At 43.4% G+C, this 60,948-nt stretch overlaps 3 protein-coding genes and 1 long non-coding RNA gene across 6 annotated transcripts; 2 read left to right on the top strand and 2 right to left on the bottom strand.

Moving 5' to 3' along the window:
- LOC110432348 lies at positions 335-702 on the top strand. Its single transcript, XR_002449768.1, has 3 exons — positions 335-411; positions 491-556; positions 630-702. It is a non-coding gene; the product is annotated as an uncharacterized LOC110432348 (long non-coding RNA).
- On the bottom strand, positions 12,409-17,261 carry LOC8086391 (switch-associated protein 70). Of its 2 annotated transcripts, none has more exons than XM_002459285.2 (10): positions 17,118-17,261; positions 16,839-16,943; positions 16,359-16,420; positions 16,184-16,267; positions 16,063-16,094; positions 15,889-15,970; positions 14,290-14,518; positions 13,604-13,831; positions 13,178-13,470; positions 12,409-13,066 (listed from the first exon to the last, which is right to left on the bottom strand). In XM_002459285.2, exons 1-10 carry the CDS (start codon positions 17,241-17,243, stop codon positions 12,784-12,786), a joined length of 1,524 nt encoding a protein of 507 aa, XP_002459330.2. In that variant the 5' UTR covers positions 17,244-17,261; the 3' UTR covers positions 12,409-12,783. The 2 variants fall into 2 exon arrangements, with proteins under 2 accessions (XP_002459330.2, XP_021310433.1); XM_021454758.1 differs by having other exon boundaries at positions 12,409-13,063.
- Positions 20,078-27,777, bottom strand: LOC8079907 (GIGYF family protein CG11148). 2 transcript variants are annotated; one of them, XM_002459284.2, is made up of 10 exons: positions 27,610-27,777; positions 26,574-26,641; positions 25,565-26,455; positions 25,399-25,480; positions 25,229-25,267; positions 24,279-24,923; positions 21,621-24,165; positions 21,003-21,166; positions 20,866-20,925; positions 20,078-20,787 (listed from the first exon to the last, which is right to left on the bottom strand). In XM_002459284.2, exons 1-10 carry the CDS (start codon positions 27,692-27,694, stop codon positions 20,420-20,422), a joined length of 4,947 nt encoding a protein of 1,648 aa, XP_002459329.1. In that variant the 5' UTR covers positions 27,695-27,777; the 3' UTR covers positions 20,078-20,419. The 2 variants fall into 2 exon arrangements, with proteins under 2 accessions (XP_002459329.1, XP_021308587.1); XM_021452912.1 differs by having other exon boundaries at positions 20,083-20,787; positions 26,589-26,641.
- Positions 31,386-33,830, top strand: LOC8086390 (proline-rich receptor-like protein kinase PERK4). Its single transcript, XM_002461388.2, has 3 exons — positions 31,386-31,972; positions 32,127-33,019; positions 33,123-33,830. Exons 1-3 carry the CDS (start codon positions 31,609-31,611, stop codon positions 33,582-33,584), a joined length of 1,719 nt encoding a protein of 572 aa, XP_002461433.1. The 5' UTR covers positions 31,386-31,608; the 3' UTR covers positions 33,585-33,830.

The following is a 60,948-nucleotide window of genomic DNA, read 5'->3' as shown; positions in this document are numbered from 1 at the left end:
CGGGAGACGAATCCTGCGGTGGCCGAGAGTCCTGCGCGGGAGGCTTTGGCTGGAGGAGGATCTCCGCCGAAGGATGGGCAAGGGGAATCCAGTGATGAGGCAGAGTCAGTCTCTGTTCGGAGGATTAAGAGGTTGGAGGCTCTCCCGCGTCCGGCTGGAGATGGTATAAACTCGTTGTACATGGGTAAATTTTTTGTTGATTCTTGTTTTTCTTTATGTAATTTTTTTATTGACTTGGTCTCATGTTGTTTATATTTCTTTCAGAGGATGTTTTTGCTGGGTTGGCTACTGCGGAGGAATTGGCCAAAGGCGCCAGCGTTGCGCAGGAAGGACTTGTTGTTCCTCCGCGGCGTGAGCCTGCGCCTTCTGCGTTGGCAAGTAGGCCTTCGCCTGCTGATGTTCTTGGTCCCGGTGAGTTTCTTCTTTTTTGTTCAACAGATTGGTTTGTTTTTTGGCATTTTATTCTAAGGTTTGTTTTTGTTTTGCGCAGGTGCTTCTGATCCTTCGATCACAGGTTGGACTGATGCCTTGCGCGAGGTTCATTCCTTGGTCGGAGGTTCGTTTTCTGGCCTCCGCCAAAGGTTTTTTGTTTCTTACGATGTTTTTTATTACTTGTTTTTGCTTTACAGATCGTTTTCGTCAGAAGCTCCGCGGCATGGACTTTGACACGCTCCTTCGCGTGCAATATGAGCACCATAGCCTTTACGTTTGCGATTTGTTATATCTTCCTTCGCGGTTTTTCACTCGGAGGTTTGTTGTAACTATTTATTTTTGAGCAGGGTCATCACATGGCTGCCGCCTTGGAGGAGCGTTGCTCCCGGGAGGTTATCTGCTGTGATGAGGCGATTGGTGCTCTGAAGAAGGAGAACGAGACCTTGGAAGCTGAGAAGGCTCGTCTGTCGGAGGAGGTTAAGGAGTTTTCCTCCGTCAGGAAGGAGATTGATTCCCTGAGAAAGGAGAGGGATGACTATAAGGCTGGATTGGAGGTTCTGAAGAAGGAGAAAGAAGATGCCGAAGCTTCGGCGGCGGTCCTCCGCACAAGTGTCGCTGAGGCGGGGAGAGTTAGGGACTTAGCCCTGCAGCGAGCCGAGAAGGCGGAGGACATTGCTGAACGCCTTCGCAAAGAGCTTGACGCTGAGCGGACGTCTGCGGCTGAGCTGCAGACTCGCATACAGAAGGCGGAAGCGGAGGCTGCAGCTATTGTGGGGCTCTATGCCGACTCGCTTGCGAAGTTTGGGGGAAGCACCTCTGCTCCTCCGCCCGGCGGCGATGTTGGGGCTGCCCTCGCATGGCTGAAGTCTCATATCCGCATGCTCCCCGACTTTGTCGGAGGTGCTGTTGATTTTGGGGCTTTGGCCGCGGTTAGCTCCTTCGCTAGGCTTTTACGCCGCGGAGGTTGCTCTCACGCGGAGGGAGTCGCCAAGGAGGAATTTGCTGCGGCGGAGGACGTTGGCGAAGGCACCCCTAGCCTGCGCAAATCTGTCCGGAACTTTATCAGTTCGTTCTGGATTAGGTTTGGGCGGGCTGAGGCGAAGAAGATGGCGGAGGCTCGTCGCGCTGAGGTATTGTTGATTTGTTTTTTTTTTCTTTTTGTATTTTGCTTTGCTGCTTTGCAATGTTACTTAAGATGGGTATTTTGTAGGAGATTGCGAAGAAGGAGGCTAAGGTTGACAAGGCCGGTCCTTCGCGTCCACCGAGGGAGGCGCGTCCTCCGACCCAGACTGAAGCGGAGGCTCGTGATGCTGGTGCCAAGGCTTCGGAGGGATCTGGTGCCAAGGTTTCAGAGCTGCCCGAGACTTCTGCTCCTCCTCCGCCTCAGGTGTGAGGCTTGTTAGTTTTTAGGTTTATCTTAGTCTTTTTTGCGTCCAAGCATGTGACGCTTTTTGTAAATAAGGCCGGAGGTTTTGATTATTTTGTACAGACTTTTGAGGATGTAATATATTAAGTTGTTTTCAGATAAGCCTTTTGTTTTACACTTTGATCCTGCGCAGGTCTCTGGCGGAGGACCTGCGCAGGATCATTTCATTACTCCCCTTTCGATTTTTTACAAAGGGATTTATGTTTCTGGCGAATTGTGGGAGTACTGGCGAGTTGCCTTCCCTAACATGAGATTGGTGGATATGTTCGAGTTTGTTGGATATGATATTGATGGCGAAGGATCTGGATTTATCCAGTCGCTTGCGCGCCGAGGTTCATGGCCTCCGGCTTAGGTGGTGGTTTTTGTTTTGTTTCTACCTTGCCGTAGGCTATTTGTGTTTTTCTTTTTTTTATGACTTGGTTTGATGTGTTTATGCAGCCGCCATATCCCATCCTTCGCATCTTTGGTGAGAAGGATAGGGTACGCTGGGTGTCGGAGGTTTCCGAGGATTTTGCTGAGCCTTTTCTCCATGGATATCCGGAGGTTCGAAAGCTTCGTAATACGTTTTGGTTTTATCCTTCGTAATACGTTTTGGTTTTAAAGTTGTTATTTTGTGCTCAGGTTGTGAGGTCTGCTCCGTTGGAAGATCTTCCTTCGAATTTTGTCGAAGGAAGTTACGTTACCCCGGTGACGTTCAAGCGTGGAGATCTGTATGCGAGGGGTTATCTAGTTGACTGGTGGCGCCATAAGTATCCTACGCGTAGTATTGATGACTTAGTTGATTTCCTTGTTCGTGATTACTGCGATGATCTTAGGCTTTTTCCAGATTCGTATGTTAGAATTGTGCGAGGGTCTTAGAACCTTCGACGTTTTACGGTCGGAGGATGTTTCTCGTTTTTTGTTGTAAGCTTCTGTTATGTACATTGTATATGGTTAATAAAGATCAGACATTTTTACCACATGGTCGCAGCTACCTATAACCTTCGACTTTTTATGGGTCGAAGGATGATTTTATTCTTTCCTTGTAAACGTTGTTTTGTAATGATTTCTTCATCAATAATAAAGTTTTTAAGTTTGCTACAACCTTCGATCTCATTTTTATTACAACATTCGCGCTACAACATTTATATATTGCAACGTCACGGTGGTGTTGATCCTAAGGATCTTTGTGTTGCTGTGGCTTGCTTGTTCTTGATGCTTGATGTTGCGAAGGTGTTGTTGATTTTTTCTTGCGCGGAGGATCGCCGCTTCTTGGCCTTAGAACCTTCGACTTTTTTGGCGCGAAGGATCCTTCGCTGAATTGTGCTATTTTTTTCCTTTGCTCGACTCCCGTGGAGTGTTGTCGAGGAGAACCTTCGGCTATCTGAGTCGGAGGTTCTGAAGGGACGTTACGAGACTTCGTGCGATACCCTTCAGAGACCTCTGAGTCTGACTTCCATTGTTTCTGTTGTGGCTGTACACGACTTTGTGGTCGATGTTCATCACAACGCCTGAGTTTTAGTATTACGAAGCTTCGTGCGATACAAACTTTTGTTGGTGTTGTGAGGCTAACTCCTGCTTCCATGGTGGCCTAGGATTTTTGCTTTTTGAGTGCTAGGTTTGCACTCGATGCTCGGGTCTTTGTATACTGATCCTGATTGAGGGTGGGGGTAGGGTGAGCCTGGTTTTATAGGCTTTCATGCATTTATTTTATGTACTCTGTTAGGTTAAAATTTATTATCGGGTTATTGATTGTTGTTGTGGTAGTTGGTTTTGCTGTATCTGGCCGAGGGTTATTGTAGTTATGTTTTATTTTCACACTTTGTTTTGGTGAAGGTTATGTGAATTTGGTTGAGGTCTGTCTTGTGAATGTTAAACCTCCGCTGCCTTTTGGCAAAAATAATATAGTTCCTGATGCCTGATTGTCCTCAGGTCTTTGTCAGGTTTGAAGGTTTTGTTCCTTCTGGCCATGTTGTGATGCCTGAGGAGGACAGGACTTTTTCACTTTTTGGCCATGCTATCCTTGCTGCCCGGCTCTTGGCTAGGTCTTTTGCTAAGGATTTGGTGTTTTTTCACCTTTGAGGACGTTCCGAGCTTTCTGAGCTTTTGGATGAAAGCTGCGGAGGGTCCTTGTGATCACGTGATGTTTTGTCGAATGCTAAAGCCTCGTTGCTGGCTGTTTTTCGACTTTTTGGGCTTTGGTTCTGGGGTGGATTCCTCTTTATATTTCAGAGGTTTTTACATAGGTTCTGCCTCGTTAAAAACCTCACCTCCTGGTAGGAGTACCCCTGTGAGGAAAAGAGTGCAGACCTTGGAATGCGAAAAAGTGGAGAAAAAGAAAACAAGCGTATTTAGGGATGTGGATGCCGCCGCTTATTTTGCAGGGGTCATCCTTACACTCAAATGTAAAATCTTCGTAGATTGTCGACATTCCACGTGTGGGTGGAGGTTCTACCTTCGAGGTCTTTCAGGTAGAAGGATCCCGACCTTCCCGCTTGTATTGCTGTGTAAGGTCCTTCCCACTTGGGTTGCAGTTTACCAGTGTTTGGGTGATCTCCTTTTTTCCTGAGCACCAGGTTCCCATTTTGTATGTCTTTTCGTACTACCTTGCTGTCTCTCCATTTCTTGGTTTCTTGTTGATATCTGGTAATGTTCTCCACTGCCTCAAGTCTTATTGATTCTAAGGTTTCCTTGCAGTACTCTTCATCTTCAGCCAACTGCTGCTTTATGGAACGCAAGCTTTGGTGTTTGATTTCCTCGGGCAACATTGCCTCTTCCCCATACAAGAGCTTGAATGGGGTGAACCCAGTTGTTCTTGAAACTGTTGTGTTATGTGACCATACAACTCTGGGTAATTCTTCAACCCATTTGCCCTTGCGTAGGTTGAGCAAGATCTTGGAGATTGCGGAGAATATTGTTCTGTTTGCTCTCTCGACGGCCCCGTTTGACTCTGGGTGATAAACAGACGCGAAAGCAATTTTGGTTCCTATGTGATGGCAGAATTCCTTGAAGCTGTCTGAATCAAACTGCTTCCCGTTGTCAACTGTGAGCAAGCTTGGAACTCCGAATCTGCAGACTATGTTCTGCCAGAAAAATTTTCTGATTGTTTCAGAGGTTATGGTTGCCAGTGGCTTAGCTTCGATCCATCTTGTGAAGTATTCGATGGCCACGACGGCGAATTTGTTTCCCCCCTGAGCAGTTGGCATTGGTCCTACCAGGTCCATTCCCCATCTCTGCAACGGCCATGATGCTGGTATGAGCTGGGTTAGTGCTGAAGGTCCTGACTGAATTGGTGAGAAGGTCTGGCAGGCTTTGCATGTCTTCACTATTTCTTCAGCATCTTTAATGTGAGTTGGCCAGTAGAAGCCTTGTCTTAATGCTTTAGCAGACAACGCGCGAGGTCCAATGTGAGACCCGCATATCCCGGAGTGTATCTCTTGTAGGAGTTCTCTGCCCTCGCTTTGTGATATGCATCTCAGCAAGGGTTGGACTACGCCTTTCTTGTACAGGATCCCGTCAATGGAGGTGTAATTCCTTGCTCTTGCCTCCATCCTCTTGGCTGTTGCTTCGTCATCTACAGCTGTCTCGCCTTTGCGGCAATCAGCTATTGCCTGCCTCCAATCTTCGCTTTCTGTCAGCAGGACTGAGCGAAAGGCTTTTGGCAACGATTCGGTTGCGGGTGTTGCAACAATCTGGTGGAAGGTTCCTTCTGGCAAGGGGGTGTTGTTGGCTGCTGCTTTCGCTAGCTCGTCTGCCTCGTAGTTTTCGGCTCTTGGAATGTACTGCAGGGTGAATCCCTTGAACCTTCTCTCCAGGCCTCTTACGACGGCCAGATACCTTGCCAGCTCCGGGTTGTGTGCTAGGTATTCCTTCTCCACTTGCCCTGCCACCACCTGGGAGTCTGTTTTGATGAGTAGGGTTTTTGCTCCCGAAGCCTTAGCTTTGTTCAGCCCGAGGATGAGACCTTCATACTCGGCTATGTTGTTTGTTGCATTGAATTCGAGTCGTATAGCAAACTTTAGTTTGAGTCCAGATGGTGCGATTAGGACGGCTGCTGCTCCTGCTCCCGCTTGGCCCCAGGCGCCATCTGTATACAGCGTCCACGGCTGATCGATTACCTTCTCCTCGTTTTTGTTCGAAGGTGTCCAATCTGCCATGAAGTCAGCCAGGGCTTGAGATTTGATGGAGGTTCTGGGGACATAGGTGATATCAAACTGTGATAGTTCGGCCGCCCATTTTCCTATACGTCCGGAAGCCTCTTTGTTCCTAAGGATATCACCCAGTGGCTGTGAAGTGGGCACTTTAATCTCATGGCTTTGGAAGTAATGCTTGAGCTTCCTTGATGCACACAGGACCGCGTACGCGATTTTTACTATCTCCGTGTAGTTCATCTTTGCTCCTGATAGAGCTTCAGATACGTAGTAAACGGGTCTTTGCACCGTTCCCTTACTGTCGCTTGTCTCGTGCACCAGGACACCACTGACAGCGTGATCGGAGGCAGCCACATACAGTAGTAGTGGGGTGTCCGGCTCAGGCACTGTCACCACCAGGTTGGTTGCAATGTAATTTTTGAGATGCCTGAAGGCCTCTGATTGTTCCGGACCCCATTCTGTTTTACCTTCTCCTCTCAACACTTTGAAGAATGGGAGGCTCCGTTCTGCCGATCTTGAGATGAATCTGTTGAGGGCTGCTATTCGGCCAGTCAGCCTTTGCACTTCTTTCTTGTTTGAAGGTTCTGCCATTGACATGATTGCTTTTGTTTTGTCTGGGTTAGCTCTAATTCCTTCAGAGCTGATGATATATCCCAGCATTTTTCCCTTGCTGACCCCGAACACACACTTCTCCGGGTTAAGTTTCAGCCCGGCAGATCTAAGATTGACGAAGGTTTCCTGCAGGTCCTTGATATGATCTTCCTTGCGCTTGCTCATGACGACAACATCGTCGACGTAGGCTATGATGTTTCTCTGTAGCTGACTTCCTAGAACCTTCCCCATCATTCTGGAGAAGGTTGCTCCAGCGTTTTTGAGACCTTCTGGCATTCTGGTGTAGCAATACGTGCCGAATGGGGTTGTGAAGCTTGCCTTAACTTCGTCTTCTTTTTTGAGCCAAATTTGGTGGTAACCAGAGAAACAGTCCAGCAGTGAGAATCTCTGACAACCAGCTGCTTTGTCCACAGAGGTATCTATCCTTGGCAAGGGGAAGGAGTCTTTGACACAAGCCTTGTTGAGATCCGTAAAATCTATGCACATTCTCATTTTGCCATTTTTCTTGGGGACCAAGACCACATTTGCCAACCATTCCGGGTATATGACTTCTCTGATGACCTTTGCGTCCAGGAGTCTTTGTACCTCTGCCTTCGCGGCTAAGGTTCTTTCTTCAGACATTTTTCTCTGTCTCTGCTTCTTCGGCCTCATTCTCGGATCAATGTCCAGCGAATGCTCTATTATGTCTCTGCTGACTCCTTGTAGGTCAGCGGCACTCCAAGCGAAGATATCTTGGTTCTTTTGCAACACGTCTAGCAATTCGAGTTCCTCCTCTCTACCAAGGGTGGCGGAGATGGTGACCTTCTTATCTGGAACAGCTTCCTGCAGAGGGACACACTTCGTTTCCTCCTGATCAGCCAGGTCTGTTTTCCCCCTTGGCATGTCTGGTGGCTGGGAAGCTTCATGCTGCGTGGAGTCTACGGAGTTTATGTTCCGGAAGGACTTGTAGATTGCTTTCTCTATGTTCCTTGCCTCCTTTTGACTTCCGTGAACCGTTATCACTCCGTGCAGAGCCGGGATTTTCATGCACAGGTATCCCATATGAGCGGCCGCATTGAACTTGTTCAAGAATCCTCGCCCGAATATGGCATTATATGGGTAGTGCAAGTCTACCACATCGAAGGTGACGTACTCTGTTCTTGCGTTCTCCGTTGTGTCGAAGGATACGGGCAAGGCGACCTTCCCCAGAGCATGTATCTGCTTTCCTCCGAACCCGATCAAAGGTGACTCCGAAGGTTGGAGCTGGCTTCTGCTGAGCTTCATTTGGTCGAAGGTCCCGGCAAATATTATGTCTGCGGAACTTCCTGAGTCCACTAAGATCCTGCTTACTCCCCAACCCGCGACATTCGTTGTTATGACCAGGGCATCTGTGTGAGGGTAGTTTTCCAACCTTAGATCTTCCTCAGTGAAGGTTATTGGGGTTCTGGACCAATCAGTGCGTCTCACTGGTCCTTGAACTGCAACGTTGTTAACGAGCCGGAGGTGATCCTTCTTATGTTTCTTTGTCTGGAACTCCATTGAGGACCCTCCAGCTATTGGTAAGATCATTCCAATCGTGGGCAGGGGTGTATGAGGGCCGATCTGATTATCAGGGTGGGGTTCGGTTTTTGGTGGTGGTGGGGCTTGGAGTAGCTGTAGCTGGTTTGGGGGAGGAGGTAGTAACTGCTGGTGGGGTTGCGGGGTTTCGATGTACGTAATGTGTGGAGGTCGTGGAGGAACATAGTTTGGTGGAAGGTTGTGGTCCGCGGTTTGCTGGGCTGGGCGCCAAGCTGGTAGGAAGCTGGGATAGTAAGCGGAGGCTAGCGCGCTGGGCTGAAGTGGAGCTGGGTGCTGCTGGCTCGAACCTCCGACGTATGAATGGTAGAAGGTTTGAGGGAATGTGTGATTTACTTCCCGAGGTTGAGCAACTGGTATCGGAGGTTGCGGAGCTGACCTGCTCTTGATCCTCTCCTGAGTTTCTTTTGCATCTGGGCAATCTCTGGTGGAGTGACCCTTCTCCTCTCCATGGAAGAAACAATACTGTTTCCGTGGTCGCTGACTTTGATTTTTTCGCCATCCCGCATTTCGACCCCCTCTTCCAGCTTGATTGGGTATGCGTTCCGAGCTTCGCGCTTCCGCTGGTGGATGGTTATTTTCCGGCCTGTCATTTTTCGGTTGCTCGATATTCATCATCTGTCCACCAGCCTCTCGCTGTGGCCGGCGTTCATCCTGGCTGAGGTTCTTCTTCTGTGAGTTTCTATCATTGCTCTGCCTCTTCTGAGAGTTTTGGTCTTCCAACCTTTTGCGGTAGTCGTTGTCTGACCTGCAATACTTCTCAAACTCGTGGTACAGCTCATGCATGGATGCTGGCTTTTCTCTGGCCAAATGAGCCGCGAAGGGCCCTATGCGAAGACCCTTGATGGCCGCTTCAATGGCAACCTCCTCCGGCACGCCGGGTGCTCTCGCCTTAGTCTGCACGAACCTTTGGAAGTACTCCCGCAGTGCCTCTCCCTGATTCTGGCGACACTGGAACAGGTCCGTGGAGGTTAGTGATTCAACCGCGAATCCCTGGAAATTCGCTAAAATCTTGTCTCGAAGGTTCTCCCATGAATAGATCGACCCGGGTCTGAGCATCGAGTACCACGCCAAGGCATCTCCCTCGGCTGCGATCACGAAGGATTTTGCCATCACAGTTTCATTCCCTCCAGCTGAGGCCACGGCTGCCTCGAAACTCATCAGGAATTGGCACGGGTCTGCCTTTCCGCTGAATTTAGGGAGCGTGATAGGTTTGTAGCTTGTTGGCCAAGGCGAGGTCTGCAATCCTTCGGACAAGGGGGATCGAAGGTCCAACGCGCCCCGCAGCATGCCACCGTAGTTTGCCGGTTGCACATCTAATGTCGGGCCGGCGCTGGTCAGAACAGCGGGCTGGATCGTCGGCTGAGGTGAAGGTTGCATGCTAAGGATTTCTGCCTGCAGAAGTGAAAGCTGCTGCCTGATCTCGGCCGCTTGCGTCGCGGCCACCGCTGCCTCTTGGCTGGCGGCGTAGGCAGCAGCGATCCGGTCTCGCTCTTGCTGAAGGTTCTGCAATTGCGCTTGCAGCTGCTGGAGCTCTTGCGTGGCCGTGGGTTGCGTCGGGCCCGCGGCGGGAGGAGGTTCCTGGCGTGTTTCCGGCTGCTCATTCTCTGGTTGCCCGCCCTCAGAACCTTCTCCCTCTACGGTCGCGTACGTGCTCCGCACGGCCCTCCTCGGCCTTCCTCTCCTGGAGGGCTCTGCCCGAGGTCCTGTGGTGCTTGCTCTCTTTCCAGCCATCGCAGGTTATACTTCGGCCCCACGGTGGGCGCCAATGTTGGGAAGATGCTCTCCGCACTCCCCAGCAGTACGGTGAATAGTGAACCTTCTCACTCGGTGCCGTGAGAGGTCTGAGCTCCAACGGACAGCAGGCTCATTAGTAGGTGAAAACAGTGAATGCTCTCTCCTTCCTATTAATGGCGGTATCGCGCCCCTTATATAGGGCCTGGAAACCGATCTAATGACATTTACATAAATGCCCCGTGACGGTGGGGGAATATTCCAGTATATTCTTTCATCGCAGTCTACTGACCCTAATACACCTGCGTAATTTCACATTAAGCCCTTCGTTCATCCTCTGACTGGGGCCTCAGCTGACCGGAGGCTTGGATCCTCCACCCAGTTGCGAATCCTCCGACGCTTTGGTGTCGGAGGTTCCTCGGCCCGGCTGGGCCGGAGGTTGCTTGACCCGGCCACCCCGGGAGCTCCTCCTTAGCCTGGTCCAGTCGGAGGTTCCTCGGCCTGGCTGCGTTCTCGCCATCCTCGGACCCGGGAAGGTCGGAGGTTCCCCCCTTTCCTTGTTTGTGGGCCTCCGCCGGTGTCTCAGTCCCTGCACACACTTAGCACGACCAGACGAGTCGTCAACATTAGTATTTTCCAGTGAAGGATATCCTTCGACGCTTCAGGCGTCGGAGGTTCCTTGGGTGAAGGATAACCTTCGACGCTACCAGGGGGAAGGATGCAGCTGTTCCCCAACAGCAAGAAAAGGAGGCGGCGATGGATCTCCTTCGTCCCCGCGCGAAGAAAGGAGGCGGCGCGCGAAGAAAGGAGGCGGCGCGCGGAGGAAAGAAAGAGTCGCGTGCGGGGAGGAGTCGTCTCGCGGGAAACTACCGCAATGTGGGGAGTACGAGCACGACAAGGAGTCCAAGATTCTCGGGATATTGAAATTGCCAAGCCATTGTGCCTATGCAAAAATGCCAAGTTTGGTCCATCAAATGCCAAGTTTGCCAAAATGCATAAGTCAAATGCAAAACTGTTGGAGAGCAATTTTTAAGTTTTTTGGCAAATTTCAAGAATGCAAAGTCCAATTGCATAACTGTTGGAGATGCTCTAATGGGTTTTAATCCACCCCATACCCATATTCTTATAGTTTCGACCCAACGATCCATTCCAACCCATAAACTAATTAAACTCGTAGGTTTTTTTTAATAACAGGATTCCCCTACTTTATTACCACAAAGCAATGCACATCGTTCAAGGTCCAAGTATGTGTGCAACAGAATGCAACAACAACCAAAAGTCTAACTGAGCAACAAAAACCAAATACCAAACATGACACTAAGCTGTACTACATGGTATACTAGTCGTGTTTCCTGAGTCCTCCGAAAGTTGAGCATTTGATTGTGCCGACTCTGATGTATTCATCCTCCACTTGATCAGTGGCGTTGAGTTTGCTTCTGCCTCCACTAACTGAATTACCCTCTCCACCTTCTCCTATCCTCTTAGCATCCTCCCAATCTTTACAAAAACTTTCTTCATTCCACTCCACGGCACTCTCTGAAAACATAACAGATTACGTAATTTGTGAATATTACAAATCATATATCTCTTGTTAGCAATCCACAAGGAAGCTATAGATTCAAAGTCATCTCCCAACCTCCTATCCAACCATACTGTAAAAGCAGCCCAAACATGTTTAGCCACATATCATGGAAGAACAAATGTGAAATCGACTCCCGTTTTCCTTAATAGCACATCAATATGTAGGCCCCACAACAAAGCCGGACCATAGAAATAAAAGCTCGCGTTCTTACTTTCAAATTTTATCAAAATTGGTTGAAATTTGTTAAATAGGACACAAAATGTCATGAACATAATCTGTGCCAGTTAGCACAACAAGATCTGCAAGTGGGGCTTCACATCAAAAGCCGGACCTTAAAAATAAAAACTCGTGTTCACATCTTCAAATTTTATCGAAATTAACTGAGTAAATCAATCCATTTCCAACCCATGCAAAGTGCACCCACATGAAAACCCAACCATTAAACCCATTTCAACCCAACCCATTAGCAGGTCAATTAAAGAAATCAGTGTTTGGTCAGCAAGTAGCAATGACTTCAAATTTTGATGATTTCTGCTCATGTGTCTGCTTCTTATTTTTAATAAATACAAACGATACATGCGTGCGTGCATGACTGCGGTGTTGTCTTGAGATCTAGTTTCTAATGTGTTATTATGGTATATAAGGTGCTTTCAGTTTTGGCACTCACAGACACTATGTGGAAGACTGGGACTTTTATGCGTTTGCCTCCTCTGGAATGAGATCGATTCAACAGTCATCAGCAGGTTGGTATGACCTGTTCTTCTTCCAATGGAGATTCGAACTGCCTGCGTGTAATTGAACTTTTCTTCTCCATCCCTGCAATGCTTCGTAACGGAGCACATACTGACATACCATTTCTTGTGACCACATTATTTTGCTGGCAGCGTTGCTTTATCTTTCCAGCAGCTATATACAATATCATCCCAAACGAAAGACAAGAAATCCCAAATTTACTTCTTTATATTGTTCATAAATACAAAGAATTAGTGCAAATTTACTGGCTCAGACGCTCAGTTTGCAGCATACAGCAAGAATTTCCTGAATGAGAAAAAAAATGGGCAAAGATGACCTTCTAAACATGAAGGTCCAGATATACACTCACACGCTCAACATAGTTGTGCTATTTTATTTCAGCAGGGACAGAGCACACGTTTAAAGGGGGTTCAAGTTCAGCAACTCATGCTGAAACTTGAACAAGAATGTAATGATGAACTAAAATGAGAATCTACTAGTACAACTCATCACGGAGAACAAGAATGTTCAGAGTCCAGCTAAACCTTCTAAGCAATTCTCACAAAATAAAAGGTTGGTCATCAAGTATCGACAGGAATATCCAAGCTGTTTTCTTCAGGTTCTGTGGTTACTTCCCTTACATCAGACACTTCAGAAGAATGGGGATTATCCCACTCAGTGTCCCTGACTGTAGGGATATCGACTCCCTCGTCATCCAACTCAACAATGTTCTCTGTAACTGGTATTGGATCTGTATCGCTTACGCAAGCTTTATCAACATTATCATCTTCCATGTGCTTCGAAGCAGTAGAGCAGAGCTCCGAGCTCTCTTCACAAACCTGTATTGTGCTAGTCTCTTGCCTGCTGAAAAAACATATAAACTCCTGTTAAGTTGGCTCTAAAAGAATCTAGTTTTAAAAAAACTCTCAACTGGATGAAAACAAAGGAAATCAAATAGAACTATGGATGCCAAACCTTTGTATTTGAGATCGTAGAGCATCCACAAGGGCTAGGAGATCCTCCTTTTCTTTGATAGCAGACTCAAGTCGGCTCATGGCTTCTTTTATGCGGATGTCAGCATCTGCTGCTGAGACCCTAGCTTTCTCTTCAGCTCTGACAACAGCAGCTTCTAGAATTACAGCATTTCCTCTAGCTTTTCCTAGCTCCGAGCGCCACATCTGAGCTTCTTGAAGAGCAGAATCTCTCTCTGTAAGCAAACGATCTCTCTCTTCAACAAGAAGCTTTGCTTTCTCCTCCGATTCCCTTAACTGAAACAAAAACACAGACATATTCAAATATTTTCATTGACACGAAGCATGCTCATGGTGGCCTGTATCTAATGTATAATTCTGTAACAACTAATAAGTGTTAGAAGATATGTGTATTGTATGCGATAGTTACCCTAAGCAAAGATGATTCAGCTTGTTTCTCATGGTCTTGTTTCAGACGTTCAAGTTCTGACGTAAAAAATCTTCTCTCTTCATCAATTGAACGTGCTGCAGAAGCAGCAGTTTCAGCTGCTTCTGCAGTCTCCTGTAATTTATCTGCAATCTCATTGATGGTAGAATCACGTGCACGAATATCCTGCAACAACTGGTGGAGTTCATCGTCTTTAACTCGAAGGGTCTCCTATTGTCGTAGATGCATTGCCATTGCCAGAAAAATATAAACAAGAAAAAAATTTCAGTATCCAATGATCAAACTATTACTATAATTTTAGAAGTGTCGCTTTGAAAGACAGAACACAAAGTCATTCAGCATATGAGCAGTGAACTTTTCTGAAGTAATTGTGTCATATAATCCAGCTATAGAAACAGAGTGATGAAATATATTCAGTATGCCAGGAAATTGGCTGGTAACTAACAGAATCCGCGTTGATTTAGCAATATTTATGCTAATTCGAATAAACAAAGTAATATAGTTCCTCACAGTGCATAAATAGTTTCAGCAACTATATGACAACCCATTTGCTGGGTTTTTTAGCAGTCTTATGTACATCAGCATTCAGCAATTCTAGCGTTCACTGCTTGATTACTGAATATTAATTCAGGTACTCTTATGTACAAGTAGTATATGGAAGAGCATACCATCATTATTGTGAGATCATCTAATTGACCTTTGGTAAGTTTATTTGTAGTTGAGCCCAAAGCTGCCCGTAGGGAAATCTTCATTGCAGCTTCTACCTCCTTTGTTGCTTCAATTGCAGTGGCATTGGCTACAGCCACAACAGTTGCAACTGTTCCCAATTTTGCAGGACCATTCTCACCCAATGAATTCACCGCCTCCTTATGAGCCTGTAGTACCAACTGAGTCGCACTGCATATGAAGCAAGAAAAATATTACTAGGCTTCAAGGTCTGCAGATATAACAGCAGTACACAAAATGGGAAAGAATAGATCTATATCATACATCAAACATCAACCAAACGAAATTTAAGGGAAGGGATATTATATATACTGAGGCTATTGTAAAGCCATAAACTAGTTCTACGTTATAATGCATTAATTTAATAACACATTATGCATGACATGTTCCATCATGTTCTTTTTCTGATGAAAAAATTGCAATGATTTAAAGCGAGAACTTGTTCGTAGGTAAATCAATTGGGAGATGCTTCTCTAGAGTGTCCCATATCAGTTTTCCATCTTCCATACGAAAACTATTAATTCGCATAAGATCTTCTTCAGTCTTACTCAAAAGGTCCAAGTAACATTATCAATGAGAGAACAAAATGAAACATTGCATGATTCTACAAGCAATTGTTTCTTTGTTTCACTTTGGAAGAATGAGCGCGTGTAGCACTAACTATTTACAGGAAGCTTTCCTAATCATTGGGGAAGTGGTGAGCAGTGATCCAGGTAGGCTAATGAGAATACCATAGTAGAGCACCAAATATAGCAGAATTTTCATGTTTCTGATTCTGAATCTAAAAATGTAATATCCAAATAACAAGGTGTTTCACATCTGTTAATTTTCTAATCCCTAAAGCTGGGAAGTGTTCACACATAAAAATTCAACTCCCTCTCCTGGAATACAATGGATCATAGCATTCAAAACTTCTCTAGAGGCTAAGGGTGAGGTTTATTTGCAGGACCATTCTCACCCAATGAATCTGCTCCCTCCTCCTTAGCCTTATCTAAATCTGTCAACTACATCCAACATGTATGAACTTTGAGTAAATTGTGTGCATTTCCATTGAAATAAACCTGCTCCTAACAAATTTGTGTGATTTGCCATTATGCGTGCGGTAATAGAGCAAGGCCTTCTCTAAATCCACCGACCACAGCCACCATATATGCATCAACCATATAGATCAGAGTTTACGTCAAGGGTAAATGGGCCTTTCGTAATTTCTCTGAATCTGTGTTAAATATCTAGGATCCCAGGACATAGGTAATAGTCCACTAATATGGTTTTGTATTTTTTAATCTTTTCAGTTCTGCCAATACTGACACTTACATGAACAAATCAAACAGCAACCCACTGTAGATTCAGTTGTAAAAGTGCAAATAGCAGATTCAACACACATTCAATTAAATGTTTATTTAATCTTAGTCAGTCCAGTGGCAGGGAAGAGATAATCCAACAGCAATGCAAAACTTGTGGTTCAGGATAAAACCAGTTTCAGGAAAAACAAAAGATAAAAAGATAAATATAAGCAAGAACCATAGATTATCAAAGCTTACTGTAAAGTGGATACCCATGCTCTTGCAGCGCTGGGAGTTTCTGCACAAAGAAAGTATTCCTTTTTCTGTGGAGTTCCAATATCTAGAACACTAGTCAAAGAACACAGCGAATCAAATCTAGACAAAAGGAGAAGAGAGTAAAGATGACAATGTAAAGACACCCCGTACGGATACAGAAACAGCATCCATCGTATTTTGCCAGTCCACTGCACCAAGAGTTTTCACAGGTCATTACAAAGTTTCCACAGCGTACATCTGAAATTCATGACGAACTAGAATAGAAGTACGTCCATACTGGAAGTTCATAGGCGATAACGTCACTGTGCTTGTTGAATCGAACATGATCACTCCCCTAACATCTTTGTCACTCCTACGGACCCTACATGATCCAAAAAAAATCGGTGTCATCCATAGGCATTTCAGGTGACGCCTCTTTGGCGGAAAGGAAAACAACTCTGCAGTTACCATACTTGTATTCTATCTTTCCGGTTGTTGGATCAAGTATGACCCAGCGCTCATTCCACTTTCTTAGCTGACATATCCAAGGTGTAAGATTATATCAGCATATAAAAAGAGGAAACATGGTAAGTGGAATTGACAAAGTGGAAGACAAACGAAAATAATCTCAATGGGATGAGGATGGACAAGGACACCTCAGACCTCGCGCAAAGACTATGTGGTTTACACAGTACTAGAAAGGAATTGAAATTGCAAATACAAGCTAAATGGCAGGGTTTTTTTTAACGCAAGCAAAATGGCAGCTGACAGGTAAACAATCCACAAACGGTGTCCACGGGTGAGCAATAACAGCAGAGTTTGGATTCCTAGCTGTGTCTGGCAGTAATTTTTACTGACACCATGCACTAGACATCCTAGTACGAAAGAGACAGGGAATTCTGAACCAAACTGGAATAGAGAAAGAAGGGGGAAATGAAGGGGAGTGGATTTACCGTGTCGGATCGCTTCAAGAGAGGGCCCTGGAGGAGGTGGCGGGTGGAGGTGGAGGAGAGCTGGCGCCGCACCCTGTCCAAGCTGCTCTGCATCTCGTCCACCACCTGCGGTCCGCTCGACGCAAGAGCGAGGAGCAAGAGAAATTCCCCAGCTCCCGGTGAGATCCCAGCTCAAATGAAATGATACGGAAACGCAAAGGAGGAACCCGCCAGCGCCGGCCGGTAACTGGCTCGACTTGATCCGGGGGAGAAGAAGAAGCGAGGAGACGCCGGACTCACCGTGCTGCTGCTCCCGTTCGAGGCCATGGCTTCCTGCCGGTGCCAGCCGGCCGGACAAGAGGAAGAAGAGGAACCAAACCAAGACCGACCGACAGCGACAGCTCTTTTCGTGCGTCTGACCGACATGAAGGAAGGCGGATTCCAAAAAGGGCATTGAATAGTGTACGTGTCCTTACGGCAGTTACGTACTTTATATTTACGCTTCCGTCCTTTGCAGACGTATCCAGGCCTTGTTTAGTTGTTAGGATGAAAAGTTTTTAGGTACTATAACACTTTTATTTGTATATGACAATTACTGTTCAATCATGGACTAACTAGGTTCAAAAATTTCATCTTGTAAATTATAGACAAATTGTATAATTATTTATTTTTTTATCTATATTTAATGCTCCATATATGTACCACAAAATTTAATATGATGTAGAATCTTGAAAAGATGTCTTGTTTAATTCCATTTTTTTTGCAAAATAAACATTGTAGCACTTTCGTTTGTATTTGATAAATATTGTCTTATCATAGACTAACTAAGCTGAAAAGATCCGTCTCGCAAATTACGGATGATTAGTTTTTATTTTTGTCTATATTTAATGCTCAATGCATGCGACTAAAGATTCGATGTGACAGAAAATCTGAAAAAAAAATTACAATTTTTTTTGAAAACTAAATAAGGTTTGATTGGACAATATTTGTCAAATACAAACAAAAGTGATACATTGTCTATTTTGAAAAAAAATAAAATTAAACAAGGCCAAAAATTTTAAATTTTGGGTGGGAGAACAAAAGGCCTCAGCCGATACGAGGCGGAACGGGAACGGGAACGGACACGTGATGATCAGATATGGATTATGGATAGCAGAGGTGATCGCATCGCATTGGAGTTGGACACGAGTTGGAGTCCAGCCGCCAGCCGCCAGCCGCCAGCCGCCGCCTCAATAAATAGATAGATACCCGGGGCAATCTGACGACGTCCGTGATCGATAACAAGGAGCGAACGACATCGAGATCCAATCCGCCGCAATAGCCAATTCAATCATCATCATCATCGATTTGTGGAGAAGAAGCTAGAAGACCGACAAGTAGAAAAGAAGCGATCATGTCGTCTTCTAAAAAAGTACAAGATAACATGTGCGGCATCAGCGACGGCGGCGAGGACTGGATTTACCTGCTCTCACAGCATGACGCGATGGAGGATGCCGAGGCGCAGCAGCAGGCCGTCGCCGCCACCGCCACCGCCAATACTGCAGGAGAGGAGAACAAGAGCAACGGCAACGGCAACGACGACGACAAAGCAGCAGCAGCGCAGGAAGACGAAGTAGAGTTCAAGAAGCAGCTCCGGGAGTTGGAGGAAGAGTGCCCGCCCTGGTCCAGGTCCACCCCGGAACAAGTGGAATCCTTCGACAAGGCGCACCTGGCCTGGATCGCGGCGTCGCGTCGCGCCGACGAAGAGAGGGACGGCGGCAGGCACGACAAGGAGGAGGCGCTCCGGACCTACACCGAGGCTTGCCGGGCGGCGCTCCGGACCTACACCGAGGCTTGCCGGGAGGCGCTCCGGACCTACACCGCGGCTTCCCAGCGCGCCCAAGCCAAGATCGACGCCGCCGTATACGACCAGCTCAAGGCGGACAACGACTACTTCGCCAAGGTCGACGCCGCCGCCGCATCTGCTAGTGCTAATACAGGCGGCGGGGACGATGTCGTCGTGGAGAACCCCTACTACGACCGCTATAACAGCAGCAACGACGACGACACGTACCCGTACTACCGCGGGTACGCCGGCGCCGGCGGCTCGGGCCCGACGGCTTCTTCTCTCGGCCTCGGCTCCGGCTACGACTACGACCGCCGGTACGGCTACGGCGGCTTCCCTGGCGCGTACGGCGGCCCCGCTACAAGATCATCCGGCTACGACTACGGCGGCTTCCCTGACGCGTACGGTCCAGCTACCACAGGATCATCCGGCTACGGCTATGGCGGCTACGGCGGCGGCAACTACCCATACGTGCCGGGATACAAGACGGCGGTGTACCAGCTGGCGCCGCCACCTGCCTTGAACGCCAGCTTGTACCCGGTGTCGCCGCCTCTGCCGCCGTACGTGTACCCGGCAGTGGCCCTCGCGCCCAACGCGTACGTGCCGCCGGCGGTCCACCCCGATTTCAGCGGCTACCCTGCGCGTGCCGACGAGGCCGTGGCTCCGACGACGCAGCCGCCGCTTTCATTTTTTTAGATTCAATTTTTTACAAGATTATGGGTTTATTTGCTTCATCTACTTTGCTAGGATCGGGATCGGATTGTCGAATTTTTCGTGGGTAATAAAGTGTCAATTGTTCAGTGTGCGATGCAAGCTGCAGTTTCATCTAGATTTTGCACGATAACGTAACCTCTTTGCCATTTGTTAGTCCGCAATCAAGAACGTACATGTAACTATAGCACTCTGTATTACTCGTATGAGGTAATAACAACAGTTTCTGCAACTTTATATGGGGATGTATATTTGAAGCTCTTTCGGGGCAATCTATAAATTCGACAGGTTCAAACTTCAGATACAACAATGGACGAAGATATAACAAAAAATCGTGGGAACTTCTGAGCAGGCCTGAAAGCCCAGTTTTTTTCAGGAATTTCTGAATGGCATTTCAACTCCTTTCGGCAGATAACTATTCTTTTTTTTTTTTGAAACTGTCAGATAACGTATTCAACTACGAGCAAATTCGATAACTACAGTTAATAATTAATTTAAGGTTTCAAGACAGTTTCTGTCTCGGCCCACAGCAGGTGAGGATTCGGCCTATTGAGCCCAATAGCAATCTTGCCTTCGAAGACCCCACCCACGGCCCACCCCAACAACGTAGGCCATAGCAGCGCTGAGGCCACTGCCCCTGCCGACCCCGTGCCAAAAGATCGGTCCTTGAAGCAGTGAACCACATCAAAAATCACAAATTCACAACAGCAACAGACTTTAGTACTGAACTGAATCCATCTATGTTCTCTGGTGAGTTTCTATTGAGAAGAAAATATTTTCTGTCTGTTACAGGACACTAACCAAATGTTACAGGAACCCAAAATCACCAACCGCATGACCCTGCATCTAAAACTCAGTTTCCCACCCTCAGCAAAAACAGGTCTATCAAAAGACTAGACTGCTCCATTCCGAGCAAGACTGGGGACACACACCCATCTTCCCTTAAGCCCGAAACTTCAGCATATAACAAGAGGTTAAACTATGTCTGTATATGGGTCATGCGGCGATGGATGTCCTGGAGGGAAAACCAAAAGGTTATGTACACGGTCCGTCCGCCGTCGTCCTCCTAATCAACGTTCTGGATCTCGCCCATCATTATACGGTTGCTCACCACGTTGAACCCCAACACTGCCGCGCTCACCTTCTTCCCCTTCTTGCCTTTCTTCTTCCCGACAACATCCAGCTCCGCGTCCACGCTCGTGCCTCCTCTGGCTGCAGGAGCAGCGTTTGCACGCCCTGCGCCGTCACCGCGGGTACCACGCGTGTTGGGAGCTTGGAAGGCCATGTCGATCACGTCTGCTGACAGGAAGGCCTTGTAGTTGAGGAACTTGTCGATGAACTGGTGACTGCGGTCAAGAGAACCAATGTTCTCGTGAAGGAGCATCTCCGCTTCGGTAGTTGATTGCTTTATGCAGAACTCAAGGAAGCTTATATCTGAAAGCAGAAGCATATCAACATTAATAAAAGTACTACAAAAGATTGAATTATCCTAACTTCAAGCAAGTTTGATACCATTTGTTCCAGTGAGCCTGGCCCATTCACTCTCACACCAATCTCTGAAGTCCATTGCCTCTGCATAATGACAGTTGTTAGAACTTTGAACGTGATGATAGTCTTTAAAGAATGCAAATAAAAAGCATTAGCTATACCAGTCTGCTTGTTCGCAGCCTCTGCTTTCCCTTTGCCAGATTGGTTGGCAGTAGCAGCAGAAGAAACTGGCAATCTGCCTGCCTGAGACTTTTGACGATTCAGTGGAGATTGATCCTTCATCATGGAACTTCTGCTCTGACTTGACAGAGATGGAAACTCAGACCTGATAAAGATAAAACATAAAAATTCTCAGAAACTATGCAGATCCATATATCCATCTTTTGTGATCCAAAAACACCAATGAAAGTAGAAATAGCTATTAAAAAGATCTCAAGTCTCAAACAGACTAGATAAGGGAACAAATCTTTAAGTTTAATTTCAAAAGAAATCCTTTCTGCAATTATTTTGAGTATGAAGTTCAATCATATTTTGCTAATACAGTTTATTAATAGATTCACTAATCCTTTGTAAGCAGATAATCCAGAATAAAACGTGTAATACCATCTTGAAAGCAACACCAAATAAATTAATTCAAATGCAAGAGCTGCTGCTAATTTAGTTTATTAATAAATTCACTAATCCTTTGAAAGCATAGAATCCAGAATAAAACATGTAATAACATCTTGAAGCAACACCAAACAAATTAATTCAATTGTAAGAGCTGCTGCAAGACATACTGCTTTTTATCTTGTTTGGAGTGCTCAGAAGGGCCCCAAAACAAATCATCTTCAGCAATTGACTTGGAACGACTGGGAGCATTGGAACTTATTTGGACAGGGGCAACTGCCTGTGATGGAGATGATCCAGAAGCTTGCCGGGAAGAAGCATTCCCCTGACTTTTATGGTTCGGGGCCACCTTTGCTGGAGTTGGTGAGGGTGCTTGTTGCTGGACATAAGCGGTTCTCCTTTCTTGTTCTCTCTGAATATCTCTCAAAGACAAAGGTTTCTGTACCTTTGCTGAGTCATTAGACCATGCTGGAGCAGGCACAGAGCTAGTCTGATCACTCTTCCAAAGAACAAAATCACCAAAGGATGGACCACTTGGTGGAGCTGGCAATATTTCTAACTCCTGTTGTGCTTGCTTGACAGACTTTCCCTTTTCAGAGGGCATTGAAATAGCTGGTGGATCAAAGGAACCAACAGGTGATGGAGCTTTCACAGTAGAAGCTTTTGTTTTTGCTGCCTTCTTTTTGTTCTTTTTGTCCTTGGCCTCAATGAAGTCATTATCATCAAGAGCAGGAGCAGCAGGCTGAGGCTGAACAGCAGCAGGCGACAGAGGAGGGTAAAATGCATCATTGGCATTACCTAAGTTCTCATTATCTGCAATGCTTGACCTCGCCAGAACTTCTTCTGCCAGTAAATCATGCAACTGGCTTCTTTTATTTCTCTCACCAGCACTTTCCGTGCTTCCCAATGATTTACTTGAACCCCCATAATGTTGCTCGGAGGATATTGTCATGCCATTCCAAGGAATTGAAGGGACTGAAGCTGCTGGCTTAGCAGTTTCAGTAGCTAATCCTTTCTGTGCACGCAATTGTTCCTCAGCTTGGATTTCCAGCAGTGACTTAGGCCTGGGACCCTGAGTAGGTTGTTTCCATGCACGCTGGCTTGCCATGCTATGAGGATCAGATGATAGAGAACTGAACTGTGATTCAGCTTTGCCAGCGTCATATTCCTCTGGAAGACTTTTGGGGGGTAATATCTCATTTTGCACTCTGATAGGTGAACCCCAAAATAGTTCCTCTGTGTCATCTGGTAAATCATGCTTATTACCACCAAGATCAGAACTGTCAACCTCAGTTTCCTGCCTTGGTTGCTGGGCTGAAACCGCCTTTGATGCTCCTTTGCCAGCATCTGCAGCAGCCTGTTTTTTCTTTTGCTTCTTTTTCTTCTCTGCTTTCTTGGTCTCCTGTGTATCAGTAACTTTTACTTCAGTTGCCACAGCTGTCACAATGCCAGAAGAGGTATTTTCTGCCGACAGATTCAATTCTTGAACCTGACCAGATATATCAGATAATACATTTTCTGACTTTGGATCTAGTGGTGGTTCATGTAAATCCTTAGCTTCATCTGAAGCACTCCCTATAATCCTAGTAGATCCAGAATCCAAATCCTTTCCAGACATGTTTTTTTCTGCTGCAGTGCCCACTTCGTGAGATTTAAACCCCTCGTTTCTATCTGCAGCTTCCACCAGCTTTGAGTTTACCATAGTTGATTTCAATTGTAAGTCGACATTCGCAAAATCTTCCAACATTCCAGGAGAGCTTTGAGATAAAGCTACACCATCCATATTTCTAAAATTCATAATTGACTGATTAGGTTGCTGCCCCACCTGCATACCATGGACAGGCAATTTCTGATCGACTTCGATAGTCTCTTGCATTCTTCTAAGACCAAGACCCATAGAATCATCAGATGGCACAGAAGTATGCTTCAATGTATAAGAATCATCAGTGTGCTGATTGGGATGAACGTGAGGTACCATCTGAGAAAGTAGTTGCTGCTGCAACAATAGCTTTTGTTGCTGCTCCAGCTGCAGCTGCTGTTGCAGTTGTTGTTGCTGCTGCTGCTGTTGCTGCTGAAGTTGCTGCTGCTGCTGAAGTTGCTGCTGCTGCTTGAGCAATAACATCTTGTCCAACATAGAGAGTTGTGGCTGAGGTGTCAAAGGTGTCTGTGACTGCAACTGTAGTTGTGACAAAAGATATTGCTGCTGAAGCATATTTAACAGCTGTGGATCTTGAGATATCTCGGCAAGCTTCTCAGGTGGCAAATGAGACAAAGCTGGTCGGTTTTGTGGCATTAAGTTGTGCTGTTGAACACCAATACCAATGTTCTGGGAGTTCTGCAGATCTTGACGCATATTAAGAACCCCTTGAGCAAGATCTCCACCATGCATGTTAGGATTAACATTTCTTGCTTCAGGGTAATTGGGCCATAGTGGCAGTCCAGAATTACCAGTAGCAACTTGAGGTTTCTCCTTTGATTGCAGCATGGCTAGTAAATCAACATTCTGGGATTGCAAAGATTGGCGAGATGTATCAGCCATTGGATGTGCTTGTGATGCTGGAGCAGCATCTCCTGTCCAATATGTAACAGGGTTTTGCAAAGAATTTTGCCTCTCCAACAGTCCTTTTTGTGCCAAAAGATAGTTCATATTGACCCCACTCTCACCTCCACGCACAGAAATGTTGCCAAAGCTACTACTGCCAAGTTCATTCATACCTAGTTCAGAAGAAAATAATGTCAGACAAGGAAATGACAGGTATCAAAGAAGGTTAAGAAACTAATATGAAATGAAATAAGCACAAATAGAACTCTTCATGACAGTAACGAACCTCCTGTTAAAGAGATAGTGTCTGCCGAAGGATTCCGCACACTATTGGACATAAGTGACTCCAGGAAACGATTTTGAGCCTCAACAGGATTGTCTTTCCTGCTTGGCCCACTGTCAAATATTCCGATGCCAGCTGATCCTGCTTGCATGCTAGAGCTGACAAACTTCCCTGTAGGTTGGGTCTCCGGAGCTAGCATATCGCTTGGCTTTGAAGTGGCAAATCCTGGCGGGGGCCTTGCCTTTGCTCTCAGATGAGGCATAACATCCCCAAGCATTAAGAAAGGAATATCAGGGGGGGCATTCACTGGACGAACCAGCAAATCAATGCCAAAATAACCTGCCTCAAACCAGCCAATAATGTCAGCACCAGAAAAGGGGCCTTGAATTTGACCTTGTGGATCTTTGTAGTACAGAGAGAGGCTTTCTGGATTAGGATGAGGCTGCACTGGACTGGCGAAGTTATCAAAACCCATCATGCCAACAGTTTTAGTTTCTTGATTTAAGAAACTAGGTATTTGATGCCCAAATTCAGATGGCCCAAGCTTATGTTCTCCAGTAAACTGAGACCTTTGTGGAACAACATAGGTAGATGTCCCAGGACGCATTGACTCCCCTCTTGCTGTCGAATCAGTATTTCCAGCAACACCTGTTAAAGATAAATATAAACAGCTTTTAAGAGGGTAAGAACAATTGCAAGCTTCAAACTACATCAACAGTATGCTACAGGAAATATAACAAATGAGTTATTCAGTAATGATATTTTCCTCATAAATTATACTTTTGTTTATCAACAGCATAAAGCCAATTATGATATTAGTAATATTCCAAACACAAATGCTCAAAACATGAATAGTTCTCAAATATGCATGGCCACTCTACGTGATCTCTTAAGCTTGTTCAGACATGTGAGATGATGTAAACAACATTTGTAAACAGAACCAGGCAGGGCACCTGAGACTTCTACGCCTCCTGGCTGCTCTTCTCTACCAGCTGGAGAAAGTTAAAAAAAGCATTCAGTGAGAAACTATGCAGTAAGTAGTATATATACATGCCAGCGTATCAAAAATAAATAGATAAACCATTTCTCAGTAAAATTTTGGCTGCTTTGATGCAAGGATTACCTTTTCCAGCAGAACCATCTTTAGAAGCCTGATGGACACCACTGTTTATGATATCCCCTTTGTCAATTGCTTTTAGAATGGCCTACAAATTTAATTCAACAGTGAGATAAGAATGTTTTGATACAACAAAACTAAGAAACTACTGAGGAAATAATAGCATAATTACCGCTTCTTCAGCAACAGGAGCAGATAGTGCTAAAGGTTCCAAAGCATCTTCTTGCATGAACACAGAGACTTCCTCCAAACAATCGACAGATAACTTAAAATCAGTGACATCACAACTTCTGTATATGTCAAGCAACTTCATCCTACTATATCTGAATGCTGAACGATCTGATACACCACCAGGTCTGTCAGAAAGTAGACCAAGATGGAATGGTCGTGAAGATCCACTACTGATTGCACTTGTACCAGATGTGAACTTTCCACGATTGTTTGGAAAATTTGCAAAATCATTGTCTGGCTTCCCCCTACCATATCCATAAGTAGCAGATGATTTCTGCGGAGTCTGAGAAGGATAGTGAGGCAAATCTCCACGCCCACGGCCCGCAGAATAACTAGATTTCCATGAACGAGAAACATTGTCATCCTTTTCAGTATCCTTTTCGTAACTGTTGACATCCTTTCCATAGTGAGAGAAACCTTTTCCACGGGAAGCATCACCCTCTTTACCTGAATCCCCCCACTTATCATTGGAACCCCAACGTGCAGCCCACTTATTCTCACGCCGTTGGTCATAACTGCCTTCCTTATTATTGGAATCGCCCCAGCGCTCCTGCGGAACACGATGACCATCTACAGAATGCTTGGAGGTGTCATCTGACCATCTTTCCACTTTGCGTGCATCACCATGTTCCTTATCTGTCTCCCTCCAGCGACTCCACCGATGGGTCGAATTGGGTTCCCTTTCATCATCGCGCCAGCGGTCACGGCGCCCAGTTTCACCATCAAGCACAGAAGACCTGAAAATATCTTTTTTCTTCGCGCTGTAGCCTGGGTCTTCACCAGTCCCTGATGTCTTTGAAAGATCTGAGCGGATACCCTGTGAAACAGGATCCTGCAACAAACAAACAATCATATAGATCACTATATGGTATTAATATACACCTAACAAGTACCCTATTACTGCAATCGTCATGTATGATATTAGTACGATTTTCTCCTCGAGGACTAACCCTGTTTTCTCCCACCTTCATAAGCCACTGAGGAGAAAGGGGTATTTCAGTATCAAGGCCTTGCTTCTCTGCACCAACCAAAAGCTACTTCAATATGACAGGAGAGATGTACCATAGTATCAAAATAGCATTAACAATGAGGAAGATCTATAAACAAATTATTATTGCTGATGCAACCTTCATCTGTTCTAAGTTGATAATCGATACTTTATCGATTCATCAGACAAGAGAAAGATGTAGTAAACCTTCACATATAACTGATAGATGTATATATTTGCATAGAGGAGATTTGCAATGTGTTCTAAAGTTCAAGCAGATTCTTCTTTTACCATGAGAATGCCATAAATCGTGAAAGTAATTTAAAAAAAAAAGAGTGATCTAGTATCTGTAGACATATCAAATGAATAAGCATTAACTAAATCTGCCGTAGATGTAGTACCACAACATAAAGCTAACGGCATGTTTTAAGAAACAGGACTGAGACATTGGTTTTCAGCTACATTGTGCAACATAAGAATATCATCGGGTGCATCAACATCACCACATCGAACTGATTGCAGTGAGCCATACACCCACAACAACAAATCTACACAAAACATAGATATCAAACAAACATAATAAGAGGGATCTCTGCCGGCATCAACAACAAAAATCAGAACTATAACTGACTGAAACTAATCCAATCAGTCAAATCAGCGCCCCCAAAATCGATACAGAAGGCAACCTGACCACTGCATCCAGTCCACCCAAATCAAAGTGAACTCCCTTCACTATCCTAGCACCACCCCCTTGACGCATCTAATCTAAACACCTGGCGCCACCAAGCATCAATGGCCCAGACACGAACCCAGCACCTGCAACAACAGCACGAAAAACCCAAGGGGGGCGGCGCCATCCAACACCCACCGAAAACCCCCGCAAACCCCAAACCTACGGCGCGGATCGAAGGGCTCAACGAGAACCGAATCGAGACCAGCCCGAGAAGCGGGCCTGAGCTAGGGTTTCGTGAGGATCGAGAAGGGGGCGGAGCGGTTACCTCTGGCGATCTGGGGCGGCGGAGGGGTGTCGACGGCGAGGCGGCGACGGAGGTCGGCATTGGCGCGGTCCGGAGTGGCGGCCATGGGCGGCGGCGGCGAAAACCCTAGAGAGCTGCTGGTTGGGAAGGTTTGGGAGCGGAGAAGCGGAAGCGAGCAGGGGAGTGGGGCTGTTCCTTCCGCTAGGATAAAAAACCAGGCGCAGACCACACGGCACACGATTCCCCAAGGACTCTTTTGCGTCCAGACCCCTTGGTATTCTGTAAATAATTTTAAGTATTTATCCTTTTGATTTTTTTTGTGTATGAATAAAAAATAAAAAATATTTTTATTTATTAATGTTTTACAAATATGTATTTAACATTATTCTTATTTATGAGTGCACGTGAGTAATGTATGTATGTTTTGAAGCTGACAGTGGAATTATTACAGCATGTTCGTTTGGCTTATTTGTCAAATCTATCAACATTCTCATGGCTTATATATTGGTGTTTTTTAGACTTGTAAGATACAACATATGATATAATGGATGTTTCAAGTTGGACTCGACAACATTCTTGAATATGGGCCTTCAAAAAATAGAAAGAGCCCATGTCTTGGCAATTTTATGCAATAATCGCTAAAAGGGAACTTCACCATATAAGTCAACTGCACAAGTCTATCATTAGGTTGTGTGTGTGTTAGCTAAAGATTCATGTAAAAGCCTATAAAAGCCCAATGTTTTGTGCATAGGCTTGTTTGCTTCGGATCTTGGCCCAAGTAGTTCTAGTATATAGTTTGGTCCAGCCCAACACCTCGAGGAATACTGCCTAGGCTAGGCACATTTTTCAATCCACGATGCAAAACAAGCCCATAAAAAGCCAAGTCCTTCAACTTTTGGCAATGTACCGATAATCGTTAAAGTTAGGCCAATAGTTTTACCTTTAGCCTATTGCACTAAACAACTCTTATGCCTAACCAGGACTCTAGAAGCCCAATGTTTTTCATATGAGTGGTGAATCCCTTTGAAGTTAAATACTAGGGAATTCAGTTGAGGACAAGGTGTGTGCATCCTTGGGTTAGTCAATAGAGGTCGGTTGAAGCGCACTTTTACACCCACTTGTCTAGTTGGTCACTTGATTAGTAGGTCAAATGCTCGGGAGGGGTTGGGGCAAGGTCGGATTTTAGTTTTGGCCCACATGTGCCTATTAGACCCCAACGAAACAATATAAGCTCTCTAGCCCAACTTACAATCTTCTGTTCACTACTAGTCAACTCTATTGTGTAGGCGAGTTAGCTAACAACTTGATGATAATATGCTTGATGGGTCATGGGTATCACCATGAACATGAACCTGACCAACAAGCCATAGGATGGTCCGGACCAGTGACTTGGAGTTTGATGTCTAGCCGAGCAGTAACCAACTAACCTCACTATGCCACACAAACACACCGCTCTTTCAAGGAAAAGGAAACATGTGTAAAAGAAACAATTGAATGAATGTCCTAGTCCATCATTCACTTGACCTCATCTGTTGCTAGAGATGCGTCTGCCGACAACACTAGGGAATCTTCCCTTGCATATGTGTAGAAGTAAATTTTTGTCTATCCACTCCACATGGGCTAAATTTAGCATGTGGTAGGGGCAAATTCATCGATGGGGCATGGTTGGCTCGAGGCCCTCCTACTTGCTGCAAAGCCCCTCATTGAGCCCCTATTCCATTTTTGGACACATAGAAGATAAGAGAAGAGGCTCAAGGCAGGAGGTTAAGACGATGTCACTCCTTCAGTTTGAGTCTATGTCCACCCCTAAACAAGGGAGAAGGGCCCATAACAAAGAAGATAATGAAACTTTGTTCCTTAAATTGGAGCACTAAAACAATGTCACACGAGCAAAAAATTATTTTGAATGACATTATTGTTTTGCTTTGTTCTAAAAGGGAAAAAAGTTATTTGTGCTACTAGAATATTTTTCTTAAATTTGAACATTACAATCTTGTCTCTTTATTATTAAGTATAGATATAAATAGTAGGAACCCTGTCATTACTCTTATTGTTCCCTAAGTATACACGCATGTATATTTCCATGCAATTGGATCCATTTTCTAAATGCTTCGTCGTAGAGTGTTGTTTTCCCTATCTTAACAAAAAAAAATCAAGATTGAGAGTGTGTTTTGAAAACTATGCTTTAACAAGATTGAAAAGGGGCCGGAGATGAACATCCTCACGCGCTCCCACTCAGAATTCAATATTTGTGATCAAAGAAATGTTTTGAAAAACTGAACCTCACAAAAGACATGATTACCACAAAAACCAATGTGTCTAATATTTCGTAGTGACAAGTGTGTATCTGCAAAATGGTGGCCCCCCTGTTCTGCGTCGTTTCGTGGCAGCGTTGCGGTTGCACGGCCGTCCGGTCAGATTCCAACGAACAACGATAGCAGTTAGCGCTCCCCACTGGAGGTGCTGGATCCAAATCGCACTTGCAGTTTTTTTTTCTGGGTAAAAGACGTACTGTATCAGGTTCTGATCTAGGCCGTGCCTCGTTTAGTTTCCAAAAAGTTAAAAAAATTCAGATCAGCGCATACATAGAGCATTAAATATAAATAAAAATAATAATTAATTGTATAATTTATCTATAATTTACGAGACAAATCTTTTAAACATAGTTAGTCCATGATGGGACAATATTTATCAAATACAAATAAAAACGCTACAATGTCCATTTTGCAAAAAAAAGAACTAAACAAGCCACATGTTTAGTTCCATTTTTTTTTACAAAATAGATACTATAACACTTTTGTTTGTATTTGACAAATATTGTCCAATCATGGTCTAACTAAACTCAAAATATTCATCTCCCAAATTACAGACAAACCATATAATTATTTTTTTTATTTGTACTTTATGTTTCATGCATGTATCGTAAAATTAGATATGACGAAGAATCTAAAAAATTTTAATGACTCGTTTAGGCCTTGTTTAGTTCCGAAAAAATTTCGGATTTCGACACTGTAGCACTTTCGTTTGTTTGTGACAAATAATATTTAACTATAAACTAACTAGGATCAAAAGATTCGTCTTGTGATTTACACCTAAACTGTGTAATTAGTTTTTGTTTTCGTATATATTTAATGCTTCATGCAAGTGCTATAAGATTCGATGTGACGGGGAATCTTGAAAACTTTTTGGTTTTCGGGATGAACTAAACAAGGCCTTAGTTCACCCAAAAACCCAAAAAAATTTCAAGATTCCCCATCACATCGAATCTTACGGCACATACATAGCATTAAATATAGTCAAAAACAAAAACTAATTACACATTTTACTTGTAAATCGTAAGATATCTTTTGAGTCTAGTTAGTCCATAATTTTTTGAAACTAAACAAAGCCTAAACAAGACCCTGTACTACCAGGTAGCGTCCAAAATGGAACCGGTACTAGTCCCTTGTCGGCACGCCAGGTGAAGAAATAGGAAACCACCTCCCCTCCCTTGTGTCCTTGCGCCTTGTTTACTTCCACCAAAAAAAACTTAAAAATTTTCAAGATTCTCCATCATATCGAATCTTTAGACGTATAGAGTATTAAATATAAACAAAAATAAAAATTAATTACATAGTTTAGTCAAAATTTTTTAAAACTAATTAGTTTATAGTTAGACAATAATTATCTCAAACAAACAAAAAGACTACAGTATCTTAAAATTTTTCGCTTCACGGAGGCCCAAGTCTGGATCCTGTATTCTCGTGTGCCGGGAGCCGTACGTGCTGAGAATAGCAAAGGCACGCAGGTTGGTTGGCTCTTGCATTCAAGGCAGGCAAGCGTACGTTGAGGGGCCCGCTGCCCGGCCGCGGGGACCGGAGGTCTCGTCGTCCCAACCGAGAGGCCGCCGTCGTCACCGTGGCTGCGCCGCCGCCTTCCTCCTTGCCCGGCAACGAGTTCTTCCTTCCGCGATTGCATACATGTGCCTACAGCAGCAGCAGAGACGTGGAGAAATCACGAGGATCCACACCCCGTCGCACCATGCACCCGCAGCCGCAGGCAACAAGCTCCGACGACGATCCAATGCCAATCCGCACCACCACCATGTCCTCCTCCAATGACGACCCCACGCCGTCGTCGCACGCCGCGAGACGTCTGTCCACATCGCACGGCGGCAGCAATAATAAGAAGTCCCTTTTTCCTGGACTTGGCGCGGCATCGTCGCCGATCGCCCTCGCGGCGGCCGGCGCGGCGCTGCTTCTCGTCGTCCTCGTCGTCGTCTGCTGTTGCTGCTGCTGCTGCTGCAGGAGGAGGAGGAGGAAGCAGAGGGACGCGGCGCAGCACCAGCGCCCGCCGCCGCCGCACGGCGGGATGAGGTTCTACGCCGACTCCTCCGGCTTCAAAGGTGAGACGACGACGCCGGCCGCGCGCGCCATCGCTGTGCCTGCCTGGCCTGGCCATGGATCTCTATCCTCGCCGTGCGTGCGGGTCCTTCACCATGCATGGCACCTGCTTTGCAATGCAATAACGACTGATGACATGCATGCATGCGCGCGCAGGGAACACCACCACGGGGTACTACTGCCCTCCCGGCGCTCGGCCGTCGCCGCAGTGGCAGAACGGGCAGGTTGCTCCAGCGCCACCGGCGGCAGCGGTGACGCCGGGCACGACGACGGGGCATCACGGCGGTATACTCCTGCCGCCGCCCGCGCCGCCGCCGCCTCTACCGATGCCCGCGGACACGGCGGCGTTCAGCTACGAGGAGCTGGCTCAGGCGACGGGCGGGTTCTCGGAGGCGAACCTGCTGGGGCAGGGCGGGTTCGGGTACGTGCACCGCGGCGTGCTCTCCGACGGGAAGGAGGTGGCGGTGAAGCAGCTCAAGGCCGGGAGCGGGCAAGGGGAGCGCGAGTTCCAGGCGGAGGTGGACACCATCAGCCGCGTGCACCACCGCCACCTCGTCGCGCTCGTCGGCTACTGCATGGACGGCGCGCGCCGCCTGCTCGTCTACGAGTTCGTGCCCAACCACACGCTCGAGCACCACCTCCACGGGAAAGCCGGAGCCGGAGCCGGAGCCGGCCGCCTGCCGGTGATGGAGTGGACGACGCGGCTCCGCATCGCCGTCGGCGCCGCCAAGGGCCTCGCGTACCTGCACGAGGAGTGCGACCCTCGGATCATCCACCGCGACATCAAGTCCGCCAACATCCTGCTCGACGACGACTTCGAGGCCATGGTCGCCGACTTCGGGCTCGCCAAGCTCACCAGCGTCAACCACACGCACGTGTCGACACGCGTCATGGGCACCTTCGGCTACCTGGCGCCGGAGTACGCGTCCAGCGGCAAGCTCACCGAGAAGTCCGACGTCTTCTCCTACGGCGTCATGCTGCTCGAGCTGCTCACCGGCCGTCGCCCCGGCGATCGCTCCTCCTATGGCCAAGACGGCCTCGTCGACTGGGTACGTATGTAATACTGTAGCATGATAGATGTGTGTGTCGTCGTCGTCGTCTGACTGACCTTTGACACGACGACGGCGTCGGCGTCGGCGTGAATCCATGCAGGCGAGGCAGGCGCTGCCGCGGGCGCTGGCAGACGGCAACTACGACGAGATCGTGGACCCGAGGCTGCGGGGCGACTACGACCCGACGGAGGCGGCGCGCCTGGTCGCCAGCGCCGCCGCCGCCGTGCGCCACGCGGCGCGGCGCCGCCCCAAGATGAGCCAGATCGTGCTGGCGCTGCAGGGGGCCATGCCGCTGGAGGAGCTCAACGACGGGGTGCGCCCGGGCCACGGCGCCGCGTTCGGCTCCGGCTCGGGGTCGTCGGGGTCCGCTGGCTCGGGCTCCGACTACGGCGGCTCCGACGGCTCGTCGTACACGGCGCAGATGGAGCGGATCAGGCGGGCCGCGATGCCTAGCCCGGAGTACAGCGCCGACTACCCTGGCTCTGTCCCGGAGTACGGACACCCGTCGCCGGCGAGCTCCGACGAGCGGGAAGACCGGCGGCATCGGGGAGGTCGCCGGTGAGTGACAGCTGACAGGTGTGGGCGTGCAATAGGTACAACTGGTCGTGCAGCGCGCTCGGCTTACCGAGATGTATTGACTCCTCCACATGCCTTGTCATCTGCATGCATGCGTTTTCTCAGTGTACATGGTCTTCCTTTCCTATGAGTTTTGTGACCTCCTGTGTAGACAAGTCACTTTAAATTTGGCCTGAATCAAATTTATCTAATTGTAAGCAAGAAGACTATAAAAACAAAATAGATTACAACATAAACAATACCAAATAAAAGCACTGCAGAGGACCGAGCATAGCTCGGTCTTGGGTTTGATACTTGGGATCGGCTCATGAGCCTCACCTCAGGATTTATTTTCCGTTGTCATCTCATCCGCATCCTCTATCCGACGCGCGGGCGAAGGTAAGGCCTTGTTTACTTCCAAAATATTTTGCAAAATATAAATAGTACAACTTTCATTTGTATTTAATAAATATTATCTAATCATAGACTAACTAGATTTAAAAGATTCGTCTCGTAAATCTATATCTATACCTATCTATAAAAAGCCAAAATTTCAGTTTGCTCCCAATATTTTCTTCCGTCTCCTGTGGGCGTTCGGGTTGCCGAATCGGTCGCCTCCTCCGTTGTAGAAGAGAAAAAGAAAATAAAAAACTTTCTAGGGTTCCCAATGCAAAATCTTCTATTACTTTTCTACCGCTCCTGTCGATCGCCTGCCGCCGTCGGTCGGCCCAATCAGCCCGCGTCGGTCGGCCCAATCAGCCCGGAATCGGTATGATGGAAGAAAAAGAAGAATAAAAAATTTCCTAAGGTTCCTAATGTAAAATCTCCAATTTACTTTTCTTTTGTTCTTTAAATCAGCTAAAAATTGATAAATGTGTAGTAATTCATAGAAAATTCTAAAAATTATAAAATAAATTTTGTTCAGCTCCACATATGTAGATCCATACATTAAACAAAAAATATCACAAATTTTAGTACACTTTTTTTTGCTGGAAATGCTTGCCTATGCTTTTTAGTGTATAATTAAAATTGTAGTTATCTTGCTCCAATTATTATAAAAAATTTATGGTAGCCTATTTAATGTGATGCTTGATTCATATTTCATAGCAATCCTAATCTAAATAAAAAAATCGGTTGAAAATTGATAAATGCGTAGTAATTCATAGAAAAATCTAAAAATTATAAAACAAATTTTGTTCAGCTCCACATATGTAGATCCATACAGTAAACAAAAAATATCACAAATTTTAGTACACTTTTTTTGTTGGAAATGTTTGCCTATGCTTTTTAGTGTAAAATTAAAATTGTAGTTATCTTGCTCTAATTATTATAAAAATTTTATGGTAGCCTATTTAATGTGATGCTTGATTCATATTTCATAGCAATCCTAATCTAAATGCTTGCCTATGCTTTTTAGTGTAAAATTAAAATTATAGTTATCTTGCTCCAATTATTATAAAAAATTTATGGTAGCCTATTTAATGTGATGCTTGATTCATATTTCATAGCAATCCTAATCTAAATAAAAAAATCGGCTGAAAATTGATAAATGTGTAGTAATTCATAAAAAAATCTAAAAATTATAAAACAAATTTTGTTCAGCTCCACATATGTAGATCCATGCAGTAAACAAAAAATATCACAAATTTTAGTACACTTTTTTTGTTGGAAATGTTTGCCTATGCTTTTTAGTGTAAAATTAAAATTATAGTTATCTTGCTCCAATTATTATAAAAATTTTATGGTAGCCTATTTAATGTGATGCTTGATTCATATTTCATAGCAATCCTAATCTAATTAAAAAAATAATGCTAGCATCAAACTTCTCTTGTTTTAATATAATACTGAGGTATATTAAGAGGTAATATTAGAGTGAGATAAGATTTAACTAATTTCTATTTTTATTATTAAATAAATATGTCTTCAAGCTACATATTATTGTAAATATTAACTATCTAATACCATAGATGTTATTGTTATCAATAAAATAAATTATGGACTTTAAATTTTATAAAAAGGATAAATATAAATAGATATTGTCATCACTTTTTAGGGTCATTTGATGTTTTCTTCCGTTGCAACGCACGGGCATATTTGCTAGTTACAAGTAAATTGTGTAATTAGTTATTGCACTCTAGGATCAGCAATAGCATTATCAGGCTTTCGTTTGTAATTAGCTACTCCATTCAAGCGAACAGGACAGCACACACTTCTGAATACCACTGCATGCAAAGTTTTTTTAGAGGGAATCATAGAGCCTTTCATTCATTCAATATCAGAGGGAGTAGAGTCCACGGTTGCTAGATCAGCTAGCCAATCCGATATTTCATCAAGCCAAAAGTAGGAACGTTCAGTGGCAGAGATCGTGGCTGCACACACATGAGCAGCCGTGTTTGCATCTTTGCTCACCCAACGCACCTGGAAATCGGAAAAACATTTCCCTAGCTCTATGATATCGAGACATAAGCTGCCAATGGTGGAGTAGACCGAATTCGGATCCTGGAGAAGGCGTGCTAGGACTTGGCAGTCCACCTCCAGAATCACCTTGTTGAGACCGAGCTCAGACGCCAGCTCCAGACCTTCACGAGCAGCCAGCGCCTCCGCGGAGAGGGCCGACTCCACATCGTCAAACCAGCGTGCGGCTGCACCTGACACCGCCCCGGTATGATCACGAACGACCACACCAGTACGTCCTGAGCATGCCTGCTGATCAAAGCCTGCATCGGTGTTTACCTTAATCCAGCCCGGCCCCGGCTTCTCCCATCGCGCCCGCCCTAACAGTGGTCGCTTTGGTTACTTCATCGGCCGCAAAGAGACTAGTTCCTCGAGCAGATCACAATGCAGACTCTATCATATAGTCTAAAGTTATTTATTACCTCGAACAATGTGGACTTGGAGTCTAAATAAGATTTGGAGTTTTATTTTTTTCTACCTCTTTCTTCAATAAATATGCTGCCACGTCAGCAAAAACCATAAATAATATGTAATTAAGTGTCTTGGACTCTGTAATAGAGTCTTGCATTGTGAGTGCCCTTAGAAACATATCGCGCAGTCCCACCTGGTTCCCATGCATGCAAAGTTGTGTGCGTTGGTTATTGGAGCTATTATTTCTTACTTTTAGACTTATTCACATGTATCTTCTTCTGTGTTATGAAACCACTACTTCACAAATCAATAGTTGTTTTTTCTTCTTCTTCTTCTTCTTCTTCTTCTTCGATTTAAATGTGTATTCAATTGGTTGATAGCCGAGCCAAGGTGCCATGGTTGGTTTTACAACTACTCCTAATTAATAGATATAGAAGAACATATCCGCACGTTTGAGCCTTGTTTAGTTCGCAAAAATTTTCAAGATTCCACGTCACATCGAATCTTTAGTCGTATGCATGGAGCATTAAATATAGACGAAAATGAAAACTAACTGCACAGTTTACCTGTAATTTGTGAGATGAATCTTTTAAACTTAGTTACTCCGTGATTGGACAATATTTGTCAAATAAAAACGAAATGCTACAGTAACTAAAAATAAATCTTTTTGCAAACTAAACAAGGCCTTGATTTCATAATGAATCTTCTATTCCGGCCACAGCCACACACAGATAGTACAACGTTGTGATGGCAGTGCGGAGACGAAGGCCAGGCAATGCGCTTTGATCGATGCATGCAGTATGTGCTGTCTGTCAGTGTCGCTTCCAAGGAATTGGCTGGGATCCTCTGTTTTCCCAACGCTGCTGGCTGACGATGATAGCGGCCACCGGAGCGGACAACCTGAGCGCGGGCGGCGGCGCCGCTGTGCCTGTGCGGCTGCGCGTGAGCTGTGAGCACGCGGCACTTGTGCTGCGTATGGGTCACCACCGGCGACGCGTGGGACAGGAGCAGGGGCACACGATGATGACGCGTGCTACAGGATCAAGCGGCTGCTCGGTCGTCTGGTCCGGAATTTTAGCCTCGACATCACAAGCCTGTTTCTAGAGAGCCAAGAGGTGTTTGTTTGGTTGCTTACGCTGCTAAATCTGGCTAGAATGAGCTCGTGTTTGGTTTGATGTGCAAAGGGTAGAGTCACCTCTTCCTTCGATGGGTAAGTCTACATTCTTTCAGTCATTTCATCAAACACCTAGAGCTCGTCCTTTTCAGTGAACCATCCATTCCATTTCTACAGAATTGAGATAATTGAGGAAGATCATCATTGCTGCCGTAATTGTAATCTGCAATCAAATGACAGTTACGATGAACAAGACCAATTGATACAATCTTTACTGCCGTTGACTAAAGATGCAACTTAAATACTCAATCAAAAGCATCGCTAGTGCAGATCCAGTAACCCCAATCCCCAATCTTAACTGGTGTGCAGCTTGAGAACAAAATTCAGATTCTAAACGGTGACCGCTTCAGTTCGTCGGGCACCATTCAATCACAAGGAGCAAAGCCACGCACCATCCAAGGAGGCGCAACAGGTTGAGGTGCTGCAGCTCCGCTACACCCTGCCGCGACCGTACTGACAACCACTCCACAACAATTCGGAGCTGCCGCTGGAACTCATGCTCGTGGTGAGGTACTCGAGGAAGAGAGAGAAATGAAGGGGTGGAGCAGGGGAATGGGGACGAGTCAGTTACCTCCGCCGCCACCGACGCTCTCGTCGTACTTGCCGGCCTTGTGGTAGCACACGATGCAAACGACAAGAATCTGCAAGTCGGCCTTAGAAGAAAGAGGAAGGCCATCTCCGGCCACCACCGCGACGCTCCTAGTCGTCCTTGCCTTGCTAGCCTCGCGAGGAGGAGGGCATCTCGAGGAGGAACTCGGAGGAGGAATCTGGAGAACTCAACGGTGCAGGAGCGTTCAGGAACTCAGGGGGACCATAGAGCGCCGCGACGGAAGCGTCGGGGACAAATGAGGAAGGCAGCGCATGGAGGGGGTGTTGACGAAAACGGTAGGATACGGCTGGCTAGAGCCTAGCTCAGTCGGCAAGCCTGATTTGGGCTTTCAAAGCTAGCCAGGCTATCTCTGTACGACCGGCCTAACTTGGCCATGTCCCAAGCTCTCTTCAACCAACCAAACACTTATTTTTTGGCCCAAGTGAGCTCTGACCACATGTGGACTGCAATCAAACACACCCATAACCAAAGCGCATGGTCACTCCAAAGTGACAAGTGTGTCCATTTGGGAATGCAGCATGTGGACTACTCCCATTGCCTCCCATTCCTATAGCAGGCACTAATTTCATTTCTATGTCTGAAGCTACGATTTTACGTGTGAAAGGAGAATAATAACACCAAGGAAAATCCAAAGTGATGAGAAGGTGGCATGACTGTGGTGCTCAGTGCTCAGATGTGGTGGGACTAGATGTCTTATATATAAAGGAGCTAGAGCCTAGAGCAGTCGATCAAACTGATAATAGTTATATATATCTATCACAATCGGAGCATTTACTAATGTTGTTCATTTCATTCAGACCTAATTTGTAAACAACCAATCTACTACTCACTATTAAAAAATAAGGAGACAACTAGTTTTGTTAACCGTGACAGTCATAAAATTCAACTGTCTTCCAGAACACCTAGCAAATTTCTAGAGAGATGATTTCAAATGAAGAAGTTGTCAACTATAAGTTTGTATAACTCTTGAAGATCTACCGTTCTGATTTTGGTCTTTTCTCCATCTGAGGTTGTTTGGAAAGTTCAAATTTCAAAAATGAGAAATTCAAACGTAATTTTACTTGGATGTAGGATTTTAAGTGAAAAAGTTGATAACTACTAAAGTTGTATAACTCTTCAAGATCTATAACTTTGGTTTTGATTATTTCTTCTTTCAATGTCATTTGAAAATTCAAATTTTACTGTGCTGCTCCTATTTGTAGAGGTGGCTCTATTTCTAGTCGTCTCTAAAAATCGAACTTTAGAGGCGGCTGAAAATAGAACCGGCTCTAAAAAAGGGGAATTTGTAGAGGCAATTTGGTTTTGACCGATTTATAGAACCACCTCTATAAAAAAAAAAGCTCCTAGTGCTAAAAATCATTTATGCTGTAGTGTGTCTTCGTTTTTCTCCGGTGAACAGAACAACACACATGAGACAAAACTCCTAGTGCCCAAAATCGATCTAGGCACGCAATGGGCCTTGTAATCAAGTTTCACAAACCTCCCACTGCAGAAACTATCTGGTAGTTTCTATGACACAAGACTCTACCTATAGAAATCTCATGTTCTCCAATGCAAACTCAATCATTCATAAGTCCTCCCTCCTATTCTAACAATTGCTTCTCTCTCCTCCTCATCCGGTGGTGTGGATGAGCACTTCGTGTGGCCATTGCAGCAGTGCTAGTCCGCGTCGGCGGCCGTGTAGGGCGACGACACGCGCTGGGTACGTTGGGGCAGCAATGGGGGGTGAGGCCACTGTATCAGAGGGATTATTTTGGATTGGATTAATCAGGACACAAATGCAAGCAGCAGCACCACATGCGCAAATGAGCTTTCGATCCATCTCCAATTCTCTCCATGCATGTTAACTTTCGATGGATCCAGGCTAGATTAGCTTACTGATCGATATGTTTTGATTCAATCTCAGGACCTAGCTAGCGGATGGCTCCATATCTCCACCTTGCCGATGGGAGATGACGGCAGAGCCTGTGAACGCGCTCGTGCGAGATAGCTGCGCGCACTAGGCAAGTGCCCGTGCTCGAGATGGACGACGGCGCCCTACGAGCGGACGTGCAGTGTTCGCAACTTCGCCACTAGGAAAGAAAGCCGGCAGGAGGAAGCGGGGGCGCACGAGATCACGGTAACATGTGCGGGAGCGTTTCAGGGACATCGGTAGGCGTGAAGATGTCTGAGTCCATTTTAGACTCGGTTTCTTGAGTCATTCGCGACGACTCATTTTATTCAAAACATTGTGCATACGTAGACAAATTTAAGTTATTTTAAAGAATTTTTATTAATAAACCAAACCACGACAAAAAATGTTATTTTATATAATTTTTTGAATATAAAACGAGTGATCTGTCAGAAAAGTCGAACGTTTTATAATTTAGCATGGATTGAGTAGTTTAGATGATATGTAGTACCTCAATAAATTTCAACAAGTTGCAGCCTATTTATCCACACCGATATACCTACAGTGACTACTGAGATTACTCAACATATACACATTGCAGATATTTTGACATTATTCAACCGTAAATACTGTCATTATATATTACTAAATATTGCCTACAAGTTATTATCCTAATAATTTCTGGCAGCTAAAGAAAATCATTTGGAAACAGACATAATGACTGCAGAGCAAAATCCTTTTCGATTCTTCCCCATTTACCACCATCATCTAGCCGCCTCCGTCCCTTCCTCGGCCTACACCACGTCACACCAATGTGTCTCCTCGTTCATCTCATTGTGTGCTGTCACACCCATATTTTAAGAACAAAATAGGATGCATAAAAGACTCATATGTGCCCCAGGAATAGTCGCACACATAAGTAGACAAATCTCAAATGTACCGTTGCAGTGTTTATTACATAGCGAAACATAAGAAATCACATAGTCTTATACATAAAGGATAGCAAGATGTAAACAACGCTCTCGACGGAAGCTCCACACAGGGACACTGCTGACTGGTTGACTCCAGACCTAGTACTCATAACGGTAATCCTCATTCCAGTCATCTTCATTATCATTTCCTGAGGTGTTGGGAAATTGCAAGAGTGAGCACATATCGTACTCAACAAGTATAACCAGGGGTTCATGAGGCTCAAATAGCTGACACTGGTTTGACTGCATTTAGCTTTTAATGGTGGATAGCATGTTCATAATTAATGAGCAATTGTCAAGGTAACATAAATATTCCTTTAATCCCATGATCAAGTGTAAACATAATTAATCTCATAGCATAAACGATAATCAAATGAACATAATAACATAACAAGCTCATCATCTTAATGTAGATGTCCCCAAGGCCGCTCCTGACCGTGAGCTCGGCTAGTATACCAGTTTTACACTCTGCAGAGGTTGTACATCTTTACCCATGAGTCATGATTTACCCTTTCGCCCGAGGTAGCTAATCTCTTAACCCCCTTCCTAGGGAGGTCGGCAGGGATCACTATGAAGCCTTTCAAAAGTTCGTCTAACAAGTTAGGGCCGCAAGGTTTCCTTTGCGCGCAGATATAGAGCCCCCTTCCGATGGCACAATGACTCGCAGCCTATACTCATACAGACAGAGGCCACACTATACCCAAAACGGTTCAGCCCCTCCGCCCTTTCGGGTAACCGCTAACAAGCTAGAAAAGGGCTTCATACTGAGCTAAAGCCAGAGCCATAATAGCCCTCATGGTTGCACTGTTATCCCGGGTGATCACGTACAGACAAGATCTCATACAGTTATTTGTCATTCTTTTATGTTCATTGCATAGCTATTAATCATCTTACAAGATCATGGATTATATCAAGCACTAGCACATCTACACCAAATGCATATCAAGTAGGTAGCAAGGAATACAGGTAACAATCATCTATGATTTTGCTAAGGTCGACAAGGTGATAGCATGCATATGATATATATGTGTAATTATAAGTGAGTAGGTAACAAGGATGATCCCAAGTTATACTTGCCTTGACCAAAGCTCTCCTGAGCCCGCTGGTCTTCAAAAGATTGGTCTTGATCACCAACGTACAGCTCACCGTCTATTCCCAAACATCAATCAACAACACGCAATCCAATGGAGACAATCATACACAAAGCAAACAAGGTATAATTAGAACATTACACCAAACAGTGGTAAAACAAATATAAAAGTTTATCAAAATATTCTACGCAGCGCTACGATCACACAAACGTAAAGTTCACGAAAATCGGAATTAAAACGTGAAAGATATGAATTTTCTAAGATTTCCTATAAAGGAATAATTAATTAAATGCTACTGCAGAAATTAAAAGTTTCAAAACAGTAAACTAATATTTCTAACATGTAGAGATCGTAAATACGAAACCAACGGAATTTGAATGGGCAAAAACGGAGTTAAAATGACCATTTTATAAACATTATAAGTTTAGTGGCAATTCTGTAAATATTGGAAAGCGCACTTAGGATTCAGCCGACCAGAAGACGTTTACTGAACTGGAAAGCGTATACTAACGATTACGCCTTGGACCGCGGGTTGGTTATCAAGTTTCCCAGGGGCTCTTAAACAAAATGACCACGCGAAGGGGTATCGGCCGATTTCGGCCGTTGGATTAGAAGCGGGTGGTCTTGATCCCTTCTGAGGGGGAAGGAGGGATGAACGCCGGCCGGAGCAGGGCACCATCACGGCGGCGCCATGGCCGGGAACACCCCACCTCGCCGGAGTTCACCTGTTTCTCGATTTGGTGCACCAAGGTTCAAGCCGAGCGCATGGGGAGATGGAGAAACGCACTGCGAACTCACCTAGGGAAGTTGTTTAACCCGAGGAGGAGCAAGAGCGGCGCGTCGTGGCGGTGGCTTGCTCTCAACACGGCGAGATCCAAAACTCGATGAACGCGACGGATAGGGATCCCGGGATGCGGAAAACTGCAAAGGGAAGTCGCGGGGAGGTCCTTGAGCTTTTATAGGAGCTTGGCGCACAAGATAGCAAGGAGATCCCGGGGTTTTCGGGATCGGCTCGGCGTTGGAGGGGAAAGAGTCCCGGTCGGATACGGGGGGGGGGGGGGGGAGAAGAACAGGGTTCTGTGTTGCGGGGTCGGCTTGTCAGCGAAAGAGAGAGAAGGGGGAGGCGCTGTGCTGCGGGGCCGGCTCGTCAGCGAGCCAAGGCAGAGGGGCGCGCCCGCCAGGCCACGCGCGGGCTGGGCCGAGGAAAGGGAGTGGGCCGGGGCGCGGGGGAGGGGAGAAGAAAGAGCAGGCCGGGGGGAGTGAGGGGAGCTGGGCCTCGGCCTGGATCCCAGGGGCTTTCTTTTTTTTTCTAATTTCTTTTCTGTTTTGTTTTATTTTTTTTCAAAGCCTTTTCAGAAAGGATTTTGAGGACAATTAAATACAAACCAAATACAATCAACACAAAATAAAATATGTCTCAGCATGAATGCACAAAATCATGTTACTAAGCTTATGATAAATTTTAATTTTCACAAAAATTATTTATTTGCTACATTAAATGCTCACTAAAATTCTTAAATAATTCAAATTAAATCCTATTAATTAAAATTCAAAATTTTGGGTGTTACATGTGCTCATGGAGCTTCTTCAACTGAACATGCTAGAAAACCAATTGGTCAGCCCAGCTTACAGTTACAGGTGGTGCTTCGATGTCGTTTTCGCAATTCGGTACTACTCCCACTGCCCCCAAATCCTATGGCAAGTACACTATATATTATTATCATTCTGTGTCCGCAGCTGCCGTTACTTTTTTTTTTTGCGTTGTGAAAGGCAAAAAAAATAACACTAAGAAAAGTGAAAAGGAAGAGAAGGTGGTGCTAAGATGTGTTGGGAGTCGATTGCTTATATAATGGACCTGGAGCCTTGAGCAATCCATATAAACTTAAGAATCAATGCTGGGCCATTTAGTATTCTTCATTTCATTCAGACCTAATTAGTGTATTACTTGTCTGCTATACTTTCTTTTGTACTTTGGCTCTTTTCGCTTGTCTAAAAAGCCATGACTGTTCGTTGATTTATTGTGAGAGAAAAACACTGTTATGATTGACATATTCAGTATGTGTCTTGTCGTGTGCCCTTGCTTGTATCCACTCGACCAAACTTATAAACTTGAGCCATGGATATATTCATCTTTGTTGTTGAATCTGAAAAATTACGAAAAGTTTGAATTTCTTAGCGTCTCTAGATCCTTGATGAAAACTACTAAACTTTTGCTCAGATAAGAGCTATTAGAATTACATTATTTTACAGTGCTCCACTGATTCTAGTGTAGCACGAGTGCACGACAGGTACTATTGTACAGGAGTGGAAAGGCATGATACTTTATTTTGAGAGAGGATATACACATGTACTTCATATATGAATTGTTGCATCTGGGCTACTCCCATTGTCTGCCAGTTGTATAAACAGTAAGTAGCACTGCCATTTTTGTGTCTCAAGATATGATTATTACTTACGAAAGGGAAAATATAACATGAGGAAAAAAAAAAGCCAAAAGTGATTCATCATAACCAAAGGTTACATAATCGGAGCGCAAGGTGAGGCCAAAGTGATAACTGTGTCCGTTTGGGAATTCTGCATGGGGAAAATCCAAAGTGATAAGAAGGTGGCACAACTGTGCTGCTCACTGCTCAGACGTGGTGGGACTCAATTTCTTGTATACAATAAAGGTTCTAGAAAACCCCCAATAAAGTTGTTCCTATCCAAGACTCAAACTCACAAACCTACCACTGAAGACTAACACCGTACAACCACTATACCACGAACTCACTTGTGAGTATATGTAGGATTCTATTATTTTATATAAATATTTCATGATCTTGTATTAAATATTTTGGGTAGTAAATGAAATCAAATAAAAAAAATTTCAACTACAAACTTTTAAATCTTGTCTCAGCGGCCATGCTATATCTGCACATGCTTGCGAAAATATGTATGTCTAAATTTTTGGTGCTACTTTATAGTAGTATAATTTTTTTTTTACAAAAAAAATTTAGAGGGACGATTTTTATCTCCAATCGTAAAACACCTCTAAAAATGCTTCAATTCTATAATTGGTGCGTTGCATAGTAGTTTTTGGTTCAAATATTTCCGCTAAAGGTCATTAGGTCAATATTATTGACTGCCTCTAAGATCATGAATTCTAAATTCTCCTGCTTTTCTTCCATCCTATTCTGTCTTCTTCGTATTCCAACAAATTTCCCGAATTATCCCTTGGACCCCAGTTCCAAAAATTTAACAAGCAATCAAGTCCCAGCACGTCTAATATTTATTTTAGTAATACTGGATTTTGTGTCAAAAGTGTAGTGCGATGAAGATCTTTCTTTTAATTAGCTAGTATTGGTTATATATATGATTGCAAGTGACAGACAGAAAAATTAAGTATGCTTCACCATTATCGACTGCTTATAACTGTGACGTGCAAAGTATATCAACATGAAGACCATCATGATTCATAAGTCTCTTTATTGAAGAATGCAAATATTCTGATATCAAAAGGCATTTTTATCGTGACACAAGCTAAAAACCGAGGATACTAACTTACCAAATATGCCCTTTTTAAGGATGAAATTTTTGGACTGACCTCACAGGAGAATGGCTATGTACCATGCCAGCATATGATTTTGCTCCTGGCATAAGACTGTGCTATGTGTCTCAGCAATACTGTGTTCTTCTCCTAGTGCACAAGTGGCAATAAGTGTCTGGTGAAGGGACCAGAGCTGAAGGAAAAAGGGCATTAGTGCAACTGAAAGCCGAGGGCGAAGCCTTAGGTGAACTGAGTGCAGTGTAATGCCAAATCTATGTGCATCCTTGTGAGCACATTGCATCAGGACTACTCCCATTGCTTCCCATTTCTATAGAAAACGCTAATTTCATTTTGGTTTGTGAAGCTACCATTACTTGTGAAAAAGAAAAATGACAGGGAGGCAAAGCCCTAGTGATGATGAGAAGGTGCTGAGACATGGTGGGAGCGGTGCTTATATAAAGGAGTTCGAGCCTAGAGCAATCAATTCCACTTAAAAATCACAGCCCGGGCACTTAACATTCTTCATTCCATTCATACCTAATAAGTGTACTACCAATCTACTATACTGCAAATACCTTTTTTTGGAAACCATACTTGTTATTTCAGACAATTCTGACAAAGACAATATAGGAGGCCTATTAGGGCATTTCGGTAGGCATCATGTCAAAAGCCCTTGCTTGCATCCACTAAACCAAATATTGAACTGACGCCATGGATTCATCTTATTTGTTGCATCTGAAATTTTAATTTTTTTGACGGACTTTAATTTTTTAGAATCTTGGGATCCTTGATGAAAAGTTATATGGTGGCACACAAATGTTGCCGCACATGTCTTACGTTATTATGAAAATTTCATCTTATTGGTTGTTATAAAAAATATTTAGAAATTAATAAATTGAAAGTAATATGCTTGTTGTAACATCTACTAATCACATCTACTTCCACTACAACTGGAATGACTTTTAGAGGTGCCTTGAGTTTTTTTTATAGATGCAGTTGGATACTTGTAACGTCCCCCACGAGGCCGGGCCCGCTTACATCTGGCAGCTTTTCTAGAATATAGTTAGTCTCCACAGACCAACACTTCGTCTTTTCTGCACACTTTGTCCTCACTTGCGCGCACCCGGGAAGTACTTCCCAGTCGGTCACCCATCCCTAAATTGCTCTAGGCCAAACACGCTTAACTTTAGAGTTCTTTCGAGATGTGCTTTCGGAAAAGAAGTTGCAACTTGTTGGTATGAGTCTCCTATTAATCCTATTAAGCCCTAGACCGGGTGTTACAATACTAGCCGACCCTAAAAACATAGCCATCTGGCTTGCATTTGTCACAGTTTATAAAAAGCACTACATTTGAGTTTTGTTAGTTGGCCTTTTCCTAGCAAGGCAAGGGGGGATGAACATGCAGTGTTCAAACATTAGTGCTTCACACTTGCTGCCTAAATCTAACAGGATCAGCAACCAGGCAGCAATGATGGATTCTGCCACCTGTCTCTCCCAGCAATCTTCAATCCAGAGCAGGTCATCCCCTCTGTCCATGTTGTTCCATCACAAGCAACAGATGCAGCATCAAGAGCTACATTTCTCCTCCGTTTTCTAATTTCACTTTACCTTCTTCTAGGAGGATCTCTCTCGACCATGTGAGCAGCACTTGGAGCTTCTTGCATTGGTTGTCGGTATCGAAGTGGGTAGTGATAGTCTGATAGATGGTGCAGTGTGACTCTTGCAGAAGGGCAATGCTACGGTACACTCTTTACTTCCTATGAGGTAATACTTCAAAAGAATCTGAGCCATTGATTTTTTTTACAATTAATTAGTTAACTTGAGAAAAGAGAAAAAGATTTCAGATCCTTAAATCAAGGGAGAGACATGAGTGGGCGCATTGCCTTTCATTGTTTGTTCCATGACGTGTGCAGCTCTCCATACATGCACTATTATTTTATTTGAAAAATTTAGACCAATGCAAAGGAAAACTAATACTACACGTGAATACGTGATAAAATTTATCGCACACCTTGTATTTTATATTATTTTGTTTGACAAATTTAGACCAATGCAAAAAAAGCTAATACACGTAATAAAAGTTGTCATGCACCTCGTATTTGGTATTATTTTGTTTGAAAAATTAAGGCCAAAGCAAATAACACTTATTTTCTTTTGTTCACTTTATAAAAAAGTCACACATTAAATCATGATACACAACTTTGTCTATACCACATTGTGTCACATTTAAAACAATTATTGGTAACTTCATTCCATCATGCCAAAAAATATATCAGCACAAAACTTTCCAAAAAAGAAGTAAACAACTATTTGGACACTTCATTTTCTTCCAAAATTAAAAACAATTAAATATAGTTTAATTATTACTTCCTATGAAGTAATATGTGGTAAAAAGCAATCAGATCAACGGTTCACAGTTATTTGGGTGTACCACAGCAAAAGCCCTTGCAGAATCATTCATAGTATTCGTGGGTAGTATAAAAAGATGTGGGAAAAAATCCACGAACATGGGAACATTTAAATAGTCGATAAATGCATCTATTGCATTTATTTCTGCTTATTAATCTATTTCAATACCATGTAACTATACTTTTCGAAAGTATGGTCAACCTTAGATTGTTGAGGACCATGTTCTTGTTCACAAAGCCAGCATATATAGCTACAGAAGGACGTAAATATATGAAGCATAACATGAGCACAAAAGAGTTCCAAAGCTAAGAGCTGTGAAATTGTTTAGACAATTTATCAAATGTGGGAGCTCATGTGGTAACATATAGAGATGAGTCATCTTTAACCCACCAACTAATAAATGCATCTACACCTTTTATTGCATTTTTTTACTTGTGAATGTTGTATAAAAGAATTGTTGTATCAAATATACTATTTCATACGATTATTACTATAACTTTTCTAAAAAATGTTTTACAAAAAACTAATGATCAAACTTATATTGTGTACCATGTTTTATTAAATAATAATGGGATGGATGCATATATTATCTGTCATCTAGTGTGATGATGGTGTCCTGAAAGATCTCGTCAAATGTGTCTGTAGAGAACTAATAAATTGTCCGTTTTCATGTCTCTTCTCATTAAGAGAAAAACTGACATGTAAATAAGAAGTATTTAATTACTGCCACTTATATATTACATAGCATTTCCCCAACCAATCTTTTATTTTTACGTGAATCTGTATTTTACTCTGTAACTGAACACGCATGGTGTAGCGTTTCTTCAACCAGTATAAGGCCGCAAACATTACTTTTCATAACCTGTATGTACTGCTCCACTAGTTTTATCTTTGTCTTGGACTTCTAATCCATATGGTGAATTTGAAGAATAAGTCGATCGGTGATTCTAGCTCCAGTACAAATTATCTTGTCTTTCTGTATCCTTCAACGAGTGTTAGCTGAAGTTGGTTTGGGACCATTACTATATATAATGAGAAAGAAGCTCGTGAAACTAAATTCGGCACATGATTTATTTCGAGTGTTCAAGAAGTACCATCAACTTGCACTCAAGCTCCTTCCGCTCAATATACCACTAATCACTCTGTGGTCTCAATCCAAACACTTGCATTTGGACGATCATTTTTGGCACTTCTTTTTTTGCAGCTTGGAGGTCTCCTCAAGCAACAACGAGCTTCATATATATGCTTGTCTGAGAGAGTGAGAGGCTTCTATGGCACTTCTTTGACAGTGCCCATCAGATTTCTAGAGTTCTTGACGCATCATCTGGGATGTTGCCACGATCATGGTGTCCATTGTGCTCCTGACGCTTCCCATGCGAAGCCAACACCACACCATTTATCGTTTTGTTTGTATACGTACTCTTTTAGTTTGAGCTCAATAGTGAGGCTCAAAACGTATATTGGGTTGTATTATATAGCTGGAGAAATAGATGCGGACCCATCCAACAGCATTGACAATGCTAGCTAGCTAGTATGTAGTAATAAGTGAAGTGCAGGGTCTCTCAACAACCACCATGTATAAGGCCCTGTTTAGTTTCCTACCCAAAATTTTTTCATCCATCCCATCGAATCTTTGGACACATGCATGGAACATTAAATGTAGATAAAAAAATAAACTAATTACACAGTTTAGTTAAGAATCGCGAGACGAATCTTTTAAGCCTAGTTACTCCATGATTAGCCTTAAGTGCTACAGTAACCCACATATGCTAATGACAAATTAATTATGCTTAATAAATTTGTCTTGCAGTTTCCTGACGAGCTATGTAATTTGTTTTTTATTAGTTTCTAAAAACCCCTCCCGACGTCCTTCCGACACATCCGATGTGACACCCAAAAAATTTTCGTTCCCAATCTAAACAGGCCCTAAAAGAGACAAAAATAATGCACACTAATGGCTTGTGGGACGAGGTGTAGTTTCCCCATAGGTGGAATTATATATCATGGCCTTGTTTAGTTCACTCGAAAAACTAAAATCTTTTCAAGATTTTCCGTCACATCAAATCTTGCGGCAGATACATGGAGCATTAAATATAGATAAAAACAAAAACTAATTGCACAGTTTGCATATAAATTATGAGACAAATCTTTTAAGCCAAGTTACTCCATGATTAGACAATATTTGTCAAATAAAAACAAAAGTGCTACAATATTAAAATCCAAAAACTTTTTGGATCTAAACAAGGCCCAAGTGCACAAGTGCTAAATTATTTGTGTGCTACAGCCTACAGATATCTGGAGTATATCTATTATTTTATTACAATAGTGTTAAAAAATGAGCATGTCTACGGAGAGGTCCTAGAAATTAGCACATTAACAGAAAAAAGACTCCACCTTTTATTTTTACGATGATTTGTTTAATCTATTGGACCAGATTAAATCAATAAAGAGTCCATATCAATTCTAATTAGCTGAGTTAAAAATAACTAAATAAAGAAAATAAAAGTAGTATGTAGTTTGATTCTCATCAGAGAGGCAAACTTTCTATTTGGTTGATAAAATCTGTGTGGAAGAGGAGAACAATCTGTGTAATTTACGTATGGCGGTGTGGCAGTGGCTCTGTGTTCGACGGCGTAGAGGGCTGGGCCGCTAGTTTCTTTTTTAAATTTTTTATTTTTTTAAAGAAGTGGGCAAATGCAGCCGGCTCTGATAATGCCATTAACAGAGGCATGCACACAGAGCCAGGTGCTGGTGCCATCTTAATTCTTTTGGACCGTCTCTGGGAAAACCTTACCAATAAGGTTTTTAGTTGAAAGAACAGTTAGCTAAAGGTTTCACCTTCTCTATTCAGCATCTTACAGAAACAAAATTCTCAAGCCACTTATCTAAATAACATATAAAAACACTTGCACACCGGCCCAACATGACAAAGGAAATTAATTTGGGAGCAGATACCTAACACGCTTACAGATGGTTGTGTGATTAATTTCCGCTGTCCCATACATGATACCTGTCTCTACCAGCAGGGCTGATTCCGGCATGCAATAGAGGAAAATACAAGTGACTAAAATGTGGTTGGTGCATGTAGCACAGGATTGTACACACATCCATTGTTTATCACTCCACCTAATAATGTGCAGAACATTAGCAGACATCTCAGAATGTTTAATCCACCAACACACACAATTTATCATCACACACCCTCTGCATTATCCGCGGTTGCCCACACAGATGGAAGATATTTGAATGAGTATCTTCATCAACTGATTGAACCCTCTCTCTTCTTACATGTGTACCGAGAACGTGAATGCTAGCTATATGCAACCACCCAATGCTCTGACTCCTATAATCCTTTTACTTTGGGACCATCTTAAGTCCTGTCCAAGACTAGCTATACACAGATCTACAGAAAAACTAACCTAAAATAAAGTCCTCCCAATTATGACATGGACACAAAATGCATCACACAAAAAGGTTCAGTGCTCAGCAAATGTTTAGACTGAAGGTCCCAAATGTGTGAGTTCAGAGTTCGCATATATACTCCTTCCATATCCATAAAGAAAGTCGTTTTGGATAAGGTTTCGGTAAAACATTGGGAATATAAACCATGAATAACTTTTAAGTTGTTGAATTGGGAAATGTGAAAACCATATGAATAGATTTGTCTTGAAAAACAATTAAAAATATACATATACTACTTTTTGATAAATATTTTTATAAAAACAAGGAGTTAAAGTTAGGCTTTGGATCGTTGTTCTAAATGACTTTCGTATGGAGGGAGTATATAGATGAGTCGTGGAACTATGCCATCAGTTATGTAAATGCACCTAATGCACTTATTACAATTCTTATCTGTGATTTTTTATATATATATAAATACTGATGCACTTCTAGAGATGCCTTAATAGGGTCTCTGCAAACACAGCCCATAAATACTGTCGCTGTCCTCACAGTCAGAATGGAGGATGTTGTTGACGATACTATCACAGATGCCATGGGCGTAGAGACTCCATACTCCCATATGTTCATCCGATTCTGACCGTCCAATAACTTTGCCTTGAGATTGGCTATTGTGTCTCTGGAAGGTGTAAATACTGGCTAGGCCATATCGCGATAAGCAAATAGCGCATACACACGGTCTCGACGAGCACGGCTACTAGCAAATCATGATATATATATATATACCCTAAAAATCCATGGAAATTGTAGAAAGATTTCCTCGAATTTCGAAAAGGCATGTAGCTCACAATATATAGAAAAGTTTGATTGTCCACAGACAAACTTCGCTAGCTTGATTGCTATGTGGTGCCCAACAATGTCATGTTAGGGAAGAAAATATTGAATCCAAACAACAAACATGCCTTAGGTGATTTAACCAAACAACAAACATATGGATCAAATCAAACTTTTGATGGTCGAAATATTGAATCCAATGTCCGTGCTCGGTTTTTTGAGAGGAAGAGCCGAGAGGGGAGAAGAAAATATGGAATGCGTCCACGGTTAGCTATCTGCCACGATCTACGGCGTCGAGCTATCTGCCACGTCAGAAGCCACGCTGGGCTCGGCCAGAGAGCTCGACGCCGTGATCCATGGCGTCGAGCCGTGTAACCTCGACGCCATGAAGCATGACGTCGACCCTCTGGGTCCAAAACTGAGTTTAAGTTTTCCAGGGGTCTAAAAGAGAATTTTCTTAAAAAAAAGAGCTAAATTGTAAAAAGTTGGGTTGAATATGTTCCTAATTCAATTACATATTATAAAGGCCGACTTCTGACGGAGCGAAGCGGAGGCAGAAGTAGTCCATTGGTGTCGCCCTCGCCGTCACTCGGGGGTGCGGGGCGCTGCCCCCCCTCCGTGGTACGGTACATATACCTAAATTAGGGTTCCACTGAAAATATATATCTTGTAAGCCGTCGCACGGTGTTATAACCCAACTCTTGATAATAGTGATGAGTGTTTGCTGGCTGACGCTCGTGGTTTTTCCCTTTCGCACTAGAGGGGTTTTCCACGTTAAATCTTGTGTCTCCATTGTGTTTTGATCTTGTGTTCTTCGTCGTTTATTATCCGCCGTCATTCACAACACAGTTAGGATTGCTGCATGTGGACTACTCCCAATGCCTCCCACTGCTATAGCATGCATGCATTACTATCATTAACTGTTGTGTTTGAAGCTACGTACCATTACATGTATATGAACGGGAAAAATAACAAGAAAGCCAAAGCCAAAGTGATGAGGAGCTGCCTTGACTGTGTGGTGCTTAGACATATATATGGTGGCAGTCGATTGCTTATATAAGCTAGCCTAGAGCAGTCAATGCAATTGGAGCAACCTAGCTGGGGAAATTATTAGTCTTTATTTCATGCAAAGTTAATTAGTGTACTACTAGTGCACTTATATTGTGTCGGAAGGATGTCGAGCTCGTCTAGAAACGGCAAGACGAATTTATTAAGCCTGATTATTCCATCATTAGCACATGTGCGTTACTATAGCAATTTATGGTTAATTATGAACTAATTAGACTTAAAAGATTTGTCTCGCGATTTACAACCAAACTTTGCAATTAGTTTTTCGTCTATATTTAATGCTCCATGCATGTATCCAAAGATTAGATAGGATGGGTGAAAAGTTTTTGGATGAGAAACTAAACAAGGTGTGTAGGTGTCATTTCCGCGCGGGTCCTATTATAGTACTATGAACAATACAAGTACATGTGAACTAAGGTGTTTTAATTCATCTCTCAAACTTGAAAAGAAAATTTATCAAACCAAGCATATCATTTTATATATTTTGGTTATATTGGACCTAAGTGCAATGGGATCAACTATCTTTCTCTTCCTTTCAATTTAATTCTTGCCCAAGGAGTTCTACAGAGGTAGAATAATAAAGTTACAAAAGGTAAGAACTATATTTTTACATTCATTATAGTAAAATCTTCTTATATTCTTTCATATGTAAGGATCATCATGGAGTGCTTGGAGAGACTACCATTGCATAATAGTAGGTAGCTCATGACAAGGCTACATGCCCACAAGAGTCCAAAACATAACCAACCTCCTCTGAAGGTAGATGCACATAATATCACTTATTTTAACTACATTATCTTGATTAGCAATTATGTTTGTTGGTCACTAAAGTGATATATGTAAAGTTAATATAGGTTGGGTCCATAGTGATACTCATTGCTACAAAAAAATCTAGATAAGGTCTTTTGAGCACTAATCCAAAAACATGTTTTGGTGGAGTTGAGCCAAAATGAATTCTACAAAGTGCATATCAATCATCCTAGGTACAATAACATTGATGATGCCCTTGCCAAAGGGGGTAACGATTGGTCAAACTTTCACATTTGTATGTTCGTACTAGCTTTTAACTTTACATCAACTAACATAGATAGGATAATATTTAATGTTATAACTTTCTCTTTGCAGGTTGAAATGATTAAGGGCTGAATTCTTATATTGATATGTGCAATAATGACGAAGAAGCAACGAAATTTAAGAACACTAGATATCACATTTTCCTTTCTAGTAGTATGGGCTTGTACTCTTCAATTCTACATGTAGTTGTTCTCGATGTAGAGCCACATCATTATGTACCTATACTGTCACTTGATTTGAATAAGTATTATGTCGGAATCTTCAAATAATTTGTGGATCTTGCTATAGTTATTGAAATTTATGGCTCATGTGATTCAACAATGTGTGATATTTGTGTGATTCTGCAATGTGTAGGCCACATGTAAGGGTAATATAAATATTTATTTAAAAAGTTGAATGTGTTACAATAGGTAAAACATGTATTGTAAACCATGTGTTACTCCGTCCCATGCTATGTACTCTACTACAACGTGGAAGTGTTACTAAAACACTAAAAAATTGTTACAAAAGAAAATCATTGTAACGTTAGATAATGTTATAATAGATATGTGTTACAAACTATGTACTCCACCATATTATGGAAGTGTTACTAGAGCTAAAAAAGTGTTACAACGTAGAATGATTGTAACACTAGACAAATGTTCCAGTAAATACACAAATGTGTTACAATGTAGTAACACTTTTTATATATAAAAGAACACATATTCTGTGTTACAATAGATTAGTCTATAGTAACATGGCCAATTGGAACACATAAAAAATGTGTTACTAGGAGAGCTAGTAACACTTTTTTCAGCCTATAGTAACATAAGTTGGTGTTACTATATCCCCGTGTTGTAGTAGTGTTTAGAACAGATCGAATGTATGTACTATTGTTAACATTATTTAGATTTAAAAATTTCTTCTTTTTCCCACTGTTACAACCATGGTACCCGTCTCTGCAGTGGTGTGTTCTTTCCCAGCTGCGCATGTCCAGACTGGAGCTGAAGTCTCCGATCTGTCCGAGGTGCTAGGGCGGCCCAAAGCCAAGCGCGAAGACTTTTGTCAACAGATTGTAAAGTGAGGCTAGAGCGCTATGCATGGAAGTTGGATTATTGCACTTGGACTAGTCCCGTTGCCTTCCAATCCTATAGCATGCACATCCATTTTTGTGTCGTCTGAAGTTAGCATTACTTGTTGAAGGCTAAAAAATAACAGGACGGAAAAGCCAAAGCAAAGAGAAGGTGGTGCTCTGATGTGGTGGGACTCATATTGCTTATATATAATGTACTATAATGGAGCTGGAGCCTAGCTAGGGGCAATACATTCAACGTAACAATCACAGACAGGGCATTTAGTACTCTTCACTTCGTTCATTCAGACCTAGTTAGTATATACTGCTAGTCTGTTACTGCACTCATTTTTAAAGGAGACCATGCATATATACTCCTTGCTTCAAACAATTCTACCAAAGAAAAGATAGGAGAACTTTAAACCTGCGCCAAAGATTCATCTTTGTTGTCACATCTGAAATATATGTGAGATTTGGATTTATTAGCATCTTTGCATCCTCGATTGAAAGTTGCTCGCACATGTTGGTGCCAAATTGACAAGAAAATACTAAATAAACCGACGACAGAAATGGACTGATAGAACAAAAGTGTTAGAAATAGAAAAATTTCCTGTCGGCGGATGAATGTTCATATTAGTACTGCATCGACAGGAAAGGGGCGGCGGAATTCCAACAGTAGGGGAAGCATCGGGCGAGGTGTGTGGAGGGGGCACGGGGTGGTGTTCTGGTTTCAACGACGTGCGTGATCCAGATGATTTAGGGTCTTCATCAATGAATAAGAGAAATAGGCTTTGAGCATCAGGCCATTCATCTGTATATATGAAGTTGGATTACTTTGGTACGTACACAGATTTCGGTGAACAATTAGATTAGACATGACCGTAGTAGGGTTGGACGGTTGGTTGAGGAGGGTGGATTTAGTCAAGAAATTTTTAGTTTATTAGAGAGGGGTACAGTGATTGCCACAAGAAGCAGATAGTATATGCAAAAATATTTAGACAAATCGCCTACTTGATCCAGGAGACAGACGACAGCGTTAAATTTTGGCCGCTTACAAATTGTGTCCAATCCCTATTGAGCTATCTAGCAAGTTGCCATGAAACATGAGTCCCAGACGAGTTTAACGATCGAGCACGTATACGTTAATAATATGGAAACCGATCGTAACTCCGATCCGATCCACCAATTTAAGAGCCTAATTCGTTAATAATTGATATATATATCCGTAGTATAGAGACGCGGCGGCAGGGTATCTCTCAAGCTAGCCCGTTAAGTTGACGATCCATATCGATCCCGTCGATTTTTAATCGAGAAACAGGCCAGCAAGACGTACGTAACGTACGTGCAGTCGTCTTAGACACACCATGGCATCGCGATTGGTCCTCCAGCAGCTGGGTCGCCGCGCCGGCGCGGCAATCGGATCACCGGCGAGGACGGCGAGCGGCTCCGATCTCTCTGCGGCAGCCAGAGCTTTCTCGACTGCTGGACCTACCAATGGAGCGACCGTCGCCTCCAATGCTCAGGTTTCTTTACGGATCATCCTACATCTCAACTCCGGCCCCTCTCTCTCTCTATATATATATAGCTAGTATTTATTACTACTTCTATATACGTTACGTACCTTGTTCAGCCTTTGCTTAGTATATACGATGAACAAGATCGATCCACATTAGGCCTTGTTTGATGTAGTCGGATTCGCATCAATCCATATGTGTTGGGGTGGATTGAAGTGGAACTTGAACTAAATTCCACCCCAATCCACTCCAACACATGTGGATTGAGGTGAATCCGACAACATCCAAACAAGACCTTAATATTATATACAAGTCGATCTTGCGTGCGCTCATGATGTTAAACTTCAGTCTTCTTCTCTTCTTCTTCTTCTTCTTCTTCTTCTTCTTCTTCTTCTTCTTCTTCTTCTTCTTCTTCTCCCATTTTTTACTGATATATATATATATATTATCTATCTGCATGCGTACAGGACCTTGGTCATTACACAGGAGCAAGAGCAAGGACATCCCAATTTCGGGAAATAGCAAAGCTGAAGAAAGATGTGAACAACATTGATATAGCATTGAGCTACATGGCGAGGAGGTTATTACAGGGCGATGCACTACGCCACCAGGAACCGGCGGCGGCGAGTTCTGAACGGGTTCTAGATGCACTGGGCTTGGGTGCATTTTATGGCTTCCTTGGTGGCTTCATGTTCCATTTTGGGATCTCAAAATCATTATTTAACCGATAATTGGGGCTACCAGCAGTAGAGGTAGAACCGTGCGCTGGGTTACAGCCGATACTTATATATAGCACTATTTGGTGTAACTTATAGTAATATCATGCATGGTAATTTGAATGCCTGTTTTGGAATAAATAAAATCATGACCGGTTCGTTCCATTGGCTTGATCCATCAGTACAGTGTTCCTTCTCTCGCCATAGCAACTATATCATCTTCGGCCTGCAATGCAAGCATATATATGGGGTGCCAATTAATGTCTCTTTTTCATTCTGCTGAAACTACCTTAATTATTTGTACGTACTGTCGCGCGCACAAACACCTACAGGTCGATCTCATTTTCAAATGATAAATAAACTGACAGGTTTGTCGTAACAGGATATCAGTCTTGGTGGCCCACTGCTGGTTCAAAATCTGATTATCGGCCGTAACTGTGTAAATAATGAAATTCAACAAATACTTGTGTTATCTGTAGAAGATGTTTTTTTTGTTAGAAGCAAGACACTTGTTGAATCGCAGTTTTACATAAGCACAATTAGCATCGAAGCCTGATGACATATCAATTGTCTTTCACCCGTAACAATGTGTCTTTCACCCGTAAGGCCGTAACAATGTTTGTCTTGTACAAATTCCAAATTGGTTTTTAAAAACGAGCAAAATTTGGTTTTCATATAAGCACATTGAAAAGCAAAATTTAACTACTACAATCTTGTCTTATTATGTAACTTCTTTAGCTGTTTTGGGTGTTGGATTCCGGCAATCTTGTATATAAACCTTGTGTATAGCTGTAGATCCTAGGCATGGCATAACCCTTGTGTTCATGTCGTGCCAACATGATCCAAAATATGTCGTGTCGTGTCATGCTTTGGATCGTCCCAAAATACCATGCCATGGCCCATCCTCAAATGACATAGCCCAAGTCTCGACTCTAGGCAAAATAGTTTCGATTAAATTATTTAAGGCCTAGATAATATGTTTTATGATTAATGGTTTTGAAATTCATATTCTTTTGAAATTTTCAAATTACCTCAGATGAAGAAGTGACCTAAACCTAAGTTAACACTCAAGCAATCTAATACCTGAGTTTTCAAATACACTCAAGAAAATGTACAGATGGAATGACACTCAAGGAAATGTGAAGTACCTTGGCCATTTGTAATAACACTCAAGGAAACATGCAATTACCTATTTACCTTTGTGATTCAGACCGACACTCAAGGAACTGTGTGATTCAGATCATTTTTGCGTCTCGTACGATCAACGATACTACAAAATAATTTGACAAATATGAATACCCTTAAATTAGGTTAAGGCTTTTATTAAACAGATGGTTGTTTCTGCTTGTAAATACAATTAAAATGCATACAAAATTACATTTGTGATCCCTGAACATTGCATTTAAATTAGGTTATATATGCTGTTATCCTCCGCCCTTAAAAATGTTGACAAAAAAGTTATCTCTAAAGGCAACACCCTTTAGAACCCTCAATCCCCTAAAATGTTTCAATGCAGAGTCTCCAAAGGGCTCATTGCGAACTAGCAAGATTCTTAGAATGCGTGAAACCTATTTCAATCCTCTGCAATATCACTGACCTCTCATTTTTGAGTGAATTGGTCGTCGACCTACTGATATGAAACCATTCTTACAACGATGCCAACACAACTACTTCACCAAATAGGAAGGTAGAAACATTCGTTGATATCATGCCGAACCAAATCAGACAAGTACGGCTGGCGACAAGTATGTCGCGCGCGGTCCGCTGAATTACGGGACACGGGCTTGCATACCATTCAGCAACAGCAGCCATTAATGGAGGTGCAGCAGCTCTGTTCACACATTTGAGAAGAAATGTTGCTCCTGATGTATCCTAGTCCTAAGTTTGTTTGGCTACTAGTCATCACAACTGCAGGGGAGCCCAAGGGCATTTCGTGGCTCTGCAGCTGAAGCCCTGCTGACCTGTATATATACTCTATAGCTGGCTACAAAATACGGTATTGTATAGCCAGGTCTATTTAGGTTGGTCCGGTCGGTGCGTGGCGAGCCCCTTGCAGCATGCACACAGGAGCCGCTTCATCCTATGCATGAGCCGAGCGTTCAGGAGGAGCCAGAGTAATTAGCAGTAATTATATTGTGGTCAATAATGATGCAACATAAATAACGGTAATTATGGCCATTAATCATAGTTTTGCCTTACCGTACACTCACATGTTACGAGAAGTACATGCGTTGATATGGTTACGAGAATACTACTTGGTCAAGTTACCAGAATAATTGGTCCTGAACTATAGTATATATGCCAGCACAAAAGTCAAGGAATTTCGAGTAACTAGTTACTGTAATGTCAGGATCAGTTTATCATAGAACGTGGTTACTATAATTTCAGCATAACTAGTTACTATATTTTTTGGTCAGGATATAACTAGTAGTATTTACGAGAATTCGAACCAAAACATATTTACGAGAATTCAAACTAAGAAATATTTATGAAAATTTTCTTAAACAAATATCTACGAGAATCTTTTTTGAGAGGACATTTACGTGAATCTGCATAAGTATTCACGAGAATCTACATTAATAATATTTACGAGAATCTACACAATTAGAAACATTTACAACAAATTATATTATACTAATCCAACTTAATTTAAATAAACAATACAAAACACGTGGTACAGTACAAAACACATCGTCCTTACATATTGTGGAACTACATGTCATCTCAAAGGTAACTGAACATTACATGATCTAAGTTTAGTTGCTTTTCTTGCACATTCTCTATTTGGCACTACTCCAACATGTGCATCTCCCAGTGCCTGACTAGTGATCGGATTGAGATCAATCAATAGGTCTTGTCTGTTTACTGCTTTTGTAAAGTAACCAGCTGCTACGTGAAGTCTCGTCGCCTGAAATTGTAAAAAATAAGAACAATCGTAAATAATATAATGCTTTAACAGGAACATGTATGAGAATCACATGGAATAAAATTATGAATTAACCAGTTCAAGGCTTGTCAGCAACCTGCATCTTGTTAGCCGAGTGACGGGCAATAGAAAATCACGCCCAGCAACTAGGAGGCATTGCTGAAGAATTGAAGTCGTTAGGATAGTAATCTATAATCTGTTGGGTGCTTGAGGGCAAAACTAAAAACTGGTTTTTTATTCAATATTGATGAA

The sequence above is a fragment of the Sorghum bicolor genome, chromosome 2, assembly GCF_000003195.3.
Source record: "Sorghum bicolor cultivar BTx623 chromosome 2, Sorghum_bicolor_NCBIv3, whole genome shotgun sequence".
Lineage (NCBI taxonomy): Eukaryota > Viridiplantae > Streptophyta > Magnoliopsida > Poales > Poaceae > Sorghum > Sorghum bicolor.
The sequence above is the reverse complement of the archived record's forward strand: the minus strand, read 5'-3'. Positions and strand labels throughout refer to the sequence as shown.

Bases quoted from the DNA above. Each gene is read 5' to 3' on its own strand.
- LOC8079907 (XM_002459284.2), bottom strand. From the start codon at position 27,694: ATGGCCGCCACTCCGGACCGCGCCAATGCCGACCTCCGTCGCCGCCTC. The intron at 25,481-25,564 runs GTAATTATGCTA...TTAAATTTGTAG, and splicing joins CTCCTGTTGCTGAAGAAGCG to GCCATTCTAAAAGCAATTGA. The intron at 21,167-21,620 runs GTATGTCTTGCA...TATCTTTATCAG, and splicing joins TCCAAACAAGATAAAAAGCA to GTCTGAGTTTCCATCTCTGT.
- LOC8086391 (XM_002459285.2), bottom strand. From the start codon at position 17,243: ATGTCGGTCAGACGCACGAAAAGAGCTGTCGCTGTCGGTCGGTCTTGG. The intron at 16,944-17,117 runs GTGAGTCCGGCG...AGCGGACCGCAG, and splicing joins CGAACGGGAGCAGCAGCACG to GTGGTGGACGAGATGCAGAG. The intron at 16,268-16,358 runs GTATGGTAACTG...TGGATCATGTAG, and splicing joins ACCGGAAAGATAGAATACAA to GGTCCGTAGGAGTGACAAAG.
- LOC8086390 (XM_002461388.2), top strand. From the start codon at position 31,609: ATGCACCCGCAGCCGCAGGCAACAAGCTCCGACGACGATCCAATGCCA. The intron at 31,973-32,126 runs GTGAGACGACGA...ATGCGCGCGCAG, and splicing joins CGACTCCTCCGGCTTCAAAG to GGAACACCACCACGGGGTAC. The intron at 33,020-33,122 runs GTACGTATGTAA...GAATCCATGCAG, and splicing joins AAGACGGCCTCGTCGACTGG to GCGAGGCAGGCGCTGCCGCG.